This window comes from Crocodylus siamensis, chromosome 15 (assembly GCF_052110815.1).
Source record: "Crocodylus siamensis isolate JL-2025a chromosome 15, ASM5211081v1, whole genome shotgun sequence".
NCBI classification, from domain to species: domain Eukaryota; kingdom Metazoa; phylum Chordata; order Crocodylia; family Crocodylidae; genus Crocodylus; species Crocodylus siamensis.
This window is the reverse complement of record NC_143409.1, coordinates 52,928,363-52,999,124: the sequence shown is the minus strand read 5'-3', so window position 1 is coordinate 52,999,124 and position 70,762 is coordinate 52,928,363. Positions and strand designations below refer to the sequence as shown.

At 48.9% G+C, this 70,762-nt stretch overlaps 1 protein-coding gene, 1 long non-coding RNA gene and 1 other non-coding gene across 4 annotated transcripts; 1 reads left to right on the top strand and 2 right to left on the bottom strand.

The window, feature by feature from the left end:
* The first annotated feature begins 19,588 nt into the window (after nucleotides 1-19,588).
* TRNAP-UGG (transfer RNA proline (anticodon UGG)) lies at nucleotides 19,589-19,660 on the top strand. Its single transcript has one exon. It is a non-coding gene; the product is annotated as a tRNA-Pro (tRNA).
* A 2,799-nt stretch (nucleotides 19,661-22,459) lies between these two features.
* Nucleotides 22,460-30,073, bottom strand: LOC149852850 (uncharacterized). 2 transcript variants are annotated; one of them, XM_090028168.1, is made up of 4 exons: nucleotides 28,185-30,073; nucleotides 25,887-26,039; nucleotides 25,068-25,150; nucleotides 22,460-24,246 (listed from the first exon to the last, which is right to left on the bottom strand). In XM_090028168.1, the coding sequence occupies exons 1-4, from the start codon at nucleotides 30,061-30,063 to the stop codon at nucleotides 24,190-24,192; spliced, it is 2,172 nt and encodes a 723-aa protein (XP_089884294.1). In that variant the 5' UTR covers nucleotides 30,064-30,073; the 3' UTR covers nucleotides 22,460-24,189. The 2 variants fall into 2 exon arrangements, with proteins under 2 accessions (XP_089884294.1, XP_089884293.1); XM_090028167.1 differs by having other exon boundaries at nucleotides 22,460-25,150.
* A 19,349-nt stretch (nucleotides 30,074-49,422) lies between these two features.
* On the bottom strand, nucleotides 49,423-52,311 carry LOC149852849 (uncharacterized). Its single transcript, XR_016439238.1, has 3 exons — nucleotides 51,833-52,311; nucleotides 50,146-50,252; nucleotides 49,423-49,642 (listed from the first exon to the last, which is right to left on the bottom strand). It is a non-coding gene; the product is annotated as an uncharacterized LOC149852849 (long non-coding RNA).
* Nucleotides 52,312-70,762: the final 18,451 nt, after the last annotated feature.

The following is a 70,762-nucleotide window of genomic DNA, read 5'->3' as shown; positions in this document are numbered from 1 at the left end:
GCTTCGCCACAGCTAGAGGGGGGCTTACTAATTCAGAAGTCCTTTCTAGTCCTACGTTCCAGAAAGATGTGGTCAAATTAGAGAGTCCAGAGGAGAGCAACAAAATTGATCAAAGGTCTAGGAAACATGACACACCAGCCAAAACAGAAAGAATTGGGTTTGTTGAGCCTAAGGCAGTGAAAAATCAATGAGGAGCAGGAGCACTGGCTTCAAGTCTGCAAAAGGTTTGTGCAAAGAGAAAGGTTACCAAATGTTCTCCATGTCCACAGGAGATAGGACAAGAGGTAACAGGCTTAAAATGCAATAAGGGAAGCGTAGGTTAGACATTAATAAGGACAGTGAAGCACCTAAGTAAATTCTTTGGAGAGGGACTGTGGACTCTCCATCACAGAGACTTTCATGAGTAGGTTAGACAACATCCACCAGGAATGGCTTGGAAGTAGCTGATCTTGCCTTGGGGAAGAGGGTTTGACTAGCCATCTTCTTGGGGTACCTTCAGCTCTTTTTTCCCTTGATTTCATGTTGCTTTGTTTTGTGCAAGGGCATTCCAAAATAAATGTGTCCAACCACAAGTGTGGGAAAGAGTACTGCCAAGCTGGCAAGCACAGATATATTGTGAACATAATGTAAATCTATGCATTTATTGCCATTAAGAGAGTCAACAAAAAGTAACTTTAGATTCTCATCAGCACATTCACATATCTCATAGTTGTCACACCTCACCTTTTGACCATAAGCCACTTTGAGTCATGGTTATTCCCCAATGTGTGTAACTTGCTTGAGATAAAGGTGACCTGCTGGACCACTTCCATCCATATTCTCGAGGGCTGAGGGGGCATCTGCTCCATTTGCACTGTCTGCTTCTGTAGAAGAGGCTGAGTGATCACAAGTTTGCTCCCTTGTGACACGACAGTCTGGAGGACTGGTCTGTGTATGTCCTTCTGTCACAGATCACATGTTGATCCCTGGCTTTTCCCAGTTGACTTAGTTGCTAGATGGCCCCTGATCATTCAGGTTTGGATGTCAGAGGGGTAAGCCACCACCACTCCCTTGCATGATGTTGACTGTAGAAACTGGGGTGCCAGAACCACACTAGCCCAATGGGCCACTAGGTGCAGCTGGACCTGTGGCTTGACAAAAGATAGTCTCAGGTGTGTTGAGCTGGGGGATCCTAGAAGAAGCGGAGGGTCAGTGTTGAACAGGTGGCAGAAAGCCAAGGGACCTGAGGAGGGTGGTTGGCCAAGTCTCAGGGCTGTGATACAATGGCTGTGCCTCCACCTTGGTACCGGTGTCCCACAGCTGGGCAGGTCCTAAGCATACTCCAAACCCACCCAGAAGCATGATGGTGAGTCAGCTTTGGGGTTGTCCCTACCAACCACTCCAACATGTCAGAGACTGGAAGCTCACGAGCGGAGCGTGCTGGGAGGTGTCTTAGAAACGTGCCAGCGGGGTCACACCGCTGCTGTGTGCTGACCTGTCCTGCCTGTGCATGACCTCCCCACTGTCCTGCTGGGAATGGTTTTGTCTCCACTACAAAAGGACCAAAGCCGGCCTGGCCTCAGACCTAGCTGGAAGCAGGACCAGCACATCCTAACAGCCCCAGGGCAGTGAGTGAGCGAAGAGACAGGGAAAGTTCACCCCATGAACTCACTCCAGAGCACTGGGGAAACCTCCAACAGAGCCAGGGAGCCCGGGCAAAGAAAGGAGACCCCTTCCGCCCCCCAGTCTGGCCCCGAGGGAGCACAGAACTAAGGGGTTGCACGTTCCTCAGGGTGCAGCACCTCTTGCTGGCACCAGGAAGTTGCCCGGCGGCCCTGCAAAGGCTGGCAGGGGATTTGGTGGCTGCACAGCAAACCAGGATCTGTGGGCAGCTGAACACAGAGGGGGTGGCTGGGGCCAGGTGTGCACAGAGCTCCTGATGGGTATCAGAATTGGGGGCTGAGGGACCTCCAGGGGGGCACCAGTCACCTCACCCCTCTCCAATGACCCTGACCTGCGTACCCGTGGGCTCCAGCTGACCTCTCCTAGGCAAGAGGGCACTAGAGATCGTTTCCAAGGCACCTCTGCTGAGCAAAGCCTGGCCTGTGGAGGGGGCTTTTTTACTGCAGAGATTGCATAGACCAGGGGTTCTTAACCTTTTTTGTGCCATGGACCCCTTTGGCAATCTGGTGAAGCCTATGGACCGCTTCTGAGAATAATGTTTTTAAATGCATAAAATAAAATACATAGGATTGCAAAGGAAACCAATTATATTGAAATACAGTTATCAAAATACATTCACTTTGCCTACATTCATAATTGAAGGAAATGCTAAATTGCAGTTAGAGGTTAGTGAAAATAAAGATGTAATTTTTTCCCCATCCAAGTTCACGGACCCCCTGACATCTATCCACAGACCCCTTGGGGGTCCATGGACCCCAGGTTAAGAACCCCTGGCCTAGACCCTGCTGCGCCTGTTGTGCAGGAGGTGGGACCGCTGTCCCCAGGGGATTTCATACATGCATCAGTTTTCCAGGCAGAAAGGACTGTCCATGTCCAACTAGACCTCCCACATGGCGGTCTGCCACACGGCTGAGTGATTTTGGGCGCCCTGGGGCGTGCAGTGTTAGGAGCTGACAAGCCTTTGGCACTGGCTATCGGAGCGTGGGGGATGGACAGAAAGCTCATTTGGCAGGCAGCAAGTTGCCTGTTCTGCACAACAGTGAACTAATCCCCCACCAGGCCTGGGGCTGCCACTTCTTTTTCCCAGCTCCATTTCCTGTTGCAGCCATTACACACGCCCAGCTGCCCGGCACAGACACAGGGGTAAGTGGCTTGGTCGATCAGTCGCATCGGCCTTGTTCTGATTAGCAAGGTCACAATCCCTAACGAGGCACCAACAGCTAGATGCTCCGTCCCAAAACCAAGGAATCTGCTTCCTTCAGCTGAAGCAGTTGCTTTCATTATGAAAATCATCTGGATTCAGAAAATGGCTTGTGCCGATAGCACAGTTTAAATGGCTGTCTGCACCTCTCGCAGGTGTCCTGGCAGGCTTGCCCTGCAGCTCATGTTCCCCTGCTTACTCCAGCTGTTCTTACTCCAGCTTAGCAGTTTAAGTTCAACCTCTTCAGCTCATAGGGAGACAAGACCACAGCCAGTCTATTAATACAGAGACTTTATTGAGAGAGCAACAATGAGATTTAGATTAAACAGAATCTATATGGTAACCCTGCTCCAGCAGCAACTCCTTCACCTAGATGACCATCCATCCTCGGGATATCCAGACTGAGAAGTTCTTCTCTTGCTGCTGCTTTTCCTACTCAGAAATTTGAACGAATCCAACCCCTGCAGCCTGCATTCTCCATTTATAAACCTTTCACATGAATGCAAACCCAGTTCCCACTATTGCCATGTAAGCCACCACAGCAGCTGCTCCTCTTACAAAATGCAATATCAGGAAGTCGAATAAATGATGCATTTGCAAGCTCAGTCCCAAAATACTGCTTAAGAGAAGCATTGGTTAAGGCTCAGCGGTAGAGCGGGAGGGGGGCGGCTGGGGGGAGGTCTGGGAGTTAGGAACCCTGGATCCGTTGCTCAGCTTGCGGAGGGAGTGGGATCTAGCACTTTACAATGCAGGGGCTGGGATTTTGGACTTCCATCCTGAGCTCAGGGGGAAGAGAGTGTTTTTTTTCTTTCAATGCTAGGTGCATGGACACCTTGGGGACATCCAGGTGAGTGCACACGTGCAGTGTGAAGTGCTGCAGACCCGTCTGTGGTGCCATAGACTATGCACACCGCACACGCAGGCATTCACTGCTAATGTGCAGTGTGGTGGCGGGGGTTTGACACTGAGCGATCCTGGCATCAAAAAAACTTGCACCAGAAGAAAGCAGGGTGGTGCATGTGGCAGCAGAGTGCAAAGCCTGAAACCGGAGCCTGGCTGGCCGGAGCCACACCCTGGCTGCTGGCCAGACTCCGTGAGCCTGAGTCGCTGCCACCGGAGCCCCAGGAGGCCCCATGACCCCAGGTAAGGCCCCCAGGGCCAGCCCAAGTGCTGGCCCCAGCCTCCTCTCCCCCACCCAGAGCATTTTTCCCTACACTAACCCCTACTTGTGCCTGGGCAAAAAGCAGTGGCACAAATTGTGCCACTGCCTTTTTCCCCCATGGCAACCACATGCCCCTGCTTGTGGGGATGCAGCCTTTGGGTGTGTTCTTGACGTACAGTCTTGTGCTTAAAACTAAAGCTTGTGTATTTTTCCAGTGACCAAATGCCATGCATTTTTTGTGCCATTTTGTAATTCCAGGGTCCTGATTTACTTGCTGAGTCAAGGTAGAATTGGCCAACACTCATGACTCAGCCGGAGCTCCCCTTAGTCCAGCTTTTGCAAACAGCTGTTGATTGCACAATCCCTCTTTGCAAAGGGCTATACAGTGCCTGTCATGCAAGTGCCAGATCTTTCAGGAACTGGATTCATAGCAAGGCTCTTCCACCTGAGGTGTATTTAACCTGAGTGACCCCAGCCTGGAATCCATCCATATTCCAATATCACTTGCAGCTAGGTGACGACAACAGTCCTTCCTCTCCCTGCCTCCCCCGCCTCTTCAGCCTCACTTGGCCCATTGCAGGGGGCTGGCCAAGAGGTTGTGTTGGACCAAAGGAGCAAAACATTCTTCCTCTTACAGACTCTCAGAACTGGGCTAGAAAGTGCCTTGGGCAGAGAAACACAGCATCTTGGACACTGCTTTGTAATGGGCCTAATGAGACTGGAGGGCAGGGAAAGGAAAGACTGCTGGTGTCTCATGATTACAAGCGATATTGGAATATTGCTGGATTCCACACTGGGGTCACTCAGGTTAAATACATTTCAGGTGGAAGAGCCTTGCTATGAATCCAGTTCCTGGACGATCTGACACTTACCTCACAGGTGCTAAGGCACTGTATATCCCATTGCAAACTGGGATTGTGCAATCAACAACTCTTTGCAAACATGGGACCAAGGGAAGCTCTGGCTGAGCTGGCGCTGGAGTCAGAGGAGCAGAAGTCATGAGTGTCGGCTAATTCTACCATGACTCAGCGAACGAATCAGGACCAGAGAATTAGGAAATGGCGCAAAAGCCCCACAACGCTTCGTGCATTGAAGAATCAGGAATGCACTGGTGGAGCTGGGAAGACACTTTGGCACCAAGAAATAAGTCAAGAACAAGTGCAAGTGCCTATCAGTCAACAAGCAGCCCTTGCCTGTCTTAGAGATGGGGATGGAAGCCCAGAATCCCAGCCCCTGCGCTCTAAACCTCTGGATCCCATTCCAGTCCCAGAGCTAAGTACAGATCTCAGGCTTCCTGGCTCCTTGTCCCTCCTCCTGTGTAAGCCCAAGCCCTAGCCAGTGCTGCTTTTAAGCAACATTATGTGACGGAGCTTAAAAAGGTATCATTTCTTAGATTTTTCTGCTATTGTGTTTTGAAAAGGAGCAGTTTCTGTGGTGGCAGATGGCAATGATGCAAGCTGGGCTTGCATATGTGTAAAAGATTTATAAATGGAGAACACCGGCTAGGAGTGGGGGTCTTGGATTTATTTGAACTTCTGCGGGAACAAGCAGCTGCAGAAGTCCCCGGGTTTTTGAATGTCCTAAAGGCTGACTGGCCATCCAGCTGAAGAAGCTAATGCTGGATTAGGTTCATCATAAAGGTGACTGGGACTGTGATCAGTGATGACGTGTAGGGGGTGCACCCAGGTGCACGTGCACCCCCTGAGATCAGCCGTGCATCCTCTGGAAGTGCCAGCCATGAAACAAGAAGTGCACTTCCAGTTTTGCCACTGGCTCTGCAATCAGCCGTTGCTGCCCCCCCACCCCTGGCACCAGTTGCCCGTGACTGGGATTACCTAAATCCCACACTTACTCTGTCTGTAAAGTCTCTGTGTTCACAGGCAGGCTGTGGTCTGGTCTCTCTGGGTGTGTCTACATGTGCTCTTTAATACACATTAGCCTATTTTAATGCATATTAAAGCATCACTAAAAAACCTCATGCTATTGAGTTAATATGCATTAAATAGGCTAATGTGCATTAAGCATCATTTAAAAACTGTGGGGCATGTTTACATGTGCTCCAGAGGTTGGGGGTGGAGCTTTAATTAGAGCAGGTTTGTAAGCTGCTCCAGTTAAAGCGTCTCCATGTCTCCTGGATCAGCATCTCCGTGCTTAAAAGTGACAGCAGGGGCGCTTGAACTAAAGCCCATTCAACAAATTTTAGTTCAAGCACTCCTGCTACCATTTTGAAGTGCAGAGAAGCTGATACACAAGACACAGGAGGCTGCTGGAGCATGGCAATTGTCACACTCCTAGAGACTCGATTAATCGAGCCTGCTCCAACATACTGGAATTCCAGTGCATCAGAGCAGCCTTGGAGTTCATGTATAGGTGCCCGTGCTCTTTAGTTATTAATGCACATTAAGACAAGCTAATGTGCATTTTCTTAGTACCTCAGAATGGAGGTACTAGATTTAATGTGCATTAACTAAAGCACATTATTGCACGTGTAGACATGCCCTCTAAGATGAAAGGGTTGGATTTGAGATAATACCTCTCTTCCAAGCTAGAAACTCAGTCTCCTCAGCCAGGAATGGATCCTTGAGATCCCATGGTCCTCTGCTCTAAGTTAGCATTTGTTTTGTACAACCGCTCGTTCCTGATCATTCCCCATGGAAATCAAGGGGCCCCAAGAGGACACCACAGAATCTTTTCCATCACAAAAAGAGAAGATTCAAGGGAAGGAATAGGGTGGCTTGATTAGAGCAGGAGGGCAGGGCCTCAGGCCTCCTCGTTCTTTTCTCTCCTCTGGGAAGTGGTGGGATCAGCTGGGGTAAAGCAGGAGCTAAAATCCCTGGTTTCTAGACCCAGCTCTGTGCGGAGACTGGGATCTCTGGTGTGAGAGCAGCAGAGGAATGGGGTCTGGTGCCAGGACTCCTGGGTTCACAGCTGTGGCAATGCAGTCTGGGATTCATGCAGTATCAAATAGCCTAGTGCTGAAATCAGAAATTTTTGTAAAATTTCCAGGCATGAGGTTTTTTACAAATAGGTGAATCAGAGGCAGTGGATAGATTTGTGTGTGTCCTCAGCTCAGGAAATCCTCATTAGTTCAGCCAAACCCAAATTGGTCACGGTTTTGCAACAAGCTGGTGTTTTGTGCAGCATTCGAATAGACTCCAGGATTCCTGATTCCCAGCCTGCTTCTGCAACCCACGAGGCCTCCCTCCTTCACTTCCCAGATCTGGGCATAGATCCCAGCCATCCTGACTCTCAGCCCCTGTGCCGTAACCCACTCCTCACCCTTCAGGTTTAGGGACGCTCTTTGTGCTCAGATGCCTGTAGGAGGTTTCCCCATTTCCTGTTCCTGGGGGTTTGCCATCTGCCTCTGAATCAGCCTCTACTGCTACTTCCTGACCTTGATAACTGCACAGGGCCACAATATCTGGGCAGCACTTCTGCAGGAGGTGGGGAACTTCTGGGAAGCACCTGCTTTTCTGGTTCCCTGGGTAGGTATAAAGGTAGGAGGTTCTCAGAGGGTTTTCAGTTGTCCTGAGAGCTGCAGCTGCTCTTGTCCTGTAGGAGTGGATTTCATTACTTCCCACTCTCCAGGTACGTGATTGGGTCAGTGAGTGGGGTGTTATGGGGACTCAGTGTCTGGGAGGGAAGTGAGGTCTAGTGGGTTAGGAAAGGGGAGGCAGAGAGTTGGGATTTCTGGGGTGGGAAGTGAGGTGCAATGGGTTAGATTTGGTGAAGAGAGGGAGCTGGTCCCCTGGTTTCACTCCACGCTGCGGGAGGGGAATGGTGTTTCGGGGCTGCAGCCGGGGAGGCTGGAGGCAGGACTCTTGGGTTCTGTTTCCAGTGGCAGCGTGTCGCTTCAGGACAGTTGCGTAGTAAGGGTTGCTATGTACAGAGGTGCAGGTGCAGCTGAGCTATGTGATCTTGGGGTTCAAGAATGTCACGCATAGGTGCTGAATAGTGTGACATCCAGGGAGGAGGTGGCACAGAAGAGCTGGCTCAGGCAGGGCAGAGGGGAAGTGTGGGGCTGGGAGGCATGGGCAGGTGGGCCTTAGGGAGGCAGGAACCTGATCAGAAAGTGCAGGGCTTGGTGAAAACCTGAAAAGAAAGGAGCATTGATGGACAGACACAGCAAAGCTTAGGCTAAGGAGTCAATAGCCCAAGGAGAGGTTATGGACCAGTGGTGCATAGATAGATGCACCACTTATTCCCAGATCTGTCTGTCCAACCAAGCTCCTGTCTTCCTCTCCGGAGATAGGCAGAAGGATAGATAGGTCTGGATGCAGTAAGGGTGGGGGCTGCCAGCCTCTGGGGGCTCTGTGGACTGGGGATGTGTTATCAGGGGTTCCTGGTCTACCAGGGCACTCCCTGACAGGGGAGAGGGGTGAGATCCTGGCTGCTTTGGACTCTACCGTGTGAGTGGCTAGTCCTCTTTCCTTCTGTCTTCCCCAGGCCCTGCCCCTACTGTGAGGTCTCAGCATGTCCAGACCCTGCTCAACTTGTGAACCTCCAGAGGAGCCCACCCCTGGTGTCCCTCCAGTGCCAAAGCCCAACAGCCCGCTGACGCCAGTGCCACCCAACCCATGGCCAGAAGTACCACCGAAACCTGACTACCCCCAGCCAGTGGGGCCTCTCGTCCCAGGGAAGCCCTGGCCAGCCGGGCCTGCGGTGCCACCAGAACCCAGACACCCAACACCTCCTGGGAATGATCCAGCTGGTCCATCATCACCGCACCCACTGGGGCCTTTGCCAACCCCCACACCGCCCAAGCCACCGCTGCCTGATGATCCATATCCACCGGGACCCGGGATCCCGGTTGCCCCTTGGCCGCCACTGCCCGAGTGGGATGATTCTGGGAAACCTCCCAAGGACCCTGCTGATACTAACTAGCTCTCTTTTCTCCCCTCTCTTCCCTCCCCTCTCCCAGGCCTGCCCCCATCTCCCCGGGCCTATACAGCCCTTCCCAGCTCCACCAGCGCCCTGCACTCCCAGCACGGACCTTCCACGTGCCTGTTCTTCCTGCTCCTGGAGCTCTGCTCCCTCGCAAGGGCACCTGGCAGTTCACAAATGGACCTGGATCTTGAGTGGTTGTCAGTCCTGAGCCTTGTTGGATCAGAACAAAGTGCTGGGCCAGCAGATTGGCATCTTCCCCTGAAAGTGCTAGGCTGTGTGGTTCCAGAGGTGTGCCACATTGAAGGCGTGCCTGTCAGACCATTTCTCTAGAGGCCAGTAGATTTGTCTTCAGTCTCATCCATCCCCATGCAGAGACATCCATTCATCTGTCCACCCACCCTCCCTCCCCTCTCACCAATGCTGCAGTCCCCTTATGAATCTCCCCATTGTGTCCTGCATTTTCCTGCCCAGCTCCAGCCCAGTGGATGCACTGCGCTGTACTGCCTTCTGTCACCCTGGGAGGCAGTGAGTCTACCCATCTGTTCCCCCAGCAGCTGGACTGCCAGGTCAGATGGTGGTTCAGAGTTGGGTTTTGCTTTTCTCATATACTGTTGTTTGAAATAAAGCTCTTATTAAATTATTTGACTGATAATGACTGCGTCTCCTCTGATGTGAATCCAGGGAAGGGGAAAGCAGAGCCTAGAAGGGCAGACCTCAGGGAACACACACATACACCACCACCCCGCTTCAGCTTCAGGGATCTCTCTGTCTCTTGGTAGCTTGAAGCTGGTCCATTCAGCCCTGAGCAGTGGGCTGCCTGTTTACCATGGACAATCATAAGGCAATGCACAGCCAGTTATCACAGCTGAGAATCAGAAACCACAAGGGTCAGCTAATGTGTAGTAAAGAAAACAGCAAATCTAAACTGTTAACCCAAGACCTGATAGAAAAGGGATCTTAGGAGTAAAAAGTGCTATAACATCTACCTCTTGTCCTGGGGTTGATGCCAAGGTCTGGGAAGGGAATGAGGTCTAGCGAGCCAGAGAAGTGAAGGTCACAACTCCTGGGTTTTGGGAGGAGACGGGGGGAAATAGAGCTTAATTGGTGGGTGGACTGGGAATCAGGAGACCTTGGTTCTCTTCATGCTGCTGACTCCCTTAAAAACCCTCCCTGCTTAGTTTTTATTAGTGATGCTCAGCTAATGATTGAGGTAAAGAATTTAATGAGGCCAATTTGAGGTTGTGGATAGCAGAGTCTGCTGAGGGAAATTTAAAACTGATATGTCTCATCATCCAAGTACAAGGACTAGAGACTGCCTTGGGCACATCCAACACCTTTCTGGAGCTATAACATATGACTAGTTGGTTGTACCGCCCACAGAGGACAAGCAGTTGCTTGTCCCAGCTTGTGTAGTGCAAAGGCCGATGTTAGTCAGGAGGATTGAGGTTTAACTGGGAGACAGTGAAGGAAATGTCATCATCCTGTTGCAAAAAGAAGGGACTTAGAAGGGGCAGTGTTGAAACTGCAGCCCAATGTGGCACGAGAAGCTGCTGTGCTGCAGGGATGTAGGGGATCCCATTAGTAGGGTTATCAGTGGTGACCACCTCTGTGCCCTTCTGTAGCAATAGGGGTGCTGTGCTGTGCCATGCTGTGCTGTGCTGTGGGGAAAGGCTGTCTCCTTGAAGCGAACACTGACTCAGTACTCCACAGAAACGCTAAGGGGTATTGGGCTGCAGGGGATGGGATAGGGGCTCAGTCCACCGGTCTCTCTGCCCAGTATCAGCACTTGGTATTAAGCAGCCTTTTGCTCCAGAGCTGTGTGAGCATTGCCAAACATTAAACATCCCGCAGCATTTTTCACCCAAGCTGGGGTGTGAACAAGGAGTTGGATTAAGGAGTTCTTCCACCTCTTACACTTTAATATGTTCTTTTATATGCCCACATAATAGGATGGCTGGGAGGGCATTAACCATGTTTTCAGCATTCAAAGCTTGTAGCTGTCATTACCTCATTCAGTGACAGTTAAATTGCTCCTATGATCTGCCCCAGAGCAAGCTGCATTTCAGTTCTGGTGGAGCAATACATGGGCAGTGTAGCTCTGCAGGTATTATGTCTACATGAGATGCTAAATGCACAATAAACTTCTACTGCGCATTAGTGCATCACAGCAAAAGCCATGCTGTTGCACTAATGATCAGCAGAATTAGTTTATTGTGCATTAGAGTCACTTAACAGGCATGTGCCATCACTACTGAGCAGTAGCACCAGTTACTGCGCATTTAGTTAGTACCTGTTACTATAAGTACTAAACTTAATGCACGGTAACCACACCACATTAATGCACGTGCAGATGTGTCCACTGTTCTCTAACTCAGAATTGCCTGTTTCATTGCTGGGCAAGCCTCCACAGAATTGCAGCAGGGTTATTATACCATCGTGGTGCTCACCCAAGAAGTATTTGCATATCAGTGGCCAGAGAATGACTCCTGAGCCATGTTGCTCTATAGCTGTTATGGCCCATGGGCTGGATCTGGCCCACTAAGTGATTCTACCTGGTCCGTAATGGGTTCCTCAGCCCCACGCAGCCCAGGTGCGGGAGGCAGCCTGGGCCATGACACATGTGGCTAGTCTCACCACCCCAGGGCATGGAGCTGCCTACAGAACTGGCACCCACTGCAGGGAAGTGCAGGGAGTGGATGGTAGCTCTGCCCCAGGCCCTAGCCCCACACTGCCACGGCCCTGATCCTGGCATACTGTCATGGCCCCAGCCCCGGCCCTTGCTCCTGCCCCACCCACACATCGCCCCATACCATTTGCCCAGCCAAGCATGTCCTGCCCACAGGGTCCTGGGGAGTCTCCATGAGGACCATGCCTACCTGCCTGCCAGCTCCATCTTGCACCCCCAGCCATGTGTGCAGGGTAGATAAACCCAGGGCCAGATAGGATCAATTGGCATCTCCCAGTCCTCCCTCCCCACACCTCCTCCCCACTGCACTGGGCGGTATAAGCAGATGTGGGGTGCAAAGGCCGAGTCAGCCCCCAATTCCCCCCTGGTTCTCACCAAAACTCCTTAAGTGACCCTCCTGCCCAAAGAACTGCCCACCCCTGTCTTATATCAATGGCAAGCTCCATCCCAAAAGTGGCTGCATTTAGTCAGAGGGGGTGAACAATCCCTGTTCACGGTTTCTGTGAAGCTAATTCTGTGCTCCAGCCCAGAGATGGCTGCATGCAAGGACTGAGTGAGAAATTCCTTTGTAGTGTCATTTTGAGGTTGTTATACTTCTCCCGTGCTCCACCCAAGAGGTGGCTGAAGTTTGGGGCTGGATCTTTGTGCAGCTATTTGTAGTGCTGCTTGGCTCTATGCCAAAGGTAGTGACACTGCAACCTGTAATCAGTCGGTCTTTAAGTGTTATTCATACTGCTTCTAAGTGAGGTTGCTGGCACCACAGTGACATCAAACCAAGCATCTTACTGATGACACGCAAGGTATTAGTGGTGTTCACAGCCAGGCAAATCCGACTAAATATGAGTCCTACCCTGGAGGCACGAGAGTAATGAGATGGGCAGGAACTAATGCGAACAGCTGGCCTCTGTGTGGGCTGCAAAAATCCAGCTGAGTCAGCACCTCTCTGCTAAAATCAGGGCCCTTGAACCCAGGCCAGGGCTGAGGGAGATTTTGCACTGCACATGCCCCATGCTGGATGCCTGATGCCCCCACAGATTGCATGCTCTGTGTTGTAGGGACTGGTCTCTTTTTGAGTATAACCTCCTCGCACGGATATCTATACTTCTCACTCCACACATGCAGTTTGTGATGCTGCAGACCCATCTGCAGTGCCACAAACAGCCTGCACCACACAGGCAGATGTTCACTGTGCTGCTAATTAGCAGCATGGTGGGTGTTTTGACACTGGGACATCCCAGTGTCAAAAAAAAAACCCAACTCCAGAAAAAAGTGGGGCAGCACATGTGGCTGCAGTGTGCACTGCCTTAAACGGGAACCTGGCTGGCCAGAGCCATGCTCCAGCTGCCAGCCAGGCTTTGTGCACCCAAATCACTGCTGCTGGAGCCCTAGGAGGTGCCCAGTACCCAGGTAAGGCTGCTGCAGCCAACTCAGGTGCTGGCCCCAGCCTCACCCACCCGGGGCAACTTGCTGCATGCCACAGCGTGCATACAGGGGCATTCCCCCGGCACAACTAACAGGGGCAAACTTACGTGCCGCAGCGATTTGTCCCCAGGGAATGTATGTTCTCCGACTCATAGGGTTGCACTCAAAGAGGCTACAGTGAGTGAAGCACCTGGGAGTCAGGACTCCTGGGTTCAGCCCCCAGCTCCAGGGTTAGCACCAGGTCTAGAAACAAAAACCAGGATTCCTGGGTTCCATGTCCAATAATGGATTTTTCCTCTCTTTATTTCAATTGGCTTTCAGTGACTAACTCCCCACTCTTCCCTTCCCCCCTGGAAAAGATCTGAAGTGGAAGCTGCCTGTTCCTCCTGCAGACTATTTGCTCCCATGCCTCCCAGAATCCTTAGGGGAGGGGGGAGCATGCCACATTGTTCCTTAAAAGGGACCTGCCCTCTCCAGCCAGTCCTGGACCTGGAAGGGTGGGGAGTCCCCTTAGGCAGAAGCCCTCCAGAGTCACAAGCTATTCCTGGGAACACGAGGAATTCCTGGTGTGCCTTGTGTCAGGCTGATCCTGCTTGTCACTGCATTGACACAGCGGTTAGGATGGAAACGGGGAGGAGACTTAGGTTGGAGGTGGAGTATGGTGCTTGGCTTAGCCGACATATCTCTGCAAGAGGGAGAAAGAATTGCTATTATGAACACAGCAAGGTAGAAACAAAGGCTCTAAATTAGATCAAGCTTGGTTTCATTCTTCTGTATCAATTCCCAGCCTCCTCCTGCCCCCGCTCCAGCCTGTTAGGTCTCATACTGCTTCCAAAATCAGAAAGAGCATTCAGGGGGCTGGACTCTTACCCCTCTGCTTTAAAGTACTGACACAATTGCTTTCCTAGTGCTGGGCACAAAACCCAAGAGTCCTGACTCCCAGTCTTTCCCTAAGTCAGTTGAGCATTGTAGGCCACAATGTAGATGTGATGAGGGAGTTGGCAACTTGCCCCGCCAGCTTTGCAATTTTGCCAGCACCAAGTCACTTCAGACTTTACAGATCCAGCGTGCTGTGGGAGGTACCCAGAAGCCAGGCAATGCCTCAAGGGGAGTCAGAGCTGAGGAAGTCACAGGAAACTGTGACTATGGCGATTTGCCAGTGTGATTTCAAGATTGATGAGACTCTCAAAAATGAATAACCTTCAGTGCTCTAGTTTAATCAACCAATATCTATAACCCTATTATAGTAAGGAAGGTTGTTCTAAAATGGCACCGTGAAACTTTTTCAATAAAATAAGTAGCATCAGGCAGTAGGGTACAAGCAGGGGGGCAAGTGGGGCACCAGTCCTGGGTGCCAGTTCAGAGTATGTGTCAGAATAGCAGCCCCAGGGAGGCCAGGCTGCTACCGCTGCACCTTCCCATGTTCAGGGTGATTGAACAGAAGTAGCAGCAGCCAGCACTACCCCTACAACTGCAGCCACCCCGTGCAAGAGGTAAGCATTTGCTTTCTCTCTGCCCCGTGCCTCCCTGCATCACCCCTTCCTGGGTGCCAACATTTCAAGTTATGCCTAGCTCTTAATCATGTGCTTCCATTTTAACTGAAATATTTAAAACCTGACTTTTTATTAAAAGAATGCATTTCCTCTGGAAATGGCCTCATTTTTTTAACCCGTATTTGGACATCTTTTTAGAAATAACTTCATTACTGGTGAGATGATATTCAGTTACTATTTATCTCCTATGAGTAACCATGAAGTTGTGGTTCAGTGGTAGAATCCTTGTCCACCCAGAGGGAAACTCATGTTTTACTTTCTGCATGCACATATAACGACAACATCTGCACTTGCCCTACCCTAGCCTTTGGATTTGGTCTAATGGTTGGAGTAGGTCTGGGCAGCCTCCACTTCTCCACACTCCTGCTTGGGTGTACATGTTGAAGGTCCTGATGACCTCTCATGTATGCATCATGATCCAGAAGGATTGAAAGCTGCTGCTTCCTCCTATCAATGAAATTTTATCTCAATAAAAGGGGGGGGGGATGGTTAGAAATTTCCTATTTTTTAAGAACAGATGCCTTTTCAAATCTTTATAAAAGTAATTAATGAAAAAAATAATGTCATTGGTCTTATTACTGCCTCATACATTAGATGCTATTTATTGAAAATTATAATACATAAAATATCATTCTAGAAATGTCCTTCATTTGTTTAAAAAAAGTATATTTGTTTAAAAATGTCAAGGATCCGTAATGCCCGTCTAGTTGAATCAAGCATTGTTTACTACTTACATTCATATCCTGACAATAGTTTATGCCTACAAACACCCTTAGATTTTTTTTTCAAAGAAAGCTGTTCAAAATATACTACCACAGATCTTACCATTTTCTTCTTACCAACTCTTATATGTTTTTGTCTGAGAATTTCCTTTGGCTCTTTCCTTTAAAAAAGTCATGTAAAGCCAATGATATGCAAAACCAAGAAGCCAATAATATGTGAAACTTTTAAAGAAGACCATTGTGCTCTAATTTGTGAGGCTAAGCACCTGCACCAGGAGGCTAGAATGGTCCTCACACAGCAACCTCTTGGGGAAATCGTGTGTTCACCCACCTCATCCATCACTGGTCATAAAAGAGAGGCAGCATTTCATCAGCAGGGATCCTGGTTTTCTCGATAAAAAAAAATCCAAAATCCTTTGATTAACAGCCCCCCCGCCCTCAAATCCACATTTTCCATGATTAAAATAATACACCACTATAATAATTTGGCTTGATATGGAATGTTGTTTTAATCATGGAAAAATGTGGATTTTAGTTGTTGTGGGGTTTTTTTAATCAGAGAATTCTGGAATATTTTTAATCACAGGAAAATAGGATCCCTGTTCATCAGTACCCATGGGCATATATGGAGGGAGGGAGGGTGCACTGGTGCACTTGCACTCCTGCTTTGATTACTGCATTGCCCAAAGTTTCAAACTAACTGCCTGGCACTGGTAGCAGCATTTCTAGTCAGATAATGCTGACAAGACTCATTATCACCTACCCAATTCCTTGGAAACACTTCATTCCACAAGTGTTAATGACCCTCTCTTCTTTTTTAATGGTCTTGATGCTCCACCAGTCAAGCTATCCTTTGTTCTGCAATTCTGCTGTCTGTTAGCTGCTCCTGGTAAGGAAGTGCCTATTTCAGAGGCCTGCAAATTTTTTTTTTTACAGTCAATTCCAATGAGTTCTGTTCATTTTTGCTTCAATCTTAAACTGAATAATACAGCCATAGGCCCATAGTATATTAGTAAAACTACTAGTTTCTTTTTAACTGGAGTACCTGACATGGTGGTGGTGCCATTTCCTGTTGTTGGCAGGGTTGTAGCATTGGCTCCTTTCCAGCAAGGGTTCGCCATATGGCTTGTGGCTTCTGGTGGTGGCACAGTGATGTCAGATGGTCATGGTGAGAGCTGCCTTGCTGACCTCACCCGGCCCTTTGGTACTGCTGATGGGCCCTGTTGTGGTACCATCGGATATCTTTGGGAGTGCCATGGTGAAGTTGATTGACACAACAGAGCCACTGGCTGAAGGAAAAGGAACATCTCATTGGGAAGGTATCTCAGATCCAGGGAACAAAGACTGGTGAGATTACAGATGGTTGGAAAAGAAGGGGACTTTTCCAGGAAAAAATCTGTATTTTTTGGCCACCACAGGAGTTGTGGTTCAGGTCTTTCTTGCTCCAGTTGTCTTCTGTAGACAAGGCTTCTGGATTGGGCAGCATCTTCCTTGAGATGCCAACATCTCCCACCAGAGCTGCAAGTCATTGTAGGAGATAGAGTTGGTAAGGGGAGCCTGCTCCTTACAAGTGAAGGGGGCTATGGGGCACCTAAAATCCAAAGTCCTCAGGCTAGCATTTCAGAACAAAACTGAATTTCCAGCCAGGATGTTTCAGTTTTCCCAATATTTTCAAGTTTATTAGTTTTTCTGGAGATCAGTTTTTCAATGACAGTGTTCATGTCCCTCTCCCTCCCCCCAGGTTAAAGGCAGTTGGCACTCAGAGCTGGATTCCCTGCACAGAAGTCCAATAAGCATCCACTAAGAGGTTCTTTTCAATAAGATTTGATGAGACACCTTACCATCTATACCCTGTCCCATCAGATAACCCACAGCTACATCTGCCATCTTGGCATTGTGGTGGGATACTGCAGAATGTTGCAGGTGTAGACTTTATCAAAGACTAGATGCTCAAAATGTTACTGACCTCAATTGTCTTATTCAGTTAAGGAATGCTGTGGGCTTAACTTCGGGTGAAGTGGTTCAGCCAAGAAAATCAGACTTGGGAAACCTGGGATCAAGTGCTTATTCTTCCTTGAGTGACTGTGCATGAGTCACTTCATCTCTTTGTGACTCTTTTTCCCAATAGGTGATCTGGAATTATATAATTGCCTTGCCTCCAAAGGGATTAGGTAATGACATACTCTAATAATGCAACAGTGGATACCGTAGATGATCTAAAGTCTTTCCTTAGGTTTCATGGTTTTCCAGCTAGGGTGGTAACAGACTTGCATCCCCTGAGAATTGGAATAAAAGGATGGGCCCTGTAACACACTCACCAGGAAACTGTCCTGGTACTTACAAAACAGTCCCTTGGAGGAACTTTGAGATCTCCCCCAAAATTGGTGACAAAGGGCACTCTACACGAGACACATTAATGCATATTAGCCTAACTTAATATGAATTAAGGGCATATGTCTACACGTGCACACCCTTAATGCACATTAAAAATGGTGAATTTAGGCATTTTAGTTAAAGTTCATTAACGCACATGTAGACACATTAAAGTTCATTAACACTGTGTGTGGACTGACTCGGGACTAACTTTAGTCCCAAATCAGTCCACACACAGCATTAATGCACTTTAACGCCTGTATGTGCAAATGCCTGCCTAAACCTGCTTAATGCGCATTAAGATAATGTGCATTACATTTAGGCAGGTTTAAATGCATATGTAGACACAACCAACAAGGAGGTGTTTTCCTCCATCTGTATCCTCTGAGTTGTGTCTCCATGATCCCAGAGCACACTGGAATGAAGGGAAAGCTCCTTTCTGCTCTCTTCCCTGCATTGGTGGTATCTGCAGAAGAAGCTGAGTGGATTATAATGGTTGACATCTATGCCCAGAGAGGGCTTCTTTCAGAACTAATGAATGTGAGGCACAAACTACAGAGGAACTGATCTATTTGGTTACAGTACTGAAATGCCCCTACACAGTGGCACTGCCCAAGAATCATGCCTCTAGTGCTGAAATGCGGTTGCTAACTGGCACTGATTTAATGTCTTTTATCCTATCATTTGTAGAGGCATTAGAAAGAAACAGCACACAGGGCTGGGATAATGGGTTGGGTCAGAGAGGCACCAGCAGAGCTGTGTAGGGAGAGAGTCCAAGTCTGGGATTGGGGGACGCTGCAGGGTGGGATTGAGGGGTACCTATAGCAAGCTCATGAGATTTCTGAGTTCCCTTGGGTGTGATGGTGTACAAGGAGGGAGGCTGGCCTAGCAGGGAGTACCCGTTTTTAGGGCTGGCTGGGGAGGTAACTCAGGGATGGTGCCCCATCTTTTCAGTTCATCTGTAATTAAGAAGAGGACAGGAGGGGCATCACATGAGGATAAGGGAAGGTCTAGTCCAGGGCCCCAGCACTGTACACACTGGACAAGCCAGTTTGTCATCTGTCTTTGAACAACTTCGTCATATTTCCACTGCCAGTCCCACCCAACTGGGGCATCCACACCCTGGGCAGACCCCAAACCCGTTGGACTAGTGGGTGTGTCCAGCCTGCATCACACCAGTGGACCCAATCCAACCAGTATTTTCAACCTCTCTAGGTTAGATGGACAGGCACAGGTCATTGCTTCAGATCAAATCCACAGGCCCCTCTGGCATGATAGCCCATACCGACCTCGTCCCTTAAACTGGAGCACTGGACCCATCTGTATCTTTGGGTGACTCCTAAGTGCTGGAGAGAACAGGGATTCAGCAGTGTAAACTCTTGTGATGAGCTATTTTTCCCCCTCATGTCTGGAGTTATGGGGCTTGGACGGAAATTCACCTTTCATTTTTTTTAAACAGGTATCCTGTCTCTGTTGCCCTGCCTTTTTAAAAAAATGATTTTTTTTTTTAATGTCAGTTTGTGATTTTTGAGGGCCTGAGTCTTGATGATGTAAATAGTCTGGGACAGCAGAACCCAGGAGTCCTCTTCTCAGCTCTTGATTCATCCTCACAATTGGAGGAAGTAGGGGTGGAGAGGAGGGGGAAGGTTAAGGTATGTTTATCATTTCCTCCTGTCTTCAATGGAGACCATGCAAAGGAACAGACCCTCATTGTAGTTTGAGCTTTTGCAAAAAAACCAAGCTGCTGGGCCTCTGGATGATGCTAATGTCAAAAATGGCAGTGATTAGGTCAGGGGGTCCATGCCACAAGTAGCAGCCTCTGTGCATGATACCCAGAAGATTAAGGAGTCATTAGGCAACACAAAGGCAGATAGGGTAGGGAGCAAAAAGAAGAGTGGCCCATCACAGATGATATAGTCTGGCTCGTTGGTCTAGGGGTATGATTCTCGCTTTGGGTGTGAGAGGTCCCGGGTTCAAATCCCGGACGAGCCCAATTTTTAATGCTAACCAAACAGTTCTCTCAGCATCTCAGGAAAAGGAGGGTGTCTTTAATTACCTGGACATAGATTGGGAGGAACACTTGGCTAGCTCAGATCGTTCATGCAGATTCCTGACTGCAATCAAGGAGCTCTTTCTGACCCAGGAAGTGCAAGGGCCAGCCAGAGGTAACACTCTCCTGGACCTGGTCTTGGCCAAAGGAGATGACCTGGTATGTGGCTTGAATGTTGAGGGAAACCTGGGCGACAGCAACCATGGAATTATCAGGTCTGCAGTCTGCCGCAAGGTCGACAAATTGACCAGCAGGATTGAAGTCCTGAACTTCAGAAATGCTGACTTCAACAAACTCAGGGCATTAGCAGGGGAAGCACTATGGGACCAGGAAGGGAAAGAGAACGGGGTGCATGAAGAGTGGTCGTTGCTCAAGGACACGATCCTCCAAAGCACGAAAGATAACCGTTCCTGCAAAGAGGAAAGGTAGAAGGAGGGCTGGCAAGGGATATTGCAGTCCTCTTAAAAGAGAAAAAAGAGGTATACACACAGTAGAAGCTAGGGACGGTCCTCAAGGAGGACTATACTTTGGTGACCAGCACGTGTAGGGAAATGATCAGGAAAGCCAAGGTGGCAGCCGAGTTTAGGTTAGCCATGGGAGTCAAGGACAATAAGAAGTCCTTCTTTAGGTGTGTAGGCAGTAGAAGAAAAACAAATGGAAACATGGGACCCTTGCTTAACACCTTGGGACAGCTGGTAACCAAGGTTCAGGAAAAAACTGAACTCCTGAATGCTCACTTTGCTTTGGTATTTCACCAGACCATGGGGAAAGTCATGAGATTAGGCTCATAGGGGGCATGCTGAGACTGACAGCCTCCCCACTATGGATGCTGAGTGGGTGCAATACCAACTAGAGAAGCTAGACACTTACAAGTTAGCAGGAGCGGATGGACTCCATCCAAGAGTGCTGAAGGAGCTGGCTGGGGTCATCGCAGAACCCCTGGCAAAACTTTTTCAGAGTTTGTGGTGCACAGGGGAGATCCCTGAGGATTGGAAGAGGGCCAACATTGTGCCCATCTTTAAGACGGGGAAGAAACCCAAGCAACTATAGGCCAATCAGCCTAAACTCCATCCCAGGGAAAATCCTGGAAAAGCTCATTAAAGAATCCATGTGCAATATGCTCGCAGAAGGTAAGATTCTGAACGACAGCCCGCATGGTTGTGTCATGGGTAGGTCTTGTCTTACCAAGCTCATTTCCTTCTATGACCAGGTCTCTCACCACCTGGATATGGGAGACAAGGTAGGCATTATATACGTAGACTTCTGAAAGGCTTTTGATCTGGTATCCCACCATATCCTTGTGAGAAAACTGGAAGATTGTGGGTTTAGCTGCTCAACAGTTCAGTGAGTGGGAAACTGGCTCCGGGACAGGACCCAGAGAGTTGTCATGAATGGATCTGTGTCATCTTAGCGTGAAGTGGCCAGTGGTGTCCCTCAGGGGTCTGTGCTTGGACCAGTGCTTTTCAACATCTCTATCAATGATTGGGATGGGGGCGTGAAAAGCTTGCTGGCCAAGTTCACAGATGACACCAAGTTATGGGGCAGTGTGGCCACGCCAGAAGTTTGGTTGCTGATACAGGTGGACCTAGACAGGCTCAAAAGTTGGGCACACTGGAGCCAAATGAAGTTTAACACTTCCAAGTGTAAGGTGCTCCATCTAGGGGCAAATAGCCCTCAACACACATACAGGCTTGGAGGTGACAGCCTTACCTGCACCACAGCTGAAAGGGACCTAGGGGTAATAATTGACCATCACGTGAACATGAGCCGTCAGTGCAAAGCGGAGGCCAGCAGGGCAAACAACCCGCTGGCATCCATCAACCAATGCATCTTGTATAAAACTAAGGAAGTGATACTCCCACTGTACTCAGCACTAGTGAGACTGCAGCTGGACTACTGCATCCAGTTCTGGGCGCTGCACTTCAATAAGGACATGGAAAAACTTGAGAGGGTCCAGAAAAGAACCACCCATATGATCAGAGACTTGCAAGGCAAGCCATACAAGGAAAGTCTGAGGGACCTGGGTCTCTTTAGCCTAATGAGAGGGGACTTGATAGTGGCTTACCACTATATCAGAGGAGTGCATCAGGAGCTCAGTGAACAACTGTGCACTAGGGCAGCCCTGGGGAAGACCAGGACTAATGGCTATAAACTCCTGGAAGGCCACTTCAGGCTTAATACCAGAAAAAACTGCTTCACTGTCAGGGTGTCCAGACAGTAGAATAAACTCCCTCTAGAGGTGCCACAGTCACCTACCCTGGAGGTTTTCAAGAGGAGACTGGACAGTCACCTCACTGGGGTCCCTTGACCCCAGTTATCTTCCTGCATAGAGCAGTAGGGGGGGCTGGACCCGATGATCTGCAAGGTCCCTTCCAGCCCCTAACAATCTCTGCATCTATAAATCTATAGAGCAGGAAGAAGAAAACAGCAGTAGATATGGCAGAGGAAGGGGATCAAGGTGGTACTCAAGCAGTGTTCAGGTCTCATTTGTGGCATACCTGCCAATAAGGTTGGTCTCCAGTGGCATAGTCTAATATTAGTGATGACTCTTTCCACAGTACAGAAGGGGCTGGGCACACAGAGGGGTGACAGTGCCTGTCTGGGGTGACAGTGCCCAGGATGGAGCATGAGGCTGGGTGCTTCCAGTGGTCTGAGAAGTCCTAAGAAAAGTGGATAGAATTCAGGACATGACTCTGGTGAAATATTTTCCATTTATTATTAAAATATACAGAAAATCCACTGAATAAATACATGAGTACTGAATACAGCAGGACTTCACGAATCCTGCTCTGTGCAAACCTGGAAACCTTTAGTGCAAGAAGGAAATTAAAAATGATCGACAAGATCTTTTGAGACAAAATGTGCAGCTAGCATATCCTGGCCAATATGCAGTCACCAGGGGTAGAAAACTACAGTCACCAGGGGTAGAAAACTCCAGGCAGATCTGGACAGACTCATGAAACGGGCAGACGAGAACCTGATGGTGTTCAACACCGAAAAATGCAAGGTTCTCCACCTTGGGAGGAAAAACCTGCACCATGCATATAGGCTCGGTAGTGCTATACTGGTTAGCTCTACAGATGAAGGGACTTGGGGGTCCACACAATGAACATGAGCCTGCAATGCAATGCTGCAGCTAGTAAAGCGACCAAAACGCTGGCTTGCATCCATAGATGCTTCTCAAGCAAATCCCGGGACGTCATTCTCCCCTTGTACTCAGCCTTGGTGAGGCCTTCAGCTGAGTACTGCATCCAGTTTTGGGCTCCACAATTCAAAACAGATGTGGAAAAGCTTGAGAGGGTGCAGAGGAGAGCCACGCGCATGATCAGCGGACAGGAAAACAGACCTCATGATGAGAGGCTGAGAGCCATGGGACTCTTCAGCCTGGAAAAGCACAGGCTCAGGGGGGACCTGGTGGCCACCTATAAGTTTATCAGGGGTGCTCATCAGGATTTGGGGGAACAACTGTTCACCAGAGCACCCCAAGGGATGACAAGATCGAACGGTCACAAACTCTACTGTGACCGTTTCAGGCTGGACATAAGAAAGGACTTCTTCACTGTCCGAGCCCCCAAGCTCTGGAATAGACTGCCACCTGAGGCAGTTTAAGCGCCCGCTTTGAATGCCTTCAAAACACATTTGGATGCTTATCTTGCTGGGATCCTATGACCCCAGCTGACTTCCTGCCCCTGGGGTGGGGGGCTGGACTCGATGATCCTCCAGGGTCCCTTCCAGCCCAAATGTCTATGAAATTTATGAAAGTATATGGATTCAAGGATTCTGAGAGGGACAGAATATGAGTTCTTAGGGTCCCATTTGGCCAGATGCTTTCAGGTCACACTGGGAGAGAGGGTCCCTGTCCCCAGTGAAATCAGGGCTGCAGTGTGCCCGGTGCTACACAGACGCACAAGGAGAAAGTGGCTCTGCTTCAAAGAGCTGTACTGCAAGGCAGTCAAATATAAGTGCTGAGCAAAATACAAATATTTCAAGATAAGTAGGTCCTTCAGAGTCAGACGAACAGAAAAGTCCAAGAACCCACTGCCCAACCACGACCAGGGATAGAAACCAGGAGTCTGGGGTCCTCTGTAGCAGATCATCCTTTGTGTTTCACTTTTCTTCTACCGCTTCTTTCCCTTGGGCTGCAACACAGCCATATAGCTGCACTCGGGACACCTGGGTTCTCTGCCTGCTTTTTGTCTCCCCCTGCTCAAGAATCAGCCTCAGCTGGGCCGCAAGCTGATCTGTCTCAGGGGTGCTCCCTAAAGGAGAGTTCCATGTATCGTGCAGCTGACGACTAACACCGTATCCCTTGGGTCAGCCCTGAATGTGAAGGCTGTGGATAAACCAAAGGGCAGCCGGGGGGTGAGACCCAATGAGCCCGTTCTGGATGGCTGTCGGCAGGAGCACTAGCCAGTCATTTCTTCCACCAGTTGGACTTGTGGAAGCTCAGCCCTTGGAGAACCTGGTGCATCTAGTAGATCTGGTAGGAGGTGGAAGCAGCCCGTATGGACTTCAGCCAAAATGCAAACTGCAGGAGACAGAAGAGGGTAGCAGGGGAAGGGATTATAGTTGGGGGGGAAGGAGTGTCATTAGAGGCTGCTCTCCCACCCCAGAGCAGGGACTAGAGCCCAGAAGTCCTGACCCGCAGAACATGGACGTGACAGGGGGTGTGTATCCAGGCAGCACCTCCTTGCAACCCCGGGAAAACTTTTAGTATTCCCCCCCTGCTTCACCACAGATAATGATAATAATAACTTTAAAATGACCATTTTCAGGCCCCTTTTCTGCCCAAGCCCCGGGCAACCCCCTGGTTCGCTCATGCCCTGTGTCCAAGCTAGTGGTTCTCAACATTTTTAGACTCGAGGCACCCCTTCATAAATTCAGGCCACCCCTTGGAAAACACTGGCTCTTAGTTTTCCCTCTTTTTTGACTACAGAAAAATAATAGAGCAGCTCTTCTGTTGCAGGGAACTCAGAAAGACCAGAGTAGGCCCGACTGTTTTGAACCATTTACTCATTTGAAAGCTCTTGGCTCATCTTGTGAATCGTGTTTGCGCACCTAGCAGCGCTTAACTGGCACCCTGGTTGAGAATGGCTTATCTAGATGTACTGCCTTGGCAATGAACTCCGAAGTGGGTGCTTTTTTGCCCTCTAGTGGCTGCTTTGCATAGGGGATAGCCTGCTACTGGGTGTAGCTGCAGACTGCCAGCTGGGCATGACTCCTTCAGCTCCAGTGAGAGAGCTCAGTACTGCATGTCCCTGGGGTCCCATCCCTGTCCCCCCACCATCCACAGTGCTCCACTGCTTGAGCACCCTGCCCCTGGTTGCCACTTCTTGATGGCTTCCTTACCACACAGCAGAAGATGACTGTGGCCACAGCAGCCAGAGAGACCAGGATAATGGCCCAGTATGGGAGGACATTGTCTACAGCATCTGGAGAGCACAGAGAGGGAGGTCAGAGCAGTGGGGGAAAGCATAATAATCCAATGCTACCCATCTGGGCAGGAGATGGGTGCACAATTCCCTCTTCTGGAGGAGGCCCAGGGACCTCCACCTCCCCCAGCTTGCCCTGCCTGGTTGGAACAGCCTGCCTCTTCCCGCACTGGAGTCTCCATCTTCCATGCATGGCATGGGGCAGTCAGATGAATTGGTGAACAAACAAGAGGATTCTGATATCGCACCCCAACCTGACTGGGACTCTTGGCAGTGGGAATCGAGCTGGGAGCGCTTTGTGCCCCAGACTGCATGCTTCTAGGACATGAGTTAAAGCCCTGACTCTGTGGAGAAGGCTGTGCTAGGGGCTGAGGTGCTATCTTTGGCTCAGCTGCCAAGGCGGGGGAGGTAATAGCACAAGAGAAGGGAAAGGGGCCAGGTCAGGAAGGAAAGGAAAAAGAGAGAGAGGGATAAATGAATGAAGAAAGGGTTGTGGAGTGATTCCAAGAGACAGGATGAAGTGGAGGAAGGCTCAATAGGAAAATATATGAGGGACCAGGCTACCACTGCTTTTATACCCAGACTATCCCTGGACAGTGGGATGGGCAAAAAAGCCACCTCTGCTGCATCATCTTCCCTAGCCTTGGGGACTATACCTTGCACCATCCCCTTCCTGTGGGCTAGGGCTTGTGGCTGTGCATGAAGGTCAGAATAGCCGGTTTGTGCCTGCTCTTACCAGAAGTGGTGAGAGTGCTCTGCCCAGGAGCAACGGTGGGACTGGATGAGGCAACACTGGAGCCAGACAGGCCCTGAGATGTGAGTAGCACAGGGCCGCTGACGTTTGAACCTGCCCCAGTCACAGAGCTATGGCTGGTCACAGCTCCTGGCTCTGAAAGAAAGAGATGGGAAGTGTCAATAAACTGCTCACACAGGCATGTGTGGTGCTACAAACCTCACTGTGGTACCACAAATCATATGTGTTACATGTTAAACTGTGCACAGTGCTGCTAATTTGCAGTGCTGGAGCAAAAATTGCTACCGGGAGTTCCTGGTAACAAAAAAAAAAAACTTGGAAAAAAAGTGGTGCAAAGCATGCAAAAGTGGAGTGTGCTGGGACAAACATAGAGACAGGAGAGCAGGCAGAGAAGGGCTGCCTGATCCCCCATCTCCATGCACTGTGGAGTCCCTGCAGTGAGGCACCCTGTACCCAGCCAGCTGCTGCCTGCCTGGCTGGTGTACTGTGTGCCTCCAGACAGGGGAGTAGGCAGACTTGGGTTGGCTGCTTCCCTGCCTCCATGTGCCTCAGCACTGAGGCACATGGGGCCCCCTTCTTGAGGCACCCTGCACCCCAGATAGCCACTCCAGAGCTGGCTGGGGCAGAGAGTGCCTCACTGCAGGGGCTCTGCAGCAGAGCCCCTGCGCTGAGGCACACAGAGACAGGGGAGCAGCCACCTCAGGACAGCCTGCTCCCCTGTTTCGAGGCACGCTGTACCCCAGCCAGCCAGGGGGTGGCTGGCTGGGGCACAAGATGCCTCAACAAAGGGGCTCCACAGTGCACGGAGACAGGGGAACGTGTCTCCACCCTGTGCCTCAGCCAGCCACCCCTGCAGCACATGGACCAGTGGGATAACGTGTCACGCTGCAAAATGCACGGGCAGAGGTGTGCACTGCAGCACAAAGTAGTGACACAGACTTGTGCCACTACTATTTGTGCTGCTGCAAATGCATGCCTCTGCTTGTATGGATGTGTCCATGAAGTCTTCTACATGAGGCATCAGATCCTTTCTCCCAAGAGCTACAAGGATCTGGGGAACAGGTCCTGTAACAAAACCCACTGGTTGGGTCACAGGCAGGGATCCAGCCAGTCTCATGCATTTCTAAGAGCAGGAGGCACTGACACTTCAGCTAAGAGCCAGGAATGGTGAGGTATAACTTGTTTCAAACCAATCCAGATGTTCTAGCTATCAAGTCCCTTGACCACTTCTACCCAGATTTGCACTACTAACACTCCCTGAGCCCAGACGAGGTACAGCAGGTTACAAAACAGCCCGAGCACGTAAGTGTATAGCTTTTAAAGGAATCTGAGGAGCAGGTCTCAGCCACAAAGCTCTGCTCCGCTTTGACCGGGCCATAGCACGTGTTCCCTTATCATGTCCTTTAGTTGAAAAAGAAGCTGCCAGGCTTGATAAATCGGTCACTGTGAAATTCTGTGGCTCGTCTTATGCAGGAAGTCATTCTGGCCTCCCTCTTGGTTTATGGCTAGCTGCAAAGGTATGAGTAAAGTGATATATCTATAACAATTATACATACATCTGGACATGAAAAGGGGATAAAGGTCTATGATTTGTTTTGTATTTTATTCCCAATTCCTATTAAATTAGACAGGCAAATTACAGGGTCCATGGAGCAGTGAGCCACAGTAGGGAAAAGAGCTGGGGAAGGTTATGCTTTAGCAGCTGTCAGTCAGCTTGAGAACTTTCCATAAATCTTGCCTTTTCAACCTCCCCCCACCCTTCTCTTGTGAAATGACCATTACCAGCTCCAAGTATTAGTTATACTAAGCCCTGATCATGGAGACACCTCTGTGCCCATAACTCCATAATTTCTGGGAATAAGAGACCTACTAAGGTTCTTCAAGACAGGGCCAGCTCTAGGGGGATCACCTTTTGCATCGATCTGGCCAGAACCCACCTAGGTCATCCTGTCCTAGGAGCACTCAAGGTGGCATGTCCTACCTGGTGGGTCCTGTGGGTCTTCAGTGGGAATTAAATATACTACTGTCCATGACATTTTGATGGAACCCCTTCTGTAAGAGGCAGTATGGCCCAGTAGCTACAGAGCCTTTGCCTAGGACTTGGAAGACCTGCCTGTGATCTATTCTGGAACTTTGGGCAAGTCATTTCCATTTTCTGTGCTTCTATATTAGCCAGTGAGTGATTAGGGGCAAGGGCTGTTCCCTTGTGTGGCTGTGTAGCTGATCAACAGAGCCCTGATCTCAGCAGGGTTTTTGGCACATACTGAAAAGTGAATTTACCCAGAGTGGGAGCAGAAGATGGTGTGACACTGGTGCTGATGGAGCCAGATGATCTTGGAGAGGTAGCTGAAGTCCAACTGGTAGTAAAAGTGGAGGTTGGGGTGGATGCATGCACTGCAGTGGTGACAGTAGAGGTTGCAGTGGATGTCGGTGTTGTGGCAGCGGAGGTCTTCATGGCCAAAATCAATGTGGTGTTGGCAGTGGAGGTCATGGTGGAAATAGAGGTCTCAGTGGTGGCAGTGGAGATTGCAGTGCCTGTAGACATTTCCGTGGTGATAGTAGAGACTGAGGTGGATGTAGGCGCCTCAGTGGTGACAGTGGGGGTTATTATGGAGGTTGGTGCCCTGGCGGTGACCGTGGAGGCCTCAGTAGATGGTATCTCAGTGGTGGTAATGGATGTCTTGGTGGATCTAGACATATCAGTGATGTCAGTGGCAGTTCCAGTAGATGCAGATGTCTCCATGGTGAGAATGGCATTTGAGATGGATGTGGGTGTCTCTAGGGTGACAGTGGAAGCCTCAGTGTATATAGATGTCTCAACTGAGACAGCGGGGGTTGCACTGGATGGGAACATTTTGGTAGTGACAGTGGAGGGTGTAGTGGGTGTCTTGGTGATGACAATAGAGGTTGTGGTGGACATGGGTATGTCAGTGGTGATAGTGGAAGCCTCAGAGGATGTAGCCCATGTGGTGGTGGCAGTTGGGGTTGTAGTGGGTGTAGGTGTCTCACTGATGATGGCTGCAGTCGCAGTGGATGTGGGCATTATGTTGGTGGTAGCGAATGTTTTTCTAGGTCCAAGTGTATCGGCAGTTAAAGTGGAAGATGCAGCAGATGTAGATATTTCTGTGCTGACAGTTGAGGTCAAAATAGATGCAGGTGTCTCAGTAGAGACTGTGGAAGTTGTGATCAATGCAGGTGTCTTGGTGGTGATACCAGTGCTTGTAAGTGTTACAGGCATGGCAGTGGAGATCATGGTGGGAGGTTGTGTTGTATAAGTTACAGTGGAAATCAGGATGGGTGTAGGTATCTCTGTGGTAGTTTTAAGTGTCTCAGTGGTAGTTGTGGTGAGTGTAGACATTTCTGTGGTGACAGGGGAGATAGAGGTGGATGCAGGTTTCTCAGTGGTGACAACAGAGGTCATGGTGGATGTTGGTGTCTCAGCGGTGACAGTGGAGGCCTTGGCAGATGCAGAACTTTTGGTGGTGAGAGTGGAGGTCATGGCGGATGTAGGTGTCTCCATGGTAAGTGTGGAGTTTCCAATGGATGCAGACACCATGGTGGCGACAGTAGAATTTATTTGGGATGTATTTGCCTCAGTGGTGACAGTAGAGTCTGTGATGGATTTAGGTGTCTCAGTGGATACTATAGAGATCATGGCTGATATTGGGGTCTTGCTGGTGGGAGTGGGTGTTGTGGTGATTGTAGGCAGCATGGTGGTGGCAGTGGAGGTTGCAGTAGGTATAGGTGTCATTGTGGTGAATGTGGAGCTCATTGTTAATATAGGAGTCTCACTGGTGACAGTGGAGATTGGGATGGGTGTTGGTCCCTCTGTGGATGTAGAAGGTGAGGGGGTGGCAATGGAGGTCACTGTGGTTGTAGGTGACTTGGTGGTCATGGTGGGTGTAGGTGAATTAGTGGTGAAAGAGGAGAGGATGTGGGTGGGAGACTTGGTGATGGGAGTGGAGGTTGAGGTGGATGGTGGTATAATGGTGGCAGTAGATGCCTCAGTAGATGTAGGTGTCTTGGTAGTGGCAGTGGGCTTTGTGGTGGGTGTAGGTGTCTCAGCAGTGCCAGTTGAAACTTCAGTGGATACAAGTGTCTCAGGAGAGACTATGGCAGTCGCCGTGGATCTAGGTGTCTTGAGAGTGGTAGTGGACATTGTGGTGGCTGGAGGTGTCTTGTCAGTGACAGGGGAGGCCTTAGTGGATGTAGATATTTTGGTAATGAGAGTGGTTGTTGGAATGGATGTAGATGTCTCTGCAGTGACCCTGGATGTTTCAGTAAACATCAAAGTCTTGACAGTGGAAGTCAGGGCAGATATAGGTGTCCCAGAGGTCACAGTGGAGGCCAAAGTTGATGTATGGGTCTCAGTGGTGGAAGTGGTGGTTTCAGTGGTTATAAGGGTCTCAGTGGCAGTCACAGTGGGTGTAGAAGTCTCAGTGGGGGCAGTGAAGGTTTCAGTGGGGGTGGTTGTCTCACTGGTGATAGTGGAAGTCACAGGGGATGTAGGTATGTCATTGCTGACACTGGCAGTTGGGCTGGATGTTGGTGTCTTGATGGTGGCAGTGGAGGATGCAGTGGTTGCAGATGTCTCTGTGTTGTTTGCAAAGATAAAGGTTGATGTGGATGTCTTGGTAGTGAAAGTGGAGGTGTTAATGGATGTAGCTGGCACAGTGGTGGCAGTGAAGGTCATAGTAAGTGTAGGTGTCTTGGTGGAGACAGTGGAATTTGTGATGGGTGTAGGTGTCTTGGTGGTGACAGTGGACATCTCTGTGGGTGTAGGTTTCACTGTAGTGACATTGTAGACCGTGGTGGATGTAAATGCTTCAGTGGCATGAGTGGAAGTCTTGATGGATGTAGGCAGTGCGGTGGTGGAAGTAGAGGTCATAGTGGGTGCTGGTAACTCAGAGGTTGTGGTAAGTGTAGGTGTCTTGCTGCTGAGAGAAGAGACTGCAGTGGATGTGAAAGACTCAGGAGTGACAGTGGTGGTTGAGGTGGATGTAGACAGCATGATGATGGTAGTGGAGGGTTTGCTAGATGTAGGTATCTCGGGTGTGACAGTAGTGGTTGCAGTAGGTGTAAAAATCTTGGTGGTGATAGTGGAGGCTTCACTGGGGGTGGTTGTCTGACTGATTGCAGTCACTGCAGAGGTCATAGTTGAAGTAGGTGTCTTGGAGGTGGGAGTGGTGGTCAGAGTGGTTGTAGGTGTCCCAGTGGTGATAGCGGTGGTTGCAGTGGATGTAGGTATCTCAGAAATGACAGTGGAGACCTGGGGGGATGTAGGTGTCTCAGTGGAGGCTGTGGAATTTGCAATGGATGTAAGAGTCTGGGAAGTGGCAGTGGATGTTGTGGTGGGTGTAGACCTCTCAGTAGTAACCCTGGAGGCCTCAGTGGATGTCAGCATCTTGGTACTGACACTAGAGGTTGCAGTGGATATAAGTGTCTCAGTGGTATCAGTGGAGAACTCAGTGAACATAGGTTTCTCAGTAGTGGCACTAGAGATCATGGGAGATGTAGATGGTTCACTGATGCCAGTGGAAGTCTTGATGGATGTAGGCAGTGCGGTGTTCGCAGTGGTGGCCACAGTGTTTTTAAGAGTGTCATCTGTGACAGCAGAGGTAGCAGTGAATGTCGATGTGTCAGTGGTTACAGTGGAAGTTTTAATGTGTGTAGTCATCTCAGTTGTAACAGTAGAAATTGTCTTGAATGTAGGAGTTTCAGTTGTGACAGTCAGTGTGGTGGTGGGTGTAGACGTTTGGTTAGTGACAGTGGAGGTTGTAGTGGGTATGGATGTCTCAGTGGTGACAGTGGAGGCCTCAGTAGATGTAGATATCTTGGTGGTGACAAATTTTGTGGTTGGTGTTGGTGTTTCGTTGGTGAGAGTGGACATCCCCTTGGATGTAGGTATCTCAGTGGTAGCAGTGGAGGTTGCAGTGGATTTAGGTGTCTTGGTGGTTCTGGTAGATGCCAGCATCATGGTGTTGTCTTTAGAGGTCACACTTGATACAGCTGTCTTGGTGGTTCCAGTGGAGGTCGTAATAGTTGTCAGCATCTCATTTGTGGCCACGGAGGTTGCACTAGATGCAAAGGTCTTGGCAGTGGCTGTCAAGATCAAGGTGGATAGAGCTGTCTGATTGGCAGTAGAGGCCTTGGTGGATTCAGATGTCTTGGTGGTGACAATAGCAGTTGTGGCTGGTATAGGAGATGTTGAATGAAGGGTGCTTCCTGCCACCTCTAATGGAAAATATTAACAATTACAAAAGAATATATGGCATCTGTGTAACATATGCCTACCTCACAGCTGTACTGCAGACATAATGCTCTGCAAATGAATTACAGTTTCTCATCCTTGAGCACAGGCATTGAACTCTTGTGCTTTGGAGTCAGGAAAGCAGTGTCCAGAGACCAGTCTCTGCAGATACCAGCTTTGGAGTTTGGGGGCTGCTTTTAAAAAGTAAATGCAGAAAGCCAGTTGCCCTTGGCCCTTGGGTTTTGGAAGATGGAGGCCCTATCTTCACAGTGTTAAATGGGCTATAGAGTAGGTGGTATTGGCAGTCATCAGAAAGCATTGTTGGATTATGCTCTGTGATGATGGGAAAGGTTGCAGAAAGCCACACCCTACTGACATCCAGTTTACAAGCAAGAAAATCTGAAGGGAAGGGAAAAGTCTCCTCCATTCTTTCCCCCCTGCCTGCCTACAATGCTGTTGGTAACACGCTCTACAACCTGCCTTGTGACAGATTTAGAGCACAGAGGTCTCTGCTTTCTGCATGAGGCCAGACTAGAACTAGCACTTCTTAAAGAGAAAAGGGCCGTAATTACTCTTTTTTCCCCCTTTAAGACAGCCAGGTCCCCAGGTGCCCCCCAGTGCAGGATCAAATTAGTGCTAGTGTGTCCTAGAGGCAGAAGGCCCAATAATCTACTGTGAGCTAGATCATAAACACTGCGCCTCACCCAGTTCTCTAGGATCTAGCCACGGCTCTTTTCTTTGCATTGATCCCTTCTCCTAGTAGAGTGAGGAACCTCCTCACTGTGGGGAGCATCTGCCTAACCTGTTGCTCATATGTTGGCTAAAACTAGGAGGCAGGGCTGGTGTGTTCTGCTCCTAAGTGCAAGGAAAGGGCTGCCTGGGGTCAGCATTTTCATTAGAGTGATGCCTAGAGGGCTCAGCTACTCGTATCAAAGGCCACACATGAGCCCAAAATCTCATTACTGGGCCAGATCCTCACCTGGGATAAGCTGGACACAGCTCCATTGCAGACACTGTCTGGCTGTAGCTCCTTGAGAACGAGTAATGCCATCTCCTTGGTGGATGGCATCAGTCCTCATTCCCCGATGGCACCAGCTGAGGATCTGGCCTACTGATACCATGAAGGAATCCAATCCACTCTCACCTCTCAATGGCTCTGGGACAAACCTCTGCTTTTTAAATGCTGTGAACAGTATTTGAAGGCAGGAGCCAGAATGAGCCCTCCTTCCCTCCAGCCGTCTCAAGGGAAGGCTCTGAAATGAGACTACAGCATTAGTCTCGCTCCGTACGTTCCTATCTCAACAGGGAAGTTGTGTTCACCTCAGCTCAGCCTTGCAGTCAGGGCCTTCTCCTGGGAAGTGGGAACTGGTAGGTTTGAGCTCCCTCTAGCCAAGGTGGAAATTGAATTGTGCTCTCCAATATCCTGGGTAAGTGCCTGGACCATCAGGCTATGCTGGAGACCATGCCTCCAGCTAGTCCACCCCATGTCCTGAAAGAAACAAGGGGATGATCCAGCCAGTTATGCACAGGAGGTGGCTCAAGGTGCAAACACACAACACACTGGTGTAATTTACCTTGGAGTTTACTCCTCAGTAAAATTACCCTGTAGAAAGCAGTGAGCACATAACCATATCTCACAGGCTGACTTCCTCTGGCTTAGGTGTATCCTTATCTGGCTTCAACACCCCTTCACTGCTGGCTGCTGTGAATCCCAGTCCTAGGCACCCAAGGGCATATCTATATTGTGGCCTTGCCACTGCTGTTGTCCTATTTGGGGCTGTCCCTTGAGTGATTTCACTGTTGCATTTCTGAGTCTGATGTGTGCCTGCAAGAGATAGGGCAGGGCAAGGGTTCACTACAAATGTAAGACTCCCCTTTTAAAGTCTAGGGAATTTAGACACCTCACTAAGGGGTTGTGAATTCTGCACCCAGCACCTTTCAAGTCAGAGTGATGCTACTCCCTGTCCCACATCTGCCGCAGCTACCTTTTGTGATCCACCTCACATGACTTGTCCAAGGCCCCCCCTCAGAAAAGCTGTGGCAGGGCTACATACGGACTGCAGATCTCCAGCCACTGGGACTCAAGGAGGCCATACCTGCTATTCAGCCAAAAGCCGTCAGGTGACTTTATTGAGGGTTAAGGCCAACTGGCTTTCTGCAGTTACCTAAAAGTGCCCCACTGTTTTGAACAGTATTTCAAGCAGCCACACCTGTACTGCAAGTACGGTCACAACTGCTGGCAAGAGGACTAGTCCCAGGAGAGACAGCTCCATGCTGGCTCAACATGCACCAGCAATGAATGAGATTCAGGTTATTTCCATTTCTCTTGTACACAGTTGCAAACACACCTTTGTGACCAGCACTGTCACCTCTCAGGTGTCTGCCATGCTGCTCTGGGCTCCTTGTGGCTGTCCCCCAGTGGCTGAATTTACCTTATTTGTACTTGATTGTATTTCCCCTTTTACGCCGAGCTATTTTTGCATCATACCTTGCTTCTGTATAGCAGCTGTAGCTCCTAATCCTTTCTCAGCCCCTATGGCGCACAGCCTTAGCCACTATACCAGCTGCTATAGTTCCTAGCTATCATTCCCCTCTCCAGACTTGCTGCAGAACAAAGGAACAAAGGACCACATGCTCTAATCCATGATATAGCACTTCTCACCTACAGCTGAGAGTAGACCCTAGCTGTCATGCCTCTCAGTCCCCCTGCTCTAGTCCACTAGACAATATCCATCTTCTTGAGTTTGTGATTTTCCACACAATGGTCTAGGGTGAACCTCTCAGGATGAGAGATCCTACAACTGTGACCTGACTAGTGTCGCATAGAGGGGGAGGATCACCTCCTTGGCCCTGCTCATGATCCATCTGTGGATACATGACAAGGTGCAGTTGGCCTTGCTGACCGCCTCCTCACATTGGCAGCCCATGTTCATTTTGGAATCAATAATAACTCCCAAGATCTCTTTCTGCTACTATGCTTCCAAGAAGGGATTTCCCCAGCCTATAGGTCTGCTGCTAGTTTTTCCTGCCCAAGTGCAGTACTCTGCACTTGTCAGTATTGAATCTGATCCTATTCTCATTTGCTCACCCCCGTAAACTGTCCAGGTCCCTCCCTTCTAGTGTGCCCACCTCATCCCAAATCTTGGTGTCGTCCCTGAATTTGAACAGTGTGCTTTTTCAGCCCCTCATCCAAGTCGCTGATAAAGAAATTAACCAGAACAGGCCCAAGGACCGAGCCCTGGGGGACCCCACTGCCCACATCTCTCCAGGTTGAATATGACCAATCCACCACCACTCTCTGGGTGCAGCCCCTCAGCCAATCTGCGATCCACCTGACTGCAGGCATCAATGCCACAGTCACCTAGCTTTCTAATGAGAATGGGGTGGGAGACAGTGTCAAAGGCCTTCCTGAAGTCCAGAAAGACTACATCCACCACGACACCGGCATCCAATGATTTTGCGACCTGATCGTAGAAGGTAGTTCCCACTGCATGCACCACACATCAGTCATTAGGTACAGAACAGGTGGCTTGGGAGCATCTCTGGAGACCTGGAGAGGACTTGAGTATACACCTCAAGGCCATGTTCAGGTTCTCTCTAGGGAGAACCTAACAGTGGAGCTCACGGCAATTGCTAAAGTCACTTTGGGCCACTCCCAAGCCACCTACTCTGTCCAGTTGCCAGTCTTGGGTGCAGAGCTCATAGCCCAGGAGGGGGTGAAGAGGTGAGACTCATTGTTCTGGTTGGAAAGGAGAACCAATCTGACTATAGGGATTCTATGAGAAGACCCAGCAGACTGCCAGGAGCCAGCGGTCAGGCTGCAGTGGGCAGTCTTCTGCCACACAAGCACCGCAAGCCAGTGTGAGGAGAAAGGGTCCATCTGCTCCTTGCTACCTTCCATTGCTTCCAGCACTGACAGCAGCCTGCGTCACCCCAGGAAGAGTGGCCTCAGAAGCAGACGTTCCCTCTCTCCTTCCTGATCCCCTCCACCCTGGTGTCACTTCAAAGCCAGCACTCCCCTTACCAGGGAAAATGCCATTGCTCACACCTATGAGCCTCTCCGCCAGGGTTGGATTCCCCAGGAGAAAGGCCACGTAACATGCACGAACCTTACCATTCCCTCAGGATCAGCGGCAGGTGTGAAGCAGAAACTGTAGAGATGGGAGGCCGGGAGGCCATACCCCAAGCTCTCCAGTTCTGAACATGTCATAATAATAGCTTCTGACTCCCTCGACCCATCTGCCATAGAGCTTGTTCACTAACCGTGCCATGCCCACACCCTGCCTCCACACCCCCATGTCTCTGGCTATCAGAACATTCCCTGTCGGCCTTTATTTGCTCTCCAACACCCTTTTAGCTAAAAATAAAAAAGTTGCACCATACTGCAAGGTCCCAACCCAAGGCCATTGAAATAAGTGGTCCTTGAGTCAGCAAGTGTTGCCTGGCACAGTACCTAGCACAACAGAGCCTGCTCTGTGCCTAGAGATCCTAAATGTCACCTCCCCATAAACAAAGCATATTTTTGTAGGGCAAGCCCCATGTCCTGTCTCTGTCAGTGGCCTGAACCAGTTACCTCACAGGAAGAACTCAATCCTCTCCTTCCCAGTAAGCAATTGTCAAATAACTTTCACAGGAAAGTTGAATTCAGCCCCACTTTTCTAACAGGGGGGAAACAAAGAAAGGGAAATCATTTGCCTGACTTCATAGGCATTGAAGCTGCTTATCCTGATCCCCCCAGTCCATGTCCACCGGGGGACATTCAATCCCAATTTGGACATAGAATGCAGGAGCCCTGGGTCAGACAGCCCTGCTCTAACCAGTAGGCACCATTGCCTCCCCAGGCCTGGGAATAGGACACAAGGGCCACACCCCCATTACTGGGAACTATGCAACACCTCAGAGCCTTGCGACGTGCCACAAAATGCCCATGGAGCACGTTAATCCATTTGCAGCGCTGCATATTTGCAGCATGGCAGCAAAATTAGATCCTGGTATCTAAAAAACAAATGTTTAAAAAATAAAAGTGGTGGGCACACATGGCAGCAGCATGTGCTGCCTGAAACTGGAGCCTTGCCAGCCAGAGCCATGCTTCGGCTGCTGGCCAGGTTCCACATAGCCTGATCGTCACCGATCCATCCCCAGGAGGTCCTCAGGACCCCAGGTAAGGCTGCTGGAGCCAGCACTGGTGCTGGCCTCATCCTCCTCTAACCCCGCCTAGGACAATTTGCTGCATGCTGGAGCACGCATGCAGGGGTGTGCTCGGGGACAAGTAGCAGTGCCACAAATATGTGTCGCTGCTGCGTGTCCCTGGGAAGCTCACATTCCCGGTTGTGGGGACACGCCTAAGGGTCTTGACTCCAGGCTGTAATAAGTAAACCACACTCTTTTCTCAGACCCAGGGACTGTACCCAGGAGTCCTGGCTGCTAGCCTCATCTTGTTCTAAACAAGAAGACTACTCTGCTTTCCCAGAGCTGGGAATACGAGCCCTGACTCCCCCATCCTAGAGTTTACACTCAAACCATTCATGTCCCTCTTCTTTAATAGCTCTTGGAGTAGTTGGCTGTTTCCATGGATCTTGGACATTTTAATACCCAGCAGCTTAATGGATTATTGAACAACACCCCAGATCCAAGCTGCATGGCCAGCTCTGGGGTCTGTGCATCCAGAGCCTACCTTTGCATAAGTAAAAGGAGGAGGCAGGGCTGGTGAATTCTGTTCCCATATCCTGGGAAGGACCTGTCTGTGGTTAGTATTTGCTTCAGAGCAATGCCTCAGCTGAGATCAAGGCCCAGGACAAACACAGGTATTGCCCCCAAGTGTTCGTAGAGGAGACAAATCAAAGATGGGTTGTCTTCTTCAAGTACAGCAAAGATGCATGGGGGTAAAACGACTTGGGAGTCTTGGCAGAGCTGAGAACTGGACCTACTTCTCTAGAGTTTTAGATCAGTCCTCTACCTATGTCTCAATGACACCATCTTGGTACTTGGCAGCTAAGGCTTAGTTGTTAGAGCAAGGATAGTGAGCCAGGACCCCTGGCTTCTCATCCCAGCTCTGTCCCCGCTGCCTAATGATGCAACTTTAGACAAGTGTCATCAAAAGCCCATGCCTCACTTTCCCCATTCTGTAAACGGTGACCAATGAAAACTGCCCATTTTGTGATGCTCAGATCAAAGAGCCCATGTCAATCTAGTCTCAGTGCTGGGCCAGACACAAACAGTGGGAGCAAACTGGACACAGCTCCACTGGTATCAGTTCAGCCAGACCCTCAGCAGTCATTGCTTCCAGTTCATCACCAGCTGGCTCATTGACCCCATGAAGGAATTAAATCTGCCCTTACCTGCCCATAGAAGAGTAAATGCCATGTACACCAGCCCGAGCCACAGGGAGACTCCAGGTGCCTTCCCTGCCCAATCCATTGTAGTGACTGTCAAAAGTGTGAGGAATGGCTCTATGTCAAGCCTCTGCTTTTTAAAAGCTTTGAAGGGTGAGAAGTGCCTCACCAGGTCCTTGTGGGCGGTACTCCTGAGAGCTGACACATAGTAAGTAACTGTGCTCAAATAAGACTTTTTTTAGCCTCAGGGTGTGTCCCTTCTCATTTAAAGTTATGATGACGTTTCTTTACGCATTAAAAGTGTACACAAGGCTTAGGGCAAGTCCAGTGAATAGACTCAATAATAATTCCTGAGCTGCTTTGCTAGGGGACTCACTGAAAAAAGAAGAATGAAAGTAGCTATGACGGTGATGGGAAACCAAGGCTTTCCCTCCTACCTCCAACAAAGAGACACAGAGGTTTCTTCTTTGAGATCAGCAGCAGGAAGCTAACAAAAAGCTCAGTGGAATGAGTGAATGAGCAGTGACTGAGGAGGTGTGTTGCTGCATTCCTGGGGCAACTGAGGTGGATGGATAGGTACTTTGGTGATCATGGAAAGATACTGTCTAGAAGGGAGGAATAGGCTACAATCGGACCTAGACAGGCTACAAGGGTGGGCAGATGAGAACAGGATGGGATTCAGCACTGACAAGTGCAAAGTGCTGCACCTGGGGAGGAACAACCGGCACCATACCGACAGGTTGGGGAACTCCCCTCTTGTCAGTACAGAGGCAGAAAAGGATTGACTCCTTGATGAACATGGGCCGGCAGTGCAGGGACACAGTCAGGAAGGCCAACCGTACCTTGTCATGCATCCACAGATGCATCTCGAGCAGGTCCAAGGAGGTGATCCTCCCCCTCTATGCAGCACTGGTCAGGCCGCAGCTGGAGTATTGCGTCCAGTTCTGGGCGCCGCACTTCAGGAGGGATGTGGACAGCATGGAGAGGGTCCAAAGGAGGCCACTCGCATGATCAGGGGGCAGCAGGGCAGGGGCTACGAGGAGAGGCTCCGGGACCTGAACCTGTTCAGCCTCCACAAGAGAAGGCTGAGGGGGGATCTTGTGGCCTGTTATAAACTTGTCAGGGGGGATTAGCAGTCACTGGGGGAGTCCCTGTTCCCCCGAGCACCGCCAGGAGTGACCAGGAATAACGGTCACAAGCTGGCAGAGGGTTGATTTACGCTAGATATCAGGAGGCGCTACTTCACGGTCAGGGCGGCTAGGATCTGGAACCAACTTCCAAGAAAAGTGGTGCTGGCTCCTACCCTGGGGGTTTTTAAGAGGAGGTTAGATGAACACCTTGCTGGGGTCATTTGACCCCCGTACTCTTTCCTGCCACGGCAGGGGGTCGGACTTGATGATCTACTCAGGTCCCTTCCGACCCTAGAAACTATGAAACTATGAAATAAAGGGGTGGTAAATGATGGAGGCTGGAGGAATCAAAGGCCAAATAGATAGACACATGCTTGCTGGTTGGAGCAAAGGTGAAGGTAGAGTTGAATTAGGTAGATAGAGTAGATCATAGCTGTTACGTCAATTGTAGACAGATCATAGCTTGATCAGTCAAAGAAATGAGTGAACAGCTAGGCTAGGGAACAGTAAATCTTGTGAAAGCATCAGTGCTTACGTAGTGCTATTTCAAAGTCACAACTGAGTAGGTATTAAATGAATGTAATGGTGTAGCTTTATACAGTGTTCAGATACCTTTTTTTTTCTGGGAAAGTTATTGCATGTACAAAACATGGGTAGTAGGAAGTTTGGTTAGGGAAAAATGTGATCAAGGATCAGTTTGATTTAGAATTTATGATGGTCGGGAATAAATTTCCCAGTGATTTGCTCATCCCTGTAAAAATAACTAGAAATTATACAGGACCATATTTCAGTTATAACATTCTGGTACCAGAAAACACTAATAAATTATCCTTATCTCATTAGCACTCTGCCTCTGTAGACACCCAAGGACCTTGCAAGCCGCATGCCCCAAATTGCCCAAAGACCAGAACTGAGTAGAATAAAATCTGAATTTGACTAGGTATTATAGCTGGGACTGGCAAAGCAGATGCCAGCTTTCCAGTCAGCACACTACGCCAGATAAAGTAATTAAAAAGTAGATAACAACAGTGGATCAGACACACCGGGTAAAAATCCCCAGTGTTCCAGATTTAAATACACTGCTTACACCACTGATGTCCACTACTAACTGATTTACACAGAGTGGCATGGAGTCAGTCTGTGGGCTGGATCCCAGGTGAGATCAGCACATGGTGTTGGTCCATGAGTGTAATCTAGCATGCTGGCCCAACCGTGGGTGCCTAGATCTGGCTGCATGCTGGCCTGGTCCTCTTGGGCTGATCCCACGTACCTGGATCCAGGTACACCCTGGCCCTTCCCTGCACACCTGGATTCGCTGCCACACATTAGTATGATTTGGCAGGCAGGGCCATATTATCTGGGTCCAGAAATTTGGCAGGAGAGAACTGGCCATTTATGTTATCAAATTTCTTCCTCTACCGAATTTCCAGACCCTTAAGGAGGCCTGCAGGCTGGATGATACTTCCAAGGGCTGGATCTGGCCTTGGGGCATGCCTGGTTTATACCATTTAATGCTCTGCCCTCAAATGGCCAGTCTGTTTCCATCATCCAGCCTGACAAAATAAATAAAAATCAAGTTCCTCAGGGTTTTTTCCCCTTAAATTTAATCACGTAAGACAGATGCAGAAATGGAAGGCAAATAAAATTGTAGGGTAGAATTGTAAAATATACAATTTTAAATGGACAGGCCTTAATGATGATCAATAAAGCGTTTTTCAAAAAAAACAAACAAACCCAAAAAACAGGTAATTAAGTACCTGATGGTAGCCAGCCAGTGACTGGATAGTGGAGCATGTTCCCCAGCGACTGCTTGCCATGCCACCAGTGGAGCCAATTTCAGGGGCGGCACTACCGCTCTCCGTGCCCCGCTACCAGCTGGAGTGCTCGCTCAGGAGGAGCACCAGCGCTCTCGGGGGAGCGGGGGCATGTACCCCCCCCACTCCCCTTACACATCGCCTATGGTGACAGTCCAGGAAATATGCAAAAGGCAAGGGGATTTTTTGCCATGACGTTATTGGATCAGTTATAGGTTTGGTCCAGTATAAGTAGCTGAACCTGTTCAGCCTCCACAAGAGAAGGCCGAGGGGGGATCTAGTGGCCTGTTACAAACCAGTCAGGGGGGACCAGCGGGCACTGGCGGAGTCCCTGTTCCCCCAAGCACTGCCAGGAGTGACTAGAAATAATGGTCACAAGCTGGCAGAGAGTAGATTTAGGCTGGATATCAGGAGGCGCGACTTCACAGTCAGGGCGGCTAGGGTCTGGAACCAGCTTCTAAGAGAAGTAGTGCAGGCTCCTACCCTGGGGGGTTTTAAGAGGAGGTTAGATGAACATCTCGCCGGGGTCGTTTGACCCCAGTACTCTTTCCTGCCATGGCAGGGGGTCGGACTTGATGATTTGCTCGGGTCTCTTCCGACCCTACAAACTGTGAAACAAGTTTTTCCTTCTTTCTGTGTTAGTCTCTGCCTTTTCCTTAGTGTTTTATTCTAGGTATCCAGGTTGTAGCTACATTTGTATAGATGCAAAAGGAAACAAAACTCGTGACAGAGGTGACATCTGTTATTAGACCAACTAGATATTTGCAAAAAAAAAAAAACCCTCTTTTTATTTGCAAGCTTTTGGACAAATAGATTTCTACCTGCAAATTAAGATTTTTTTTTTCAAATATCTAGTTGGGCTAATGAAAGATATCACTTCTGCCACGAGTTTTGATTCCTTTTGTTTTATTCTAGGACATTTTAAACCCAAATTTTAAATCCAGTGCGTGGATTTTGAGCTCCTAGCCCTCTTAGTTTTGAAAATCCTCACTGACATCCACAGGCAAGGTGATGAGCTACCAGGCTGAGCTCCAGATTTATAGCTGAGAGGGTAGGGAGGGTAGTGTCAGTCCAAGCCAGGTAAAGTGTAGTATATCTCTGTGGCAACAGGACCAAACATAATCAAAGAAAGTGTAAAGGAAGGGAGGGGCAGAGAAAGAGAAGATGCAAATGCCTGCAGGGATGTTGCCAGGGAGATCATTACAAAGGCCTGGCTTTAATGTTTGGATGGCACGCGGCTGTAGCCTGTGCCAAAGCAACACTGTTCAGATATGGAGTGCAGGTAATGCCCAGGCCCTGCCCATGCCCTTAGTTGCTAGCTCTGGGAGCCCAGCTGAGGTAAGGGAGAAGCAGGAAACACCTGGATTTAAATGAGAGATTTAAGAGACATTGATCTTTAGCATGCAATGGGTAGAAAAGCCTGAAGGCAGGTGGGTGGAGGGGGCAGGATGTGTGATGAATTGCATAGATGGCAGGGTGTACTGTGTGTGTATGGATGGATGGATGAGTGTTTGCGTGGGTGGAGAGAGGATAAACCCAGCATGCAGAGCCCTGAAGGCAGCAGGTGCTGATTGGGGTAGGTGATTTATAACTTGAGGCAGCAAAAACCATCACTCGGTTCCATCCCTCACCTGAACCCAAACCCTGCGTCTCCCACAGGGCATCAGGTCCCCTTTGCTCAGCTGCCTATGGCCTTGCAGCAACTTCTCCCCTATCCTGAGCTCCTTCTCATCAGAGAAAGATCCAAATTTGGAAACAGGTCTGGGCTTTCCACTCCCACACACCCAGTAAAGTGTAGTGAGGTCACGCTGGATTAACACTGGGGTCAGTAAAATCAGAATTCAGCCCTGACTCCAGTGGTCTCATGAAGTTGTCTATTATTTGCAAACTGAATCCTATCACTGCTTCTTGGGGGACCCAGGCCTGAGGCAACCCTGGTGTCAGTTTATCGGGGGTATGGAGCCGGGTCTGGAGGGTGTATTCTGTAACCCTGGCTGATGGTCATCATCACTCTGAGAAGAAGCCTGATGCAAAGTCCATTGTCCTGGGTTAGGGCATGGTTAGGGTTAATAAGAACCTCAGTGGCTTTTGCCATAGGCCTGAAATGTGTTAGATTAGTGGGGTGAGGTTAGAGTTCAATGCAGAGGTGGATTAGAAGTGGGGCGGATTGACAATGCAGACTGGCATGTACCAGCACAAACACAGCACCATCTTCTCCAATCCTGAGTAGCAGCTGTAGCCAAGGGGAAGTCAGCTTGCTTGCAGGTCAGCGTTGGTAATTTGGTGGACTGTCATCACATCCACTTGGGAAACAGAGGTGAATTTCAGATGCAAGTAGCTTCAAGAATTAGCAAGACTCCAGTCCCCAGGTGAGTATGAAGGTAACTTTCTTTCAGGTGCCTGGCAATCCCATGCATCGGTGTTTGCTGGTAGTCCTGGGGCAGGGAGGAATTATATTCTGCTTCCTGAGTGCTTTATTGTTTTCCTTCCTTTTCCCTCTGCCTTCCTCTGAACCTGCCGACCAAACCGGAGATCTGGACTGTGGCATGGGAAGGGCCTTTCATGCCTTTGTGCCTAGTACTGTAGCTAAGCAGCTTGTCCTCAGTTCCCAGCTAGGTGTGTGTCCCAGTCTGTTCCTCCCGAACCTTTATGACAGTCCTGATGAGCAGCAGTGGCACACGCGGGGAACCTCCTTCACTAAATTTTTAGAGCAGATTGGACATAAATCTGTCAAGAAAGGGTCAGCTGCACCTAAACCAGCTTTGGGGGTGGGTGTTGGACCTCCCAAAGCCCCTCCCAGCCCCATTTTCTATGAACTTGTACCCAGCAGGCCCTTAACTGGGACAAAGAGGTGTTTTCTTGACCAGAGTCCCAACATCTTGTCCTCTAAAGCTGGGTCACCCTGGCAAAATGATAGCAGAGTGCTCATGTGTCCAGGATACCCCCGTGCCCTCTGGCACTGCTGGCCAAGCCCCCTTGATCCTTCCCATGTTGCCTTGAGGCCTGACTACTCCAGTCCTGGAGGGAACAGGTTTTATCTTTTGAGGCTCTGAGTGACATCCTCATTCTCTGAATCAGGGCCTCTCATTGCCTGTGTTTCAAGTGCTTCATTTACTTCCCACCCCATTCCCCTGTACCAGTGTTTGTTTGCACGTCATTATGACATTGCACTGCATTGCCCAATGGATCCACTTACGCTGCCTAAGTGCTTGTCAAGTAAAGACCTCTATTTTATTTGTTGAAATGCTTTGTTGACTGTATTGAGCACGTGTAAGCCTTGTGGCACAAACCCAGCAAGCAAAAATTACAGACATGTAACAAGTGTCAACCCCATCAGCTGAAGACTCGGAAGGCCTCTCTGACTTCACTGGCCAGCTTGGCTTGCCCTGCTGCCATGCTCCCCATGGAGCAGTGGGAGTGACAGCTGTGACCTTATCTGCCCCCTGACTACTTGCCCCCAGAGCCCCATGCCTTGCTCAGTGTAGGACGCCAAAATCTCCCGGATGAGGTGTCTTTGTTTGTTGTTGCTGGACAGAAGTGACTGGCTGCTTAAATGGCTGAGCAAGTCTCTTGGAGTCTGCCACTCCAACCATCACCCAAGCGCTCATCTCAACTCCTAGACACTCTGCAAAATATATCGGGCCAGCAAAATCATGAGGAGGTGAGGGGACTCCATCTAAAGGCATGTTGCACCATTGTCCTGCAGCTGCATAGGTGGTAATTGAAGAGTTTCTTCTTCTGACCAAGCAGGCCTGTGTCTGGACTTCTGCACTAGGGTAGCTGCCTCTATTTATGAAAATTATACCAAAATATGCATTAAGTGCAGCTTTCTCTGCATCTTCTGTGACTGGGTTGCTTTCTGTATTCCATAAAGCACCTGGGAAATCTCTGGTCTTCCTCTTGCTTTTGACATGCCTGTAGAATCACTTTTTATTGCCTTTTATGTCCCTTGCCAGCTGCATCTCACATTGTGCTTTGACCTTCCTAACTCTCTCCCTGCATGCCCGTGCAATACTTTTACATTTATCCCTGGTACTATAAGGAAGTTTCCATTTATTTAGGATTCCTTTTTGAGTTTCAACTACTTGGAAAGATCGTTGTCTAGCTATGATGGTCTCCTGTTGCCCTTCCTATTCTTCCACTTCATCGGGATAGCTTGTTCCTGCAACTTTAAGAAAGCATCCTTAAAGTACAGCCACCTCTTCTGGACTCCTTTTCCTCTCAAACTTACCTCCCAAAGAATCTTGCTGACCAGGTCCCTGAGTTTGTTAAAGTTTGGTTTTCTGAAGTCAGTGTCCTTAGTCTGCTTCTCTCCTTCCTTCCTTCCCTTAGGGTCTTGAACTCTATCTTTTTGTAATCACTGTCACCCAATTTACCTTCCATCTTTGTATTCTCAACCCTTTCCTCCCTGTTTGCAAGCAGTGGGCATGGCTACATGTGCATTAACACACTTTAGTTAATGTGCATTAAATCTGGTACCTCCAGGCATGTTTACACAAGCTTCAGGGGGTGGAGGGGGGCACTTTAATGAGAGAGGCTCCAAGACCTGGGGCATATTAGCCAAAATAGCATTTTTTTTAAGTTATGCTTTAATGAGCATTAAAGTAGGCTAACGTGCATTAAAGCACACGTGTAGTCATGCCCAGTGTTATTCAGGAGTATCATGTGGTGAACTAACAGATGATAAAACTGAGGAGTTCTGGTACCCTGCCCCAAAATTCCCACAAGTCAATGTAAAATTTACCTCCCATGACAACAAGATAGGTGAGGCTATGAAAGACATGGGGTTTTCTCCCCTTGCCCCTTTGCCCTGAACCCACTAAAGACCTGCTTACTGTAAATGCACAAAACCATGATAAAGTAGCACTCCCTGTATTTGTTAACACCGGTACTGAATATATGATTTTGGTTTACTTATCAATATTACTTTGCTTGCTTTATGTTTGACTATACCCCTAGGAAGTCGGAGGGATTAGAGCTAGAGCATTAGGCCGTATGGGTTTGAAATTAATGGCTAGAGATTAGATTCACACCACTGAAGAATCTGGTCCTAAATTTGCTTTCTTACACAGCTGTGTGCTCAGACCTTTCATACCATGACAATACAAAGTGGTTACCTCAGTGTCCCATTTGAAAACTGCTATCTTGATTATTAACTATGTGTTCTTTCCTCCAAAATTATTTATCATCTTCATCTTTGTTCATATGCATTTCATCTCAAGGCTCCAACCCAGTTTATGGTGCCACTGTGCCAGGCAATACAAAGTTATTCATGTCCTTTAAGTGAGTCCGGTACCCCTTCCCTGCCACACACACTTTTTCCAGTTTAACCCTGCATGTTCTTCCCTTGGAAATGTTTTGCCTGGACCACAGCAGTTCTAACAAGATGGTAGTTTGTGCAGAGAGGTCTCCAGTACAGTCCATTTCCATTTGTAAAGCCTTTCTTTTTAACTCAAAGAGGTTTGTACACAGTTGTTCCTTTAATGTGACTTCTTTTGTGAGAGGAATCAGGATTATTCCCATTTTATGGAAAGAAAAGACAAAGAATAACATTGCATTTTTTTTCTGTATAATACACACTTGCTCCCAAAATCAGCTGCCAAAATTGGTGTGTGTGTGTATTAAGTAGGGGTGCTGATTTTCTGACTGAGGTAGAAGCAGCCTGCTTTGACTCCTGCTGTACAACGTAGCAGATGGTTGCATTACTATTCAGGCAACTGAAAAAGGCAATGGTTCGTTGTCCTTCACTCAAAAGGTCTTAACCATCATCTCTCCCTTTTAATGGGATTCACGTTCCATTAATCAAGCAAAACTTTTTTAAGGCAGTTTTGAAAAAACTTGTGTCTCAGGCCAAATAAGCCAAATCAATTGCAAATTCAATTGACTGAGAAGAGCTCATCATTCAGGTCTGTGTGGCACTACCACTGGCAAGTATCCTACCTCCCAGACTCTTCTCCCTGGGGCTTCAGATACTCCCAAATCCATGGCAGGCATCCTGCATGCAAGCCCCAGTCCTGGAGGTCTTGGAGTTCAGATGCCCCTTAGTCTTGCTTGCCCCTAGCCAAAAGGCCATAGGAGCAAACTAAAGGGAGAACCAGAGAGCAATCCCCCATCACCATAAGTTATGTAGCTGAGATCTTCCCACTGAGGAGCTACTGTAGACTCTCACAGGGGTGCCCACCTGCAGTGCAGTGGACAGGTCCCCACCATCAACTACACCAAGTCGTTCAAGGCCAGGAAGAAGGGGATCTCCCCTGCCAGGTACATAAAACTACCTGGGGCCAAAACCAGCATCATGGTATATCCCCTACCTAGCTGTTCCTGATATCTCTTCTCCCACGTCACAGTCTTAGATTCTCCTTAGCTCTCTTCAGAATCACTGACCCATCCATGGAAACCAATCTTCACAGCAGCTTCAGTCAAGCAGGAAAGGGAGGGTGAATCAGCTACAGATTAGACTTTGTCCCTGCTCTATGCAGCCATAACTTGAGGTGGGAAAAAATTCTTCGCTCTGTCTTTGAAAAACAAAGTGTGTATTATATTCTGGGGCATGTTGTGTGCAAGGAAATACAAAACCAGACAGTCCTTGTCTTCCTGCGTCTTTAACAATCAATGTAATCACCTGGGTTTCCAGAAATTCATGAGTATGTAAATATCTCCATGTTTAAACAAAGAAATATTGAGATTTTTCAAAGGTCATGTCACAACCATCTGCACAGGTGACTAAGGGAGTTAGATACAAAGTACACATTCATTTTAATCAGTAATATCTCCTTATTAATGTCTAATCTCTAAACAATTGAGACACAAATTACCTGTTTATTTTAGAAATTCATTTCTAATCTTAGCCTCTGGGGAGTCACACAGGGCCAATTACTGCTCTACTGAGTAGATGCATAAGTAGACTTAGGCACCGAAGTGTGATTCTGTTTGAGTTGGTGGGTGGGTCCCCTGTAATGCTACTGATTTTTGGTGACTCAGGTTTAAGGGTCAAATGATGACTTGCTCCAAAAATTTCTGCATTAACTGTTTCTTGGAAACTCAAGCAGGAGGGTGTAGAATAACACTTAGGTGTCTAAATCCACTTAGATGCCCAATAGGTGGAACAGAATCTGTCCCATAGTGCTGCTAAATTGTAATTCTTAATAGATGAAGACTAAGCGGTTAGGTTTTGATCCACATTGCATTACAGTCACTAATCACTAATTCTTGATATGTGACTGACTGAGGCACATAACAGTGTAGGTTTGTCTACCTTCCAGAGTCATCTCTGAAAATCTCTATGTCTGGTACAGTATGTGTTTTTAGGGAAAAATCAGAGGAGGTTTCTCTTTTTGAGGGCTGTCTGACAGTCTTTTCATCTCCATTGCCTTTTTCCTTTGCCCTTTAATTAACCATTGGTCCCATTAACCTAATGTTCTTATTTAGTCCATCAGTCCTGACCAGGGTTGTCAACCCAAGACATTTCTTTTACTGACAATTTTCAGACTTTTTACTGACACATTTTTTACTGTCGGTAAAAAAAAAAATATTGGGTTGGCAGCCCTGTGATTGCAAAATGTCAATTTTTCTGCCCCCACCACAGGGGTCTCCCACACCCTGACATCCCAGACTGCATCCCACACCATGCTGCCCCCCTGGCCTGTCCCTTAGCTTTCCCCCACAGGTCCCACTGCCCCCATCCCACCATGGTCCCTCAACTGCCACCTCCCCCTACCTCCCAGTCCAGGAGCCCAGCTGTAAGAAACTACAGAGGATGTAATGAGCTAGAAAGCCTTGACAGAGGGTGCACTGTGCAAGCAGACTTCCAGCTGAGACACCAGGTGGCACTGCTCCGCTCTATCCATCTTTAGTGCTTGAATATAGGTGACAAATCTTGACACAAGCTCAGGACTTCTTATTTATTTACCAAGGCAAAATTATTTATACAGAATTTATGGGCAGGCAGTTTTAGGGGGGGTTTTTACAGACCATTTGCAAATTTATGGACAGCTGGTACTCTGGTCCTGACTCCACCCCCAAGTCAATCATCCTGCATCTGTCCACAACATAAGGAGTTGACAGGATCACAGGAAAATAAAACTGGAAGGGACCTCAAGAAGTCATCTAGTCCTGCCCCTCCTCAAGGCAGGATTGTCAAAGGGAGAAATCCTGTGGCCTGGATGGGGACTTCTCAAGTTGATCAAAGCCTTCTCAGCCTGTGCTCTACAATCTGAAAAAAGAAAGGGAGACATGGTACTTTGCTGGTAACACGGTGAAGACATCAGAGGAGCCAGGGCTGGTTTCTGATCTCAGTGATGCCGGTGTAAATACAGAATGACCCCACTACATTGAACAGAGTCAGGGCCAGAGCCTACTCTGTGGACACAAGTGATTTACACTGTGCTCGGAGTCCTGCCCTGGCTGCACTTACTGCACTTGTGTCACTCTGGATTTAAACAAAAGTAATTCAGAACAGGATCTGTCCTAATTCTAGTAGCCTTCACTGGAGTCTCTCAGGACCTAAGCTTTGGTTAGACTCCATCCAGTCTCCACTAAGAGCAGTGGGTGTTACTCTGGATTCACACCAGTTTAAGTTACATTAGAATATAATCTTTAGCTCGCAAATGTTTGGGCACATTCATTCTGTATTTACCACTGCAGTGGTACCCCAAGTGTCTGCCTCAGGGCTCTGACAACATGGCCTCATCCCAGAGCCCAGACTCAAGTACGTACCGCAGACAGACCGTACACAGCACCTAGCAAGAAAACCACAGCTGCTAAACTGATGAGGATGATGGCCCAATATGGTAGCTGCTTAGCTGGTGGGCGGGTGGGCAGAGCTAGGAAAAATCAAGAGAAAAGGACAATGAAGAAAGACAAGGGTGAATTATACGTCATGTTCCCTACTAATGGCTACAGCATTAGAAGATAACAGTACCATTGCTGTCAGGAGATGACATTGCTCCTTAAGCACAAATGTTAGCAGTGCACCACGCTACAGAAAGTGCAAAATCCTAAATCTGCCAACAATAAAGATGGGTAGTTGAGACCACCTCTTAAAAACTCATTGGTGCTCAGGAATACATCTTAGGGAACATTTTTACACAAGTCATTTTCAGGTGAAAAATATACTTTCAGGGACACACAAATCCTTTGGAAATTCAAGCTATTGCTGCTGAATCATTAATGTTGAACAAAAGAAAATAAACAAGCACTTTTCCACTCCTTCCAAATATTGTTTGAATTATTTTTAAATGAAAAATATCAATTTTCTATGAAGAATGACTTCCTGTTTTGAATTTTTTTTGAGGGGGGTAAATGTTTAGGAACATTAAAAAAATGATTTTTTTTCTGTATGCTTCTGGGCATTATAGTCTGTCACATAAAGCTGGGAAAGATTTTTTTTCGCTTTCTGTGACGACAGGCATCAGGGATTAGACTGATCACCACATACCAGATCAAGAAGGGATTTTTACCCCAGTGTAAAACTGATACAGACTGTGGGGGTTTTGCCTTCCTCTGCTGCAGGCAATATGGTCCTCTTCCTTGGATCTCTCAAGCATATTGAAACAAATTACTCCCTGTCCTTGCAGTGACAAGGCATTGGCAGTGTATTTGTCCCTCTGCTTTACCTGTGGCAAGTTAGGGAGCTTTTTTGACGTTTTGGGTTATTGTGGCTGGTGGTTGTGCAGGAAGGTTGCTCATGCAATTTTAAGAAGCTAGAAAAGCACTTATATAGGATGGTTTAAATAGGGATGTTCATGCCTGGAACATGGAGTTAGACTAGATGACCACCTGAGTTCCTTCCCAGTCCTACTTTTCCAGGATTCTGTGATTTTTGGATGTCCTGATTCAGCAAAAAATATCAAGAATGTTTGTTTTCAATTAAACAATAGCATTTTCCCCCCAGAATTGCCAACAAAGTAACAAATCTCTCATTCACTCCCTCCATGTAACATGGCAAATGCTGCACTAATGTATCATCTGAAATCTGGTGTGTTGGCCATTCTTGTAGGGTGCCGCAGTATTTCTCTTTAAAGATACTCTGCTGGCTAGCCATAGACCTCTTTTTCTTGCATACTCTTTCCCCAACAAGTAGCCATTCAAAATTGGGGTGTATGACTTAAGGGAGGAAGCTGATTTCCATGCTGGAAGGGAGGCATGGGGACAATATAATGGCTGCTAGGGGCTGTGCTGGGCTCTGGGCTGCATAGGGGAGGGGCAAAGCACAATTTTCAGGCTCACTATCCTCCCTTTGCTTCTCAGCGAAAGGTAGAGTTCAGCCCTGTCGCAGCTACTATTGAACTGGCAGCAGCCTTTTGCTAAGCAGCCAGATCTCTAGCTTTTGGCTGCAGAACAAGGGGAGGCCAGTGATGCAGGATTGTTTTATTCCAGCTTAATGACATGCCTAAGATCTTACCAGTGCTGTCGGAAGTTGTAGCTGTGGTGGCAGATGATGTTGTACTAGTTGTAAAGTCTGCAGTAGTGTCCTGAGTGTTAGACACTGCCCCGGTCGTGGTGGTGCTGCTTTCACTTGCATTGCTCACAGAGCTGGTGGTGGTATATGTGGTACTGGCTTCAGTTGTGGCACCAATAGAAGTGGTGGTACTGGCATCAGCTGGGGTATCTGTATGAGCGCTGGCACTAGCTTCATTTGTGGTCCCTGTAGATATGGTGGTCACACCGTCTGTAGTAGCACTCTCTGTAGTCTTGGTCCTGGCTTCGGTTGTGGCATCCACTGAACCAGTGGTGCCAGATTCTTTCGTGGCACCCACAGAAGATATTGTACTTGCTTTGGTTGTGACACTAGTGAGAGCAGCAGTGCTGGCTTCACTCGTGGTTCCCTCAAGAGTGCTGGTCTTGGTGGCACCTGTGGAAGTGGTGGTACTGGCTTCAGTTGTGATACCAGTGACAGTGGTAGACCTGGCTTCAGTTGTGGCACCCACATAACTGGTTGTATTGGCCTCAGTGGTGGTACTCGTGGTAGCTGTGGTACTGGCTTCTGTTGTGGCACCCATGGGAGCAGTGGTACTGGCTTCAGTAGTGACACTGTCCAGCGTGGTAGCTGTAGTTTTAATTGTGGTCTCCTTGGAAGCAGAGGCAGCAGTGACAGTCTCTGTAGCCTGAGATGTAGACCGTGTTGCTGTGTTTGTGGTTATTGCAGATACGTGCTGTGTGGCAAGAGATAAGGGACCTGCAGGAAGATGACAGTGAGGTGACTGTGGGTCTCCTGGCCATGACCACCTCCCTCCGGAGGGCTCAGCTCAGGCTGGGTATGTACTCATCTCACTGTTTAGGTGCATCTCAAACAGTGAATGATGCTGAACTAATCAAACCAGGGGTGTTCAACCCCCATCCGACAGGCCAAATACAGTCCTCACCACCAAGTCATCCAGCCTACAGGGCTCCCCACAGGCAGCAGAGGCATTATTCTGCTACTGCCAATAGTCCGGACCCATGGGGAGCCCTGGGCTCTGCACCCAATCCCAGCATGCAGGGCCAGACAAGGGCAGTGCTGAGTCCCAGGGTCTAATCCTGATGGCGGGGGGGGCGGCTCTGGGCCCCTGGGACCCAATCCCAGCATTGGGGAGTGGGGATGGGAGGGGATGATGCTGGGTCCCAGGACCTGATCTGGCCCACAGAAAGTCCCACACCATTCACCTGGCTTGCAGGGTCAAAAGATTGAGCACCACTGAAGTAAACTGTTTTTCACTGCCTTCGTGAGATGTAACTATGTTAAAAGAGTTGCTGGATTGACCAGGACTTAGTTTCTGTTTTGCCAAATGCTGGCTTTGCAGCTAAGTGCCTGGGCTGAAATGCCCCTGGCTCTACCAGAGATGCACTGTGTAAGCTTTTAGCAAGTCGCTTAAGTTCCTGTATGTCAGTGGGTAGAAAAACAAGTTTTTATGAGTTATCACCATTCCCACCTTCCTTTTTTACTTGCTTTAAGACACTGGTGGAATATTTATGAAGAGAATAGCTACAACTTATAACTGAGAGCAGGACCAGCTGAGAGCCTGGTGCTTCCTGGGCAGGCAGAGAGAGACAGCTCCTGTCCCAGAAACCTTGCAGTCAAATTACATAATTACAACAACATGGACAGACAAAGGTATGACTATCATTCCCCATTTACAGATGTAAAATGGGCTCTTGACTCAAGAAACCCAAAGCATTAGTGACTTCAGGGCTATTAATTGAAGCCAAAATGAGCCATCATGTGCAATAGATTCTGCCGCTCTGCAAGTCTCTTCCTCCCTCCCTCCCTCCCCTGTAGTAATTAATTAACATTTGAACAGTTCTTTGTCTTTCAAGACAGTTTCCACTGAGATAAGGGAAACTCATATCTCTCAGAGCTGCTCTTTTGGATCATCTGCATCCTTATTGCAGAGCTTGGTCTTCCAGTCTGTGAGAAACCCTGTAGTCTACCAGCTGGATCAGGCCCACTAGCTGTATATTTGACACTCCTGTATTACAATAGCCAAAACCAGCCTTACCTTCTAAGTGGAGGCTTGCAACCATCACCACAAAGATAATTCTGGAGGCAGCCCAGGGAGAATTATTATTCCACGCCATTCTGAAAACCAAAAGTTGCAAGCCTCTGCCATCTGCAGGTAAAGAAAATATTATGACAGCTTAAATACCATCCTATCACATTCCACAGTAGAAATGTCATGTGGGAAGATCGGACAAACTAGGGTTAAGCAACTTGGCTCTGATATATTATTTGTGACTTCAGGGTGTGGACTGGAAGAACACCTTTTGAAACTGGTTTTTTTTTTAATACCTAAGTGATGTAACGAAACCAATGATCCTGGACTCACTAGAGACCTTGAGCTTGTTGGGGAATGGCTAATTCTGAAAATGTGTCCTGCTGATCAAATGTCATCGGCGGACACGGACATGATGGAGTTGGTGAATGGAATGAGCAGGACCTACGCAGGACTAGTCTGATCTCATTCTGCTGCAGATCCAGTAAGTGAGGATTTAGGAGCAGAGAACTAGAGGTCAGGATGCCTGGGTTGGCTTCCAAGCTCTGGAAGGGCAGTAGCATCTAGTGGTTTGACTGTGAGGCTGGGGTCAGAGTCTTAAGTTCTCTTGGGTCCTTTTCACAGCTCTGCAGCTGTCAGTGGAGCCAGACTGAATTACTCCAGCTGGGCATGTAACCCCTTGTGTGCATCAGACATAGTGGGCTCATCTACATGTGTGCATTTACTATGCAGTAACCAAAATGACTGCGGGGTACAGGTGTGCATCTATACATGCACACCCATACTGCATAGTAAACATGGCAACGTATGTCAACTTAAGCATAAATTTGATACCTGAATGATGCAGGTATCAAATTTACACCTGGTTAGTTGCTGCTCAGTAACGTGCGTGTAGACACCTTACTGCACAGTAACAGTGTGTGTGTTGACTATTTTGGGGCAAACATCAGTCCCAAGTCAGTCCACACATAGTGTTAATGCGCTTTAACACCTGTATGTGTAAATGGCAGCCTATTCCCACTTACTGCATAATAACTTACTGCACAGTAAATTTAAGCTGGCATAAGCGCACGCATACACAACACGTAGGGAAGCCATGGGGAGACATGCCCCACTCCCCACCCCCCGAACAGGGCTACTGCTGATGCTGCTGACCAGCTCCACCCTCACCACCAATGCCGATGACAGCACCTACGGATGCCCCCCCTCCCCCGACCTGTCGCACATGTAGACATGCCCACTGAAGACTTCATTGAAAGGGTCAAGGTAGCTTTATGTTTACAGGGCAAAACAAGGAGGCAGCACGAATGGCTCTGACAGATCACTGCCTCCCAGCATCAGGAGACTATGGGCTGGTTACTGCAGCAGTTCAGCTCTCAGCAAATTCACTGCTTCTAAAACCAGATTTAAAATCCCTCCTGTTTGTCTTGTCCGTTTAAGCTATAAGCCCTTTCGTGTGGAGCTGTACAACTATGTTGCGCCTGGCACAACAGGGATCTGGTCTCTGCTTGGGTTTCTTGTCGTAATAATTAATTAGAAGTATGATGCTTTCTCCCTAGTTTGATATCTTCCTACATACTCTGAGACTTTCCCGAGGGTGTGGGCTCCTGCTTTCTTCACTGCCTGTAGCCCTACTGTTTTCAGATCATTGGAAGAAATCACCATTGCTATTAATTTTCTTCCTACCTGGCATCTTCAGGAGTGGCGAGGGCAACTGGTGGTTATGTGATGATCAGTGCTGGCTGGTTCCAGCACTGGTAGTGGAGTTTTGCAGGAAGGGTGGTGGTGGCTGGGTTCTTCAGGATTGGTAATAGCTGGTCTGGTCATGGACCTAGCCAAGCCACTGTGGCAGCTTCAACAGTGATGCTTTATGGCACTGTACAAGACCAAGGTCACCCATGTCTTGAATGCTGAGGGCAGTTCTGGCCTCCTCATCTCAAAAAGGATGCAGTGGAATCAGAACAGATTCAGAGAAGGGCAGCAAAGATGATTGGGGTGTGGAGCAGTTCACTCCAGGGGAGAAAGAAAAAGTTAGGACTTTCATTTGAAAAGAAGACACCTGCGGGGGATGGAACAGAGGAGTGCACAATCACAATGGGCATGCAAGAAGTGAATAGGAAACTGTTCTTCATCAGATCCCAGAATACAAGATCTAAGACGCACTGGGGTGGATTCAGGGGAGGTGCAACTGCACACCACTTTGGTTGTGTTGCACTTGCACAGTGAGCTGTCTGAGCTCACCATCTCATCAGTGCTGCTCCCAGCCAGAGCTGCTTTGGAGAGGCTACAGAGCCCAGAGAGTGAATGCTGACACTGTGTGACCCCTACTTTGCCCCCCTCCACCAGCTGCATTCAGCAGCCGGGGGCAATACAGAGGAGGGAAGTGGGAAGTAGTGGCAGCAGCATCTGCGGAGGGGCTCCCATTTTAACTCATCTGGCCCTGCCCCCAGCCACCTGGCCTGTGCAGCCAACTGGGGCATGCACACTTGAGCAAAAGTGTTACGGACAGACAGACAAAACCTTTTATTATATTAGAATAGAAAGATAGGGCTGGAAAGGACTTCAGGAGGTCATCTATTCCAACCCCCTGCTCAAAGCGAGACCATCCACAACTAGATCATGACAACCAAAGCTTTGTGTAGCCATGTCTTGAAAATCGCCAAGGATGGAGATTTCACCACCTCTCTGAGTAACCTGTTCTAGTGTTTTACTGCCCTTCAAGATCACTTGCTGGCTGTGGTAGGATTTGGACCCACACCCTTGCAGAGACTGGAGCCTTAATCCAACACCTTAGACCAGTCGGCCATACTACCACACTTGATGTAGCCCAAGGGGCATGGAACCACACCACCACTCCTGGAGCTAACCATGCAGGGCACCCACTGGGATTACCAGGAGTTGCATTTAAAAACAAACAAGAGAAAGTGCTATTTTACACAGCACACTTTCAACTTGAGGAACTTGTTGCCATAAGGGGATGTAGAAGCAGGTATTATAATTGGGTTCAAAAAGGGACTCAACTAATTTATGGAGGATAGGTGCATTGATAGCTCTTAAAAAGAACATTGAGGGATGCATCCTCCGACATCCCTAAAGCAATGATGGCTGAAGCCAGGGAGGGTGTGGCAGGATGGATGAGATTCCTGTACGTATACCTTCTAAAACAGCTACCACGTGCGATGTTGGGCCCAAGCAATCCTGCTGCCCTCTGGCTCCAACTCAGATAGGTGGGTATTCTGTGGTGTGATCATAAGAATAAACTTCAAGGTTGATTAAGCCCTCCACTCTCTTCATACTCATTGTCCCCAGCGGGCTTGTTCCCAGGAACAGCTAAAGTAGTATGAGAAGGGTGGCCTGCTCTGGGTTCAGCTCCTGTCCCCAGCAGAAGCTTGGGGAAGTCATTGAATTCCTCCAGTCCTCAGCTCCCCCTGGGACAATGGGGGTGAAAATTATTCGTTGTCTATTCAGATTGTAAGGGTCTGGTCTGTCTGTCTCTCTGCCCTAGTCATGGAGCACAGGCCCCAAAGACGATAGATGTTCCATACTTCAACGAGTCTTCAGTCTGAGAATGAAACCAAGGCCAACAGGTGGATACAAGGAGATGCACGGGGTGAGCAGGGATCACAAGCAAGCCACGAGTTGACACCAGCGGGCAGCAATAAGAACGAACATGGAACTGCTGTTCCTCACAAATAAATATTGATGCCTATGTCCAGGCACCTATATTGGAAAATGTTTAGCTTTGATTATAAATTAGCTGGGAGCCCCACCCCTGCCAAAAGCACAAAGCAATGTCCAGGTTTACGGTCCCCTAAAGGGTTCGTGGTGCTGCCCATGACAGCTCCATGTTCAATTGCATCGAGGCACACCAAAGTGATGCCGTGTTATTTGTGATACAAAAGATGTGTGGCTGAGAAATATTGTCCTGGGCAGGTGAGACAAAGGTGTTCGTCCTGGATGATTTGATAAAAAAAAATTTAGTCATGGGTGGGTAAAATCAGCTGGGTGTGAACAGTTCCAGGAGGTTTAAAAATAGTCATGCAAGGAAATAAATGGGCTTTCCTCTTTGGATGTATTTGGATGAAATAATCAGAAAAGGTCATTGTTATTTCACCTGCCTTACCTGGGTATTCATGGTGGGAGGGGAAACTAATGACACATTTCAGGTATGTGCTTTAGTGCAGGCGTGTTTGTTTAAAAAACAAGGACCACAAAATCCCTTTTCCTGAACATGGTAGCAACAAGAAGCAGCAGGCCAAGTGCATATTATATAATCCCCAGTCTGCTTCTCCTCTAAGCTCCATGTCTAAGAAGGTCTGTCCTTCTGCTTCCACTTATGGTTACACAAACTGCTTCTAGCTTTCCAGCTCCCCAAAAAATACAGTCTGCAAAGCCAACTGCTGGTTCTGGGCTTGAAAATCACGGGACTGCTCAAATGATATGGTTCAGCTCTGCTCAGAAAGCGGCTTCTATTTTGTTTTAATCTTACTATATAAAAGGACTTAATCATCATTTCTTTCGAAGCTGAATGGCAGGTGCTTACTAGTTCCATGATTATCTTTGAATCAATCGGGTGGTGCTTGTGAGGACAGCCGATGGCTGAAACGTTAATTTTACCCCTCCTTTACAGAGGTTGGAAGTGCATCTAGCTGGGAATTTCATACTGAGAGAGAATGTAGCTTTTTTCTGTAGAGTATTTTGATGCTGCTGAAACAAAACATTACTCAGAAACATTATCCTGTGTTAAGCAGGGCCAAAATGTATCATTTCCCTTCAGTTCAAACAGCAAGTTTCATCTGCCTATGGGAGTTGTAGCTCAGATACTTCAATGTGCCCATTCACTCAGGTGGTGGGGCTGGCTGGCTGGACCACACCTTCCATGATGTAATGCGGGTTTCCATCTGATTAAGGTGGTAAATACCAGTAACACAGGTGTATAGGAGAAAAGGCTGCTGTTTCTATGCCTGCAAAGAATAGGAGATGGACCAATGGCTTGAGGTTGCAGCAAAGGAAGTTTAGCTTGGATATCCAGAAAAAAACTTCCTCACTGGGAAGCGTAAGGCAGTGGAATAGATGCCTAGGAAAGTTGTGGGCTCTCCATCACTGAAGCTGTTCAAGAAGAGGTTAGACAACCACTGGTTAGGACTGATCTAGGCATAGTTCTGCCTATGTTCTACTATGGGTATTTCCCCATGCTTCTGGGCTTTGCTGGTTGCCCTGTCCCCCACTTCCTGCTGCATGAGTCAAGGTAGTTTAAGCCTTCCTTGTAGGAACCGGCTGTAGGCTGCAGCCTAAGCTGGGGGTTTTGACTGGAGTGGGCCAATGCCCCTGGTGGGACTTAAATCCAGAGGCTTTGGCTAACAGGTCTTGTCCCTCCTCTCAGGATCAGATCAATTGCCATGTCTGGTGTCAGAAAGAAATTTTGCCTTATGGTCAGATTGGTATGGATGTTGGGGATTTTTGCTTTCCTCTGTAGTGGGGGTCTGGCCTTCTACCTGGGATTTCTTTAGCATATATTTAACAGTCTCGTATAGAAGCAGGACACTGGCTGCCATGGTTCTCCTACTTTACCTGTGGCAGGTTAGAGTGTGATGTCTTGTGTTGTGCCAGGGTTGATGGTCATTTTATGAAGAGTTTAGATTATGGATTTGTAAAGGATGGTTTGGATAGGGATGACACTGCCTCAGGCAGGGGGTTTGCCTAAATCAGTGGTTCTTAACCTTTTTTGTACCAGAACCCATTTGTAAACATTGATGGCCAATCCTGACCCAGTGCCCCCACTCCCAACCTGCTGCCACCTGGCCCCAGGCCCCGCAATGGGTGGGGAAGGGGGTGGGGGTGTGCAACAGGGAGATGGAGCATGGGGGGCCCCAAGCAGCCCCATGCAGGCTGACACTCTGATGGCCTGCAAGGATAAAGCCGTGGTTTCCCCACCTTTTCACCTTTAAAGAAGAACCCATTTTTAAAGTTTGTTGATTCAGTTTTAAAGTTTGTTCCCAAACCTTTCATATATGTTTGCAACCCATGACCCACAGGTTGAGAAACGCTGGACTAGATGACCTCTGAAGGTCTCTTCCAGCCCTACTTCTCTATGATTCTACGAAGGTGGCTCTCTATGGCATTATTCCCATCTTATTCCTGGCAAAACTTACTGTGCAGTCATGAGTCTCGTTATAAATTTAGCACCACATTAAGAATGCAATGAACAGCACTCAGGGGCTTGCTCTTCTCTTTAGTCGGCACCAGCAGCGGGGTGGAACGGGGTTGGACTTGAACGGGGATGGGGGAGGAAGGCGGGGTTGGGCCCAAAGTGGGGCGGGTGGTGGGGTGGGACGGGACCCAAACTGGGGGGGACAGGGTGGAGCAGGGTTGGGCATGAAGCGGGGGGTGGAATGGGGTTGGACTTGAACCAGGGGGGAGGGGGGCAGGGTCGGACCCAAATTGTGGGGGAGGGGGGAAGCAGGGTCAGACCTCAAGCGGGGGGGAAGGGGGTGGATCAGGGTCGGACCCAAACTGGGGAGGGAGAGGAGGCAAGGTCGAAGCCAAGGTGCGGGGGAGGGGGAGAGCGAGGTCATTCTTGGCGGACAGTTTCCTAGAGAAATATTGGGGAACAAGATAGCGCTTACCAAGCAGATCGTGCATCCTTTATACTTGATTTGTGTGCAGCCCTTGCATTAGTTTAGTAACTATATTTCCACAGAACACCCAAACTCACATGTTTTATTCGTCTGAAACAAAGCAAACTTCATTGTTTTTAAACAGAGACATTTCTTATTCTAATCTGATAAAAGGCTTAGTCATTCTGCCTGTGTGTCCGTCTGTCCATAATACTTTTGCCCAACTGCACATGCACGAGTTGGCTGCGAGGGGCCAAGTGGGTGGGGGTGAGGCCAGCTGACTTAAAGCAGGAGCCCCGCCGTCTGCCCCCCACGCGGCAGCTCCCTCTGCCCCCTCCACAGTGGCAAAAAAAAAATTTGGAAGAGCACTTTAAAAGTGGTGGGGCCAGCTGAGGAAAGGCGGGAGCCCCTCCGTCATAGCGGGGTCAGACCCAAAGGAGGGGGGTGGAGTGAGGTCAGACCCAAAGCACGGGGCAGGGGAGGACCCGAAGCAGGAGGGAGGGAGCGGGGTTGAACCTGAATAGGGGGTGGGACGGGGTCAGACCCAAAGCGGGGGGTGAGGGGGGTAGAGCAGGGTTGGGCCCAAATGGGGGATGGGGGGGAGTGGGATCAGACCCAAAGTGGGGGAGAGGGTGAGGGAGTGCGGCTGGACCTGAACCGAGGGGGAGAGGAGCAGGGTCAGACCCGAACTGGGGGGGGGGGGTAAATTTGGACCTGAACCAGTGGGGGTGGACCCCAACTTGGAGGGAGAGGGGTGAGGTCAGACCCGAACCCGGGGGTGGAGCAAGGTTGGACCTGAAGTGCGGGGGGGGTCAACTCTGAAACGGGGGGAGGGGGGAAAAAGGGCCGGACCCAGGGTGGGGGCGGGGGTCTGACTGGGAATTGGGGGCGGGGGTGGCCCCAAAGTGGTGGGGAGGAGGGAAATGGGGTCAGACCCGAATGGGGGGGGCAGAGGGTTGAGTCTGAACCAGGGGGGAGAAGGGGCGGGGTTGGACCCGAAAAGGGGGGAGGGAGGGAGTGGGCTTGGATCCAAAGCAGGGGGAGTGGCCTTGGGACCTGAAGCCGGAGAGGGCAGGGCCAGATGCAGGGCTCCTCCTTCCTCTCCCCCTCCCCCCCAGTCTTCTATGAGCAATTTTCTAGTAATTTAAATAACAAAATAAAATACTTGACTTAAAAGAAAAAACCCAAGCCTTTCATTATTTTTTAATCAAAAGCATTTATTTTTATCAATGAAGTGTCCCCCGTGGGCACTTGGGCTTTGGCAAAGAAGTGTTTTTGCTGATCTTTATAGACCAAGGATATTTCCGTAAAGGTTGAGACTGTCTGGGAAAATATAGGCACTATATAGGGACATGGCTGTATCTCCATGCCTTCTCCCAGAGGTTTGATCACATGGGTAGCCCAGCTGATTGGTTAATTAATGCTGTGGATTAGAGCAGTGGGGGCCATCCTTTTTGCCTGTCACAAATTAAACCCCAGACCTCCCCAAGTGCCACACATATCCCCTTCCCCTGCCTGATCTGCTGCTCTGCTTTCAGCTCCCTGCCCTATCTTCCACTCTCCTCTCTGCCCTTTCCCCATCTGCCATGGGCCACACACAGAGATGCTGCCCAGGCCACTTGTGGCTCACATGCCATGGGTTCGTCACCCCTAGATTAAGGTTAAAATTATGGTTTAGATGAACATCCCTCAAGACTGGGCCTATGTTTCCACATATTAGCTCTCAGAAGAGGCTCATGTATCTTTGTTGCATTTTCAGGGTGGTAAAATGCAATTGTCTCAGGCTGATAAGGGTACTTAAGGGTATGTAAATACAGACAGGGGGGTGGCATATGTCAGGAAGCATTGCTTGGCTGGTGAATCTCTTTGTGCAGGAGTAGTGGTAGTAGTTCAAGGGCATGGGGTGAGGTGACTGTGACTCACTGGGCATCCAAGTCATCATGAGACATGACACTGGGTCCAGGTACGAACACACACCTGCTTTGGCAGGTAATACTGGTAACACAAGAACACAGAGAAAAGACAACTGTGTTCCCTTCTCAGTTCTGGCGGCACCATGGGGTCTAGTGAATTAGAGCCAGGGGTCTGGGCATCAGGACATCTGGACCTGACAGGGTTTGCATCCTGGGTCAGCGGGGAATAGTATCTGTTGTGAGGGAAGGTGGGGAGGTGTTGACAGAGTCAGCAGCCGGGGGGTAGTTACCCTGCCGTGTCTGGGTCCTGCTCCAAGACCTGGGAGTGCAGCCGTGTCCCAGGCTAGAGTGAAGAAGTTGGGGTTGGACTCAGGGTGCCTGGGTTTTGTTTCTGGCTTGATGATGATGAAGAGTATGAATCTTTAGTAAGTCAATTCCCGGCTTTCTATGCCTCTCTTCTCCCACCAAGAACAGTATGGACGATACAGCTTCCCTGCCTGCAGCTCAGGGAATTTGCAGCTTAGCATCTGTGCACTGCTATTAGATGGAAAGTGTTAGAGCAGAACACTTAAGCAGGGTATCACACCCACAGATAAAGGGCTTACTCTGGCTTTCATCCCATCTTATTTATGGCAGAGCTACAGAACAGAGGCCTGTGATTATCCGTGATGGTAAATAACATATTAACAATTAAATGAATAGAGCTCAGGAATTCTGTGCTTGTTCCTTTCCTGTTCCCCCATTCCCCTTACAGAGCAGGAGTTAGAGTCCGGAAGTCCTGGATCCCACTCCCATGCTCACTTGAATGCACTGGGCACATCTACATGAGACGCTTTCTGCATATTAGCTTAATAACACCGCGCAATAGCACATCACAGCACAAACCGTGCTAATAGCCTACTGCGCTGTGTTATTAGGCTAATGCACAGTAAGCATCGCTAAATAATCATATGCTAGCAGTACTGCATAGTAATTCTAGGTACTGTGCATTTAGTTAGTACTTTTTTAAGCAAGTACTAAATTAAATGTGCAGTATCTAAGGCATCTATGTGTTCATTAATGTGCTGTAATTATGACACATTTAGTACCTGTAATAACAGATACTAACGTAATGCGCTGTAATCAGTGCTACTGCACATTAGCACAGATGAACGCTTTTTGTGTGGTGCTTCATATCCATTGGACTAATCTACTGCCCATTGGTGCATTAACACAATTTTTGTCAGCCACGTTAATGCACGGTAGAGTCAGTCCAGGGGGCATTAAGTATCTCATTTAGATGCACCCACTGACTCTCTGATGTCAATCGTTAAAATACTCCTCTTCTGCTTAGGGTTTATAAGTTTTCATTCCTCATTCCTATCAGATCCCTTGAACCCAGACACCATTTAGAAATTAGATTGTACTGGATTACATGAGATGACTAATGGAGAAAACAAGGCATCAGACTTCTAGGAAACACCAGAGTTTTTATTGAGAGCCTGTAACATATCTTGAACAAACAGGCACCGGTCACCTTATTGACCTCTGCTTTTTTTATGTGAACTTATGAAGCCTTAACAGCCACAAGACAAACCACGAGAGACAGTGGAGTAAACACAAACTTTATTCACAGTGGGATATCACAGTCAGCTAATCTGAAACAGCTCCATAGGGATAATAAATGCACAAGGTAGCAAAGCACGTATTAGTAATGAGAACTATTGGAGGACAACAGCCTACTACTGCTACCAGCTAAGAGCTACCCCTTCAGCTCAGGCAGTCGATGTCTGTGCTGCCCTCTGGAGCAGTCAACATTCAGAGATCAGGGATTGTTTAGAAGCAACGCCATAATTAAGGTTTGGTCTTTTGAGGCATCTATGGTACAGAAATGGCTCCTGTTACCAGAATATTTGAGCATCTTGTCATCTTTAACTGCACATCACATCCAAGAAGGGCAGCTCTCTTATTCCCATTTACAGGTGGGAAACTAAAAGACCCAAGGCAAGATGAGGTAATTTGGTAAAGATCTCACAGGGAGTCTGTGGCAGAGAAAAGATGTGTCTTCCAAGCTGGTACCCTTCCTGCTGCACCATTCTTTCTCCCTAGGCTCAGGGTTATGGAGGGCCATTGTCACAACATAGCAAACAAAGCTTTGGGTCTAAGTTTGATGCTGAATTTTCAAATCCAAGCCTGGCATCTCCCCATTGTCCCATGGCTTAGGGAGACATTTATGCCATGCTGGCAGGCATGTGAAAGAGCAAAGCAGTGGCCAGTGGCCAGGCTGCTGCCTTGGGACCCTAAGGAGCTGTGCTGAGCACCACATTGTGCCCTGGGCTCCCTCTGTGACCTGGGTAAGATGGGGAATCTCAGCACCAGTCTTCCCCGTTGTGACAATGTCCATCAGTTACCTCTAAGGCGGGGGTGTGGCACGCTACGTCAAAGAGCAATACACATCCTCAACAAACAGCACTGGGTCAGAGGAGGGACAGACTGAAGTGCTCTGGGTCTGTATACAAGGGGGTCAGGGTGGAAAGGGACTTAAAGGTAGGGGTTTACAACAGGCCACCCGACCGGGGGGAAGAGCTGGACCAGGAATTTTCTGGTCAGCTCGCGGAGGCAGTTAAGTCAAGGGACGTGGTCATCATGGGTGACTACCTGGACATCTGCTGGGAAGAGCAGTCAGCCAGGTCTGACTGCTCACGTAGGTTCTTAGCCAGAGTGCAGGACCTCTGTCTAACCCAGGAGGTGCACAGCCCCACCAGGGGAGACGCCTTGTTGGACCTAGTGCTGGCCATGCGTGATGACCTGGTGAGGGGGCTGCGGGTGCTCGACCACCTGGGCGACAGCGATCATCGCCTGCTGGGATTCACCATCCAGCACAAGGTGGCAAAGGCCTGCAGCACGGCAGCAGCCCTGGGCTTCAGGAGGGCGGACTTCAATGAGGTAAGGCGAATAGTTGGGGAGGCACTGAGGTCCTGGAGGGGAGGGGAGGGGAGCTGGGAGTCCAAGAAGAGTGGTCTCTCCTTAAGGAAACAATCCTCCAAGCCCAAAGGGTGACAGTCCCAACATGGATCAACAGGGGAAAGAGTGCTCAAAAGCCTCAGTGGCTCACCAAAAGCATCCGGGAACATCCCAAAGCTAAAAAAGAGGCCCAATGGAAGGGAGGGGACATCACCAAGGAGGATTATACCTCCGTTGTGCGGGATTGTAGTAGCAGTCAGGAAGGCCAAGGTGGAGATGAAACTGGGACCAGTGACCAGATCAAGGATAACAAGAAGTCCTTTTTTAAATAGGGGGCAAAAAGAAGGTACCAGGTAACATAGGGCCTCTGCTGGATACGCTAGGAAATCTGGTGGTCACACCAGATGACAAAGCTAACCTCTTGAACAATTTCTTTGCCTCCATCTTTTTGAGCAGGGACTGGGGCATCCCCCCCACTGGGAGCCCTGACAGACCCAGGGGAGGCGCTGCCAGGCCCAGGGTCAGTGAGGACCAAGGCAGGGAACTTCTGGTGGGATTAGACATGTTCAAATCAGCAGGTGCTGACGATCTCCACCCCCAAGTGCTGGGGGAATTAGCAGAGGTCATTGCAAGACCCCTGGCATGGCTGTATGAGCACTCATGGTGCTCTGGCAAGGTACCGGAGGACTGGAAAAGGGCCAATGTGGTTCCCATTTTCAAAAAAGGGAGGAAGGAGGACCCAGGAAACTACAGGCCTGTCAGTCTTACCTTGGTTCTAGGGAAGCTCTTTGAGAAAATTATCCAGGAGCACATCTGCGAGGGGCCACCGGGGGAGGTTATGCTTAGGGGCAACCAACACAGGTTCATTCGAGGCAGGTCCTGTCAGACCAACCTGCTGGCCTTCTACGACCAGGTCACAAAATCCTTGGACACAGGTGTCGAAGTGGACAGTCTTTCTGGACTTTAGGAAGGCCTTCAACACTGTCTTTCAACCCATTCTCATTAAAAAAGTAGGCAACTATGGTGTTGATGCTTACGCAGTCAGATGGGTCACTAACTGGCTGAAGGGCTGCACCAGAGAGTGGTGGTGGATGGGTCTTATTCAACCTGGAGGGATGTGGGCAGCGGGGTCCCCCAGGGCTCAGTCCTTGGGCCCACACTGTTCAACATCTTCATCAGTGACTTGGATGAGGGAGTGAAAAGCACCTTGTTCAAATTTGCAGATGACACTAAGATGTGGGGAAAAGTGGGCACACTGGAGGAGAGGGACAGGCTGCAACTAGATCTAGACAGGTTACAAGGTGGGCGGATGAGAACAGGATGGGTTTCAATACAGACAAGTGCAAGGTGCTGCACCTGGGGAGGAAGATCCAGCACCATACCTACAGGCTGGGGAACTCCCTTCTCGTCAGTGCAGAGGCAGAAAAGGATCTGGGAGTCATCATCGATGCCAAAATGAACATGGGCCGGCAATGTGGGGAGGCAGTCAGGAAGGCTAACTGCACCTTGTCATGCATCCACAGATGCATCTCGAGCAGGTCCAGGGAGGTGATCTTCCCCCTCTATGCGGCACTGGTCAGGCTGCAGCTGGAGTACTGCGTCCAGTTCTGGGTGCTGCACTTCAAGAGGGACGTGGACAGCATGGAGAGGTTTCCAGAGGAGGCCACTCGCATGGTCAGGGGGCAGCAGGACAGGCCCTACGAGGAGAGGCGACAGGACCTGAACCTGTTCAGCCTCCACAAGAGAAGGCTGAGGGGGATCTGGTGGCCATCTACAAACTGGCCAAGGGAGACCAGCAGGCAATGGGAGAGTCCCTGTTCCCCGAGCACTACCAGGAGTAACAAGGAATAACTGCCGTAAGTTAATGGAGAGTAGATTCAGGGTAGATATCAGGAGGCGCTACTTCACGGTCAGGGCAGCTAGGGTCTGGAACCAACTTCTAAGAGAAGTGGTGCAGGCTCCTATGCTGGGGCTCTTCAGAAGGAGGCTGGATGAACACCTTGCTGGGGTCGTTTGATTCCAGTACTCTTTTCTGCCCATGGCAGGGGGTCGGACATGATGATCTGCTCAGGTCCCTTCCGACCCTAGAAACTATGAGACACTGACAGTGCCTTGCCTCATTGGGACAGATAGTGAGGATACACACAGTGGTGACCATGATGCCCTTAGGCACTGGTTTTAAAGAAAATGAAGTGCCTAAATCCCATTGATTTCAGTGGATATCAGGCTCCTATACACTCCTTTAATGAGACTTTAGATATTGTGAAGATGGGAACTGGAGGAGTATAGTGGATGAGAGAGCTCTGGACTGGAAGTAGGAGGGCCCAGGTGCCATTTACAGCTTTGCCTTGTGCTCCAGTTCCTACATGAAAACCATTCAGTCTTAATATCTTTGTGGCCAGGCTTAGTTTCATGGGTGTCCATGCAAAGCCTGGCCCAATGGGGCCCTGATCTCTGTTGGAGCAGGGGCTCTCTTTCTCTCTCTGTTGAGGCAGCATCTGACACTGTGAAGTCCCCAGTGTATTTGAGGACCTGTGAGTATTACATCAATAATAATAAATAACAATGACTTGTTCATGTAAGGAGTTCCCAGCAGACCTGGGGTGGGAACCCAGGAGTCCCGGTTCAGGATGCAGGAGGAGTCACGTTACCTCTATGCCTCCAGCTGGGTTACTGTTCACTCCAAGTCAAACACCTGCTCGGATGGAGCACCATAGGTTCGGCTGTCCTGGTGCGGTGGGAACTGCTGCTGTGGGTGACTTTTCTGGAAAGCATAGATCTGGAAGATAGAAGCAAATATGTGAGTCCATCACCCACACTTACAGTCAAATCCTTTTTCGTAAGATGTGGGGCTGAATCCTCAGTGGCACCTTTGTCAGGGATGGCTCTCAGACCCCTGTGGCCCAACTCAGTGTCAGACTTTGCCTGGACATTGTTGGGATGGATCAGCCCTTAAATGTGGTGACACAGAGGCTGCAGTGCTGAGTCTGACATGAAAAGTTTCTCCAGGACTATCAGGTTTCTTCTTGATCACCAGGAAGGTCAAAGCACTGAACAGAGACCTGAGTTCCAGCATCGTTCCCTGCTCCAGTGGTGGATTTAAGCAGGGGTCAGCTGGAAGTCAGGACCCCTTGGCTCTAGCCCACGCTTCAGGAAGGGCATAGAGTCTAGCAGGTTAAAGTAAAGGCGAATCCCTGGGTTATGTTCCAGCAGTAGGAGAAAAATGGAGTATAAAGAGTTAAAGTGGCCAGCTGGTAGTCAGGGCTCCTAGGGTTTGCACTGGAAATGTTCATCTATGCCTCCCTGGGTGTCAGAGAAGGAGTCTCTGTATGTTTGCATTTCAGTATTTCAGGGATTTATGCATGTGCATCTATGATGATGGTCAGGGACCTGCATTTGGGCTTTGTGTGTATTTGCCATGTTTGTTTGGGGAATCTTTTTGCTTTCCTACCTGGTTACCTTCCAAGGATGTGTGTGCGTGCGCGTGTCTGTATTTTGCATTTGCATATATATATTGTGTTTAAAGGATTCTTGTGTGTGTGTGTGTGTGTGTGTGGCATTTCAGGGAACTGGGAGTGGTGTGTGTGAGGGTGCTGTTTCAGGGAACTGGGCTAGAAGTTGTGTGTGGGGGGATATGTGAACAACAAGGAAGATTGCTATACCTCCCTGCTTGCCATCTGACACCTCCAGGGAAGAAAACCTACCTGATTTGCACAATAAAGAGCGACTCAGCACAACTCACAAAGGCCATTTGTACATGCCACCAGGGGGTGACTTTGGTTTAATTCTCCCTAAATTGAAGCAGTGGGTTTTTAAAAACACCACTTCAATTTAAGGTGAAGCTGCACCATTAAAGTGGTGCAAAAGGGCATTAAGCCGCTTTAAAGGTCATTTTTGTGACGTGTACAAATGGCCAAGACACTCTCATAGACCCAGACGGACAGATTTCCATCTCTAGCTTCTTTTGTGCAAAAATGAAGTTTATTTCCTCTTTTACCATCTTCAATGTTCCCTGAGCCTGATGAAGGGCGTTTGAGCCCAAAAGCTTACAGAAAAAGAGTTTTTTTGTGTGATTTCCTTGTTGGTCTAATAAAAGGTATTATCTCTGAACAAAGAGTTCTAGATTTGTGCATTTCTTTAGGATATGTATTGCATTTTAGGGTCTGTGTGGTTGGTACGTGTGTGTGCTGGTTGTGATTCAGGGACCTAGGCTGAAATCTGTGTTTTGTTGGTTGCCTTTCAAGGGGAGGTGCATGCTGCTCCCTATGAGTTTCAAGCAGAGAGCTTTCTTTCTGCAGGTTTTTGCATGCTGGGTATTTTGGGGTGATGCCATTTTCATCTTTTTAGTTTTCACCTGTCCAGTATGGATCAGGTGAACCAACAGAAATAAATGGCCCCATCCTTTGCCTCCACACCACTTTCCCCTGGTCCCAGCTGTGTGATCAGATGGGTCTGACCCTTCTTTGATATCCGCATCCAGTCACTTACCATGAGGGGGAGGCCAGCCAGCAGCAGAACCACCAGCAGAGCAGCCAGTGAGAGAAGAAAGATGGCCCAGGCTGGCAGGTTGTGCCTGTCTGGTGGAAAAGGGGTCATGCCTGGGAAAGATAGAGAAAACAAGGGGCCATGTGAGATAGGCTAGCAGCTATCCACATCCACACACTATACCACAGCCCAGACGGGAGAAAGGAGCTAGAGCTGTTTGTCATGGGATGGGAATGAAGGCACTCCCTCCTTTTGGTCCCTAAGTACTCGAAGAGCTACTCTTGTTTTAAAAAGGCATTAATTCCCCTTTACAGACTGCAACAGAGGTGGTGAGAGAGGAAGGTATCACAGAGGGAATTCAGGACAGAACAAAACCCAGGAGTCCTGCATCCCAGCCCTTCTGTACTAATCCAGTGAGACATCGCTTCCTTCCTGGAGCTGGGGAGAGAACCGGTGAGTCCTGACTCAAAGTCCCCCCGCCACCCTCTGTTCCTCGGGCTAGAGATGAAAGAAACCCAGTGGTCCCAAGTGCCAGCTTTGATGACTTTGACCCTCCAGATCCCACTGGCATCCCAGAACTAAGGGTAAAACCCAGAAATCCCAACACCCAGGTGCCCCCACTCACTCACTCAAATAGTGGTAGCCTAAATCTTCTGCATTGGAGCCTGAGGGAATAAGAAGATGATCACCATGAAGTGTATCTTTACTAAAGCCAGTTAAACAATTTCTGTGTGCATGACCTTACCAGTGCTGTTTGGTGAGGTATGCACAAAGGTTGGAACGGGTGGATCTGCTGCAGTGGTGTCAACAGAGGCAGTAACCATCTTCCCTGGTGTGGTGCTCAGGGGTACAGTGGGAGTCTGGTTGGCAGTCACAGGAGTTGTGAAAGTCCCAGCCATAGCAT

What these genes read in the sequence shown, in the direction of transcription:
- LOC149852850 (XM_090028167.1), bottom strand. Translation starts at nt 30,063, where the DNA reads ATGTCCACTACCACTCTCAAGACACCTAGATCCACGGCGACTGCCATA. An exon ending in ATCTTCTGCTCCCACTCTGG is followed by an intron (nt 26,040 to 28,184) that starts GTAAATTCACTT and finishes TCTTTCTTTCAG; the next exon opens with AGCCAGGAGCTGTGACCAGC. An exon ending in GAGCACTCTCACCACTTCTG is followed by an intron (nt 25,151 to 25,886) that starts GTAAGAGCAGGC and finishes TGTGCTCTCCAG; the next exon opens with ATGCTGTAGACAATGTCCTC.